Source organism: Protopterus annectens, chromosome 3.part1 (genome assembly GCF_019279795.1).
Source record: "Protopterus annectens isolate FY-2018-M chromosome 3.part1, PAN1.0, whole genome shotgun sequence".
In the NCBI taxonomy this organism is placed as follows: Eukaryota; Metazoa; Chordata; order Ceratodontiformes; family Protopteridae; genus Protopterus; species Protopterus annectens.
The window spans coordinates 195,797,599-195,869,687 of record NC_056732.1 but is presented as its reverse complement, the minus strand read 5'-3'; positions in this window follow the sequence as shown (position 1 = coordinate 195,869,687).

The following is a 72,089-nucleotide window of genomic DNA, read 5'->3' as shown; positions in this document are numbered from 1 at the left end:
CCACCTTCCCACTTGTGTTCAAAGACACACACCCCCAGTTGTACAAATCCCACCAATATAGACACTGTCACAAACTTGCTAATTTTAACCCTGATAATTTCAACAATCTCCTTCCCCATGCACTTCCACTCAGAGAGGCCATCAGCAATTTTAACAACATTTTCCTTAAAACCCTAAACTCCGTGGCCCCCTACCAGAAAAATTAGAATTAAATCCAACTTTGTACCTTGGTTAACACAACCTACTCATATCCTTATGCTCAAGAGCGACAGTACTTGGAAAAACTGGAAAAAAACTAAATCTACTCATCTCCAAACTTACAGGGAACTCCAGAATCTTGCCTAGAAGCAAGTCATCCTTGATAGAAAACATTTCTACCAAGAGCCACTAAATAACCCCCCCCCCCAAAATGTTGGCATACTGTCAACAAGCTCCTACATCCAGGCAGTCCTTCTACTCCGAGCCCCTGCCCCAGTAGCACCGCCTTGGATACATCCACCTTTCTAAATTCCTTCTTCATTGACTCTATTCAGAATGTAACTAAAAAAGACGATACCACCCACCCCACTACTGATCCCACTCTTTCTAACCACACTCCCCTCTTCTTTCTTAAGCCCTCCTCTGCAGTATATATTAGATCACTTCTCAATACACTTAAACCATGCTCTCCTTCCGCAAGCAACTTACCACCACTTTTCCTCAAACTTGCTGCTAAATCTATTGCTTATCCCATATTTATATTGTATTATATTATATTATATTATTTATTTATTTAAAATTTGTTTACTGAGAAAGTCTGACTTGGAACTAAGCCAGTTTTCAGTGGAAACCCAGGGAGAAACACTCCAGATGCATGTCTTTGTAACGTGGGAGGAAACTAGAGTACCTGGAACAAACCCACACGAATGCAGGGAGGACTTGCAGACTCCACACAGAAGGCACTCCAGCCAAGAATCGAACCAGAGAACCTCTTGCTGTAAGGTGGTAATGCTACTGCTGCACCACCACACCATTATTAATCAATGTATTCATCCAGGAATACACAGTTCCTGAAATCTGGAAAAAATTCCAAGTCATACCCCTTTACAAAGGCGGTAACTTTTCCGACCCTGCTAATTTCAGACCTATTGCAGTACTGTCCCCCCTATCAAAGATACTGGAAAATGCATTCATAATCAGCTTGTTAATCATTTTATACAGGAAAACCTCTTGACCTGTACCCAAAATGGTTTTCACCCCCATCACAGCACATCTACTGCACTCATTTCTTTCACACAGACCATTGTAAAATCCCATGACAACAACAAGGTAGTCTTCTGTCTATTCCTTGACCTCTCTAAACCCTATGACACTGTGTCCATCAGATGGCTTTCTGCCTCCTCCCACTTCCTGTTCAAACAGGGGTACCTCAGGTTTCCATTATTGGACCCCTGCTTTTCAACATCTTCACTAATAACTTCTACTCATCCTGCCCTCACTCCTGCTTAATACAATACACTGATGATTCTACAGTTATATCATGTTCTGATGATCTCCCCCAGATTTTAACCCTTACCCAAGAGTCATTCCTCTCAGCAGAACCATGGCTAACCAGTAATCAACTCCTACTCAATCCTAAGAAAACCAAACTTCTCCTCTTCCTCCCAAAATCTGTACATCAACACAAAAATACCTTCACTGCCACCTCCCTAAATAACGCACTTATCTCTGTGTTGCCTCATACAAAACTGCTTGGAGTAACTATTGATAACCAACTAACAAATAATCCAGTCTATCAGTTAAACTTGAAATCACTTATAATAAAATTGCTACATTTGCTGCCAATCTTCCCTACCACTATCGCCATTGCATAGCATTAAAAGCCTGCACTGGCTTGAATTCCAGCAACAGCAACTTCATCAGCTCCACCTCACTCACTCCATTGTATACAAACCATCCTCCTGTCCTGCTCTCTCTACCCTCATATCTCCATACACACCAAAACGTACTCTCCGAAGTGCTGATCAACACCTCTTAGAAATTCACAAGCTAAAAAACATAGATAAACTTCTCTACAATCCCTTAGTCGCTAATGCATGGAATAAACTTCCCCTGTGCTTAAGAACGATCTCTAACACTTATAGCTTCAAAAAAACTTCTAAAGGATAACCTGCTTAAGCCTTGATACTGCTCTTGCTGCACTCCAAGTTAATATACCTTCTCTGTTTCCTTCCTTATTTTCATCCTGTGTTTTCTCTTAACTATGGGTTACTACTGCATACATATTTTTTCTGTAGTATGTCTCTGACAACCTTTAATGAAGTCAGTGTTAATTTCTAGTATGCTATTTGATTGTAATTAATTTTTAATCTCTGATTTTGTTATTGTAAAAATTGTTGTATTTTATATTGTATTTTGAATATATGCTGGAGCTTTTCTCCTCAGGCCTCTGCTGAAAAAGGGCTATTTGCCTAGTCGGACTAACCTGGTTAACAAATCTCAAATAAATAAATAAATAAAGTAATTCTCACTAGATAAAACATGCCTCTTTGAAATCTGATGTGGGCAGTTTAGTTGACCTGTTCAGACCTATACATTATGCACATGAAAAATGAGGGTTTTGAACTCCGGTCTGCGGTCTGTGTGCAGCATGTTATTTGCTGCAAAATATCGCTCACACTTTCCTATGGTACAACACTCTATGATAGGGTGGTGCTCAGTATATAGCCCACATTACTCCTTTGTGCTAGTCCTAGGCATAATTTTACCATGCTCTTAACTCTAACCCTAAATATTACTTACTAAAACCCGTTTTCTTAACAGTATCGCTACCAAGATGCTTGTTCTCAGTTTTGTAGTTGGGGATGTTCTTTGTTTTTCACTGTTGTAGTCATAACCAATGGTATTTCCTGCCATGGAAGCCCTTGGCTGGCCTGACTACCTTAGAAATTTCTCTGCCTCTTGAAGCAGGCAGCTCTGACTGATATCAAGACTTATGGGTATAAAGGTAATCAGCCAGCGCCATAACCTTAATTCTTTCTTGCTGTCGGAGCCAAAGCAGACTGCTTGTCAGCGTGCACCAGAGAAAGAAGACATCTAAAGTTAAGTGCCTTGTTGGGGAGCTTGTCGTGTGTTTCTTGACTAATAAATAACTGACTCCACTGTGGCAAGCAGATACTACAACAAGACTTTCACTCCTTTTGTGTAACTTGTTTTGGTCCAGAACACAAAGTTTGTAACTGTCAGTTCTGTGCCCACTTTAATAGAACAATGAAGCACAGGGCTGAGATTTTAGCTAAAAAGTTTAGTGAGTCTGTATGGCCTTTGCAGTCAAGGTTGATCTCCCTAGGAGTAAAAAGGAAAAGCACTCAAAACGTAGGGTACCAGGTGATACTTATTCATTGTCTGCCAGTTCACTTAGGCTTGTGATCGTCGAAGACGGTGAGATGTTTTTGGAATCCTGTCCAAAAACTGAGGTGGTGGTGGTGTGGGCATCTATCAAGGCTTTTTCAGAGTCTGATATGCCACTAGGTCCCTCTACTTCCTTACAAGCTGAAGGACTTAGCTTGTTGGTTGGGTTCAGAGCCACTTCACAGGATCCATCTTCCAAGGACCACTCTCAAACTGATGAATGCGTTTTTGTAGTCTCTCATTATCAGGAGACTGCTTCGGTTCACCATCATCAGAATTTGGCTGCCCATTTGTGGATGTCGCCCTCAGGTCTAAACCCAAGGCCTCACATAAAAAGCCTGCATCTGACTTAGCCCAGCTGAGGCTTACCAGCTACCACTCCCAAACTCAGACTTATGACCAGGACCTAGTCAGACTGGCTGAGGATTTTATCACTGTAGTCAGATCCATATACTCTCCCCCTTGATTTTATCTATGAATCTTCGCCTTGTAAAAGAAATAGGGTTATTCACCCCCCAGGAGTCTTCTGATTCTTTTGACTAGGAGGAAGATAACGATGAATCCATCCTTGACAAAGGTTTATCTATTGCTTTCTTTGGGGATTCAGATTCTGAGAACAGTGGCTCAGCCTCCACCTAAGGACAGTTCCTTTGGGGTGACCCTACATACACTTTAAATGGGAAGCAGAGGGCTATCCACAATCCAAGAAGAGGTCTTGGGAATTTCTAAATCTCCCTTGGCATAAACCTCTTGCCATTCCTCCAGTCTTAGAGGTGGTGGACAGTGCCTTGCTGGATTCTTCATTGCAGCCAGACCCCCCCCCCCCTTCAGAAACCTGACACATTTTACAGGGTTCTGAATTTCCAGAAACAAACACCTTTTCAAGAATCCCTGTAGCAGACCCTGATGTGGTGAATCATGTCCCTAAAAGAACTAAAGCTAGTAATTCCAAAAATCCCATGCCCACTGACAAAGAAAGCAGAGCCTTAGACATGTTTAGAAAGGGAGTCTACATCTCTGCTACCCTTGTCATGAGGGCTTTGAAATGCCAGTTTCATAGGGTGAAGTATTAGGAAACCATTTTAGAGTAGATGAAGCAAAAACTGGTGGGGATTGAAAATAAGGCCTTCTCCAAGAAACTGCTGAGTCTATATTTACTGATCGAATGGAACATTTATTCAACGCCCATTCATCGTACATAGACCATCAGATGTTCCATTCCTTGAAAGGCCAAATGATCATACAGAAGTTCATCGAATGATCCTAGTTGGCCAGCATAAAATGAATGGAATGGAGTATGTGCTTATCGATAAGTAGGGATAAGTAAACATACCTTTTACCTCATTACCACGGATCAGTGGGTACTGAAAATCATACAAAAGGTTACAAACTATTATACAGACAGCCTCTAATTCAATCAGGTTTCCCAGATATTCCACCAAACCAACAGACAGAGGACTTAAAGCAAACAGAGCTCCTCCGCAGCCAAGGTTCTGTATTACAGGGAAAATGTTTTTACTCAAGGCTTTTCCTAGTCCCCAGAAAATGGGGTACCTGGAGGCTGCTTCTGGACCTGTCATGGCTCAAACTTTTTCTGCAGGTACAAAATTCAAAATGCTAACACTTCAAAATCTATTGCCCATGATCTCTTTCAGTGCTTTCGTGGTAACTTTTGATCTACAGGACGCATACCTCCATATTCCCATAGAAAACTCTCACAGAAGGTTGTATGCTTCAGAGCAGGTGTGAGGCGTTATCAATTCTATGCTGTGCTTTTTGGCTTGTCTGTTGCAACAAGGGTTTTCACAGAATGCCAGGCCCCAGTGATAGCCTTCTGCAGGTCAAAGGGCACTCAGATTTACCCCTGCTTAGACAACTGCCTCATGCAGCAGCAGATCTAGAAAAACTCAAAACAGATTTGCTCTACACCCAAGAGATCCTGGCTTCACTGAGATTCACCATTAATACTCAAAAGTCATAGAGCATCCTCACAAAGAGGATTGTGTTTCTGCAGGATTTGCTAACCTCTTGCATCATCATGATCCCACTGGCCAGACTACATATGAGGAAGCTGCAGTGGTACCTCAGAAATGTATGGTGCCAACATTCTCAACCCCTCACCTTTAGGGTGAAGCTTCTCCATTGTCTCAGGAAAGAGTCTGCCTGGTGGGCCCGAGCATGCTCCCTCATTCTGAGCCTGCTATTCAGGCTCATCCCAAAGGACCAAACGCTGACCACAGATTCCTCCGAAATAGCCTGGGGAATCCACTACAACAACTTTCAGTCTCAGGGCAGAAGGAACTCCCAGTTCAAGAACAAACACATCAATCTAAAAGAAGTGATGACCATTCAAAAAGGTCTGATTGCCTTCAAATACCAATGAAAGCTAGGAGTACTCCTGGTGAGGACAGACAATGCCACAGTTATGTGGTACATAAAAAAGCAGAGGCGGGCTCACTCTTACCCTCTTTATTTGCCTAACCATAGACCTTTGGGAAACTACAAACTCCCTAGGCCTGCAACGCATGGCACATTACCTACCAGGAGAAACCAGTCAACTGGTGGATCACTTAAGCAGAAGCCTGTCAGACCCTCACAAATGGCAACTGCATCTGGAAGTTTTTCTCGGTGTAGAAAATAATGGGGTGTGCCACTGATGGATCTTTTTGCCACCAAAGTAAACATTCACTGTAAAAAGTTTTGTTCAAGGACCAAAACAAGGTCAGCCTGGAAGACAGATGCCTTTTCCTTTCCTTGGACAGGCCTGTTCCTCCATGCCTTCTCCCAATAGCCTTGTTCCCCAGGGTAATGCTGAAGGTAAGGGAAGCAGGGCCAAGGGTCATTCTAATAGCCCCAGGATGATCAAGGCAGCACTGGTGTCCTCTATTGCTCAGACTAAGCAAGAAGAAACCAGGGTTACTTCCCCAGTGAGTGGTCCTATTAACACAGAACAAGGGCACAATCATTCACCCTGACCTGAACATTCTCAGAGTGACCATTTGGCTTTTGCCTTGACCCCCTGGAGGGGAGCACCTCTTGATGAACAAGTCCTGGACATTCCAAAAGAAGCAAGGAAGACCTATCGCAAGAAAATCTTACTCTGCCAAATGGAAGAGATTCACTATATGGTGCAGTCAAAAGGGAATTTGTGTCAAATTTCCTGAAGATATATTCTTGCCATTTTGATGTCTTACACCCAAATACATGTTATGGTGTACATGTTTGGTAGTAGTTATGCTCTGAAATGTACTAAAGATGGTGTGTCTAATAACAGGCTTCCAGCTGCATGGTGTTTTCCTTTTCAAGTTGAATGGACATGATTAATCAAGAAAACTTTTATATTTTAATAAAGCTCAGGCCAATTATGCCTAATTACACAGTGCCGCTAGGTATGGGACTTGATTTCACAAGACATCACCTTGGGTAGCAGCGATTACCTGGAAGATTATTCATGTTTAACTCTTAGTCATTTGCATGCTCATAGGTTCATAGGTTGACACTAGGCTATTGACCCTAGGGCCTATACAAGCCTAACCATAACAATTCCCTGGCTATTTCTTCCCACACTATTTACTTCCCTGGACCCGTGTCTAGCAGGGCGACTGATGTGATCCCCGGGGTGAATTTCCTTTCTCCCATCCAATCAAGGTTCCTTTTGAAGAGGACCAAAGAGGCATTCTGCTTGACATGTATGGGCAATCTATTCCAGAGTCTGGGGAGTCTCTGGGTCAGGAACCTATCCCTCCAGCATGTTTTGTTTATTGTGATGACAAGGTTTAGATCCCTGGAGCGTGTGGCTCTGAGGGATTGGGATTTCTTTAAGTGTAGCATGTCCAACAGCTCTGGGTTTGACATGGCCTTGTATGTTAAGCAAAGATTGCCTCTGAGTAGACGATATGCGACAGAGTATAGCTGGAGTTTTTTAAGGTGGTCAGCATAGGGCATCTGCTTTAGGCCTGTGATTCTTTTAGTGAGGTATTTCTGTGGCCTTTCCAGTTGTTGCAGATGTCTTGAGAGGTACATACCAAATGGGGCATTGTATTCTATAATGGGTCTAATGAGGGATGAGTACAGTGGGACAATGACCTCCTTTTTTCTGGATGAAAAGCCCTTAGTGATGAGGTGTGCCACATAGAAGGATTTCCTGACTGTTGTGGCGATGTGGTTATCGATGGTGAGACCACTGTCCACCTGTGTCCCTAAGTCTCTTATCAAACTTTCGGTGTTTAGTGTACTGCCACCTATATGGTAATTCACGGATACATGTTTTTCCCAAAGGGGATAACTATACATTTCTTGGCATTGAGTTTGAGCCCATGGCTCTGGCACCAAGCATCTGTTTCTGTAAGGCCCTTTTGTAGAGTATCCATATCATTTGGGGATTCAATAATGGCTCCCAGTTTGCAGTCATCTGCAAACTTTGTTATCCAGAGTCCCTTAGTGTTGGCCTGTACTTCAGAGAAGTAGATGCCAAACAAGAGCGTCCCAGGACCGAACCCTGAGGTACTCCACTTGTCACTTGTCTGGAGCTGGATTTGGAGTCTGCTACTTTTACAGTGTGGGTTCTATCAGTAAGCCAGTTAGCAACCCATTGGGTGACGTAGGGATTAATGCCCAGCTTAGTAAGTTTATCTATGATTCCAGAGTGGGGGATGGTGTCAAAGGCCTTGGCAAGGTGTAGATAGGCTGTGTGGACCACCTTACCCTTGTCCATGGCTCTGGAGACTGATTCGAAGAAGTCAATCAAGTTCAGGAGACAAGATCGGCCCTTCATGAACCCAAACTGGGTGTGGTCCAGTGTTTGAAGGTTGCCAATGTCTTTGTTTATAAGTTCCATGATAATACGCTCCATGGCCTTGTAGATAAGGCTTGTCAGATTGATGGGATGGTAGTTTCCGGGATCCAAGGTGGATCCCCCCTTGTGGAGTGGGATAACTGTAGCTGTGCGCCACTCAGTGGGCACGAAACCTGAGGTGAGGCTATGATTAAACATGACACTTAGGTGAGGTGCCAGTTCATATTGTAGTTCATGTAGTACACAGCCCAGGATATCATCTGGTCCCATGGATGCTTAATAACCAGCAAATTAGTGAGAATTGTAACTTTTACTAAACAATCAAATAATATTGTACGGTCCTTCCTTTTGGCTTCATTTGAAACCCTTACATATTCACTGTTACTAAATCTGACCTTGCACTACAGAGCTCCATTCTCCTCCATGTTGAGCAGCTGCTGTAATGTACACATGCCCAGTATTCAGCAGTGACAGAAAGAAAAATAGCCAGCAATCAGTGTTTAAATACTTTGACATGATTTAATCACTGTAATAACAATCCAAGGAGTACATGTGCTACGATTTACTACTACTACTATTTTTTCACTTTTTCTCCCCCTTTAGAGGACAGAGACCAAGGGATTCTCTACCTGCAGCCAACAGGCTGGTAATACCTGGCATAGTTAGAACCCTACAGCCCATTTGTTCCAGCCTGGGAATCCCTAATTAGAACATACACTTCATGGTGAGAGTCACATGGTAGGGAGTGGGACAGCTTGCCTATTGTGACTCTTCTGAACTCCACAAAATACTACCCTCCAAAGTGAAGTGGGCTACCACATGCTGAATTCCACTGAAGTTACTTTGCAGCTTGCACATGGGTGTACAGGCTGGCTGTGGTCAAGGTCCATGTGTGAGCTTCCAGTGCTCCCACTAGGTATCACCCATGCAGCAAGACAGAGTCATGTCTTTCCTCACGGATGGGCCATCTTCACTCCAACTCGTACAGGTGCTCAAGTCTCTTTGAACACTGAATTCTTGTAACACAGTCAAGGCTTTGTCCTTCTATGGCATGGAGCTACCTAGCACTTAGGATTTACATTGTCTTGATCCATGCTTTTCACCTGTGCATCAAACTTAGCAAGTTGGTGAGAAGTACCAACATCACCCCATCCCTGGCAAATACTGCACTTACATTTCACTATTCAGTATGATTTTTGATGTGACAGTGAGATTTATGCACTGCATTTTGTTCATTCATGTTTCTTGAGTAGCAGGGTTGCTGTCCTTCCTGCCTCTTCATTATCTAACCCCCCACCATGTCTGTTGTCATACCACTTCATGTTAACATTTACTGCATGATGTCATTTTGTATGCACAACTTATGTGAATCATAGCCACACCGCCCTTCTGGGCATACAGCAACATCGCTAGCTGGAATTGCAATATGCAAGTGCTTGTACTTCATTCTTGGCATTTTTCCATGCCTTAGTGCTTGAACACTAGGGGAAAGATGATGAGTAATTCATGGCTGCTGTCCTAAGTACTACAGTGCGCAGCACAGATGTAACATGCCTGCATTGTGCTGCTCTTCCTGATAATGCATTGTTTATGCACTTGTCTAGGATCTGGTATTAATGTAGAAATTAAACATTAACAAAAAATGTCCAGTAAAATTAGACTAGGTTTGTAGGTCAGGCGTTAGATTTGGTAGACTTCTATGTTTTCCCAAGTGTCATATACTGAAAAAATGGCAGGGACTTCCGCAGAATTTTATCTAGTTCATACCAAGCTCATTAAGAGAATGACTGGTAATGTATGTCACGTATTTCTTTGTATTAGTTGGCAGTATAAACAGAAGCTTGACATTTCATATTACATCGTTGCATGTCAAATATTTAAAGACTGCTTTACAAGAACATAGTACTGGGATAATAGAAACATTAGCTGTTTAGCTTGTGTTTGTAAATTAAAACTGGTGCCACTATGGAGTTAAATTTATGATTATATGATTTATGAGAGAAACTGCAATCCAGTGTAAGATACTCACTGCAAATCACCTATTTATAGGATCTGCTATGACAGTAGAAACAGAAACCACAAAATAATCCATAATATTTACAAAGAGACATCAGTATGTACAACTCTGAATATAAGTTTATGTTTAAGATGAAATGTAATAATATAAAGCATGATGGGTATATGAACCATTTAACTGTCTGTAACATTTTGTATTGGCACTTTGCATTAATGTGCAGCTGGCCTTTTATTTTTGTACACTGTTCATATATCCATTTCTGGCTTGTACATCTTGATTAGATCATGCATACCAGATTTTGTATGTCACTGACATCATTCAGGCATGTTTCTTTATTTGTTTATTTATTATTTTTTGTTAAGGTTAGCAAGTCCATTCACAGTAGCACTTTGCATGTAGTATTTTTGTTGTAATTTTGGGGCGACACTAATTCTTATGCTCTGCAGTTTCTTCCAGAAGTTTGATCCTCATGATGATTAGCCTGATCAGAATTGTTGTCTAATGTATACCAGCTCATAAATTAAATATTCTTTGAACTCTGAGGCAATTCATTTTCCATCTAAATGTTTGCATTGCTTGTTTATTGATACGAATAGCTGAATGCTGGATTCACTTTCTTGCCTATTTTAAATTAATTTGGCACCTCATTAGTATGTTTCAGTTAATGATCCTTGAGTTATTCTTTTTGGAGACTGTTGTTTTCAGATACAAATCAGTTTACTTTCTGGCAGATTAAGGGGATCTGTTTATTTGGTCACATCATGTCAGAGGGCAGTGTTTGTTGCATTACTCTGTCATGTGCTTGTCCAAGATGTTACCTGGTAGTAATGAAATATAATTTACCAGAAGCTGAATTTTTTGTAACACAACAAATTACATGAACAGACTCAGTAATAATTTCTAATGATTGTTGGTTTTAGTTCATGGGTCTCAGTCGTCTTCTTACAGCTGTGTGTACAACTCAGAAGTATCAAGACTGTTATTAATGCTGATGTCAGTTAACTAATGACATATGAAGTAATATCCACATTGTTTGATTAGTGATCTGAAAGTTTTTGATGGTATTAGTGTCATACCTGTTAACCTCTTAGAGCAAGAAATCTGAACAAATCCTAAAATTATGGAGGGACAAAGGCTCAAAAATAGGGACAGATTTTAAATATTACTCTCAGAACCTTGGAAAGTTGCTAGAATAATAGGATTTATTTTGGCATGCATTTTGTGAAGGATATGAAGTGTGAATATGTGTGAAACTGAAATGTATGTCATTATTTAGTGACTTTAGTCCTCAGTGATTTGCCAGAAAACCACAAATTTAATGAAGAGCAGTTCAAAAATATAAAGCAAGAATCTGAACAGTTGAGTGGTGTGAACATCTGTAATGTCATTGTCAATAGAATCAGAAGTGAGGCTCTGCATTCCTTTGTAGCCAGGAGTAGTGTCTGGGACAGGTACTGTATTGCAGTTTGCATGAAAGTCCTGAACAGTGAAATGTGCAGAACTTGATGTGATAAGTTAAAATATCGCCAATAGTACTTTGCTCTGGCAGCTCTAAAAACCTTCTAAAATAGCATCTGATGTTGTAAATCTTCTGGCAGCTCTAAAAACCTTCTAAAATAGCATCTGATGTTGTAAATCTTTATTCATTTTTTAATGTTAGGACTTTGGTTCCATCCTCGGACCCGACACCAACGGTACCAAGTTCGCGCCACACAAAAACTCTCAGCTAAGACCTACCCACAATGCCCCTCTCATAGTCTCTTCAGATCTCGTTTGCTGTGTTCCTTGTCAGACGTGCCAAGCCTTCTCTCAGCTAAGTGTAGCTTTTCTGTGGTTATTTCGAGTCTTTAGTGTTTGTTAGACAGTTTTTATCATCTAAATTTATTTCTCATTTCTACCTTTTTCATTTCCTGACTAAACCCTACCCCACTACCTTGGTAGTTCTTTCGTACCATTGCTGGTACTGCTCCCTCCATCTCTCCCTACCTTAGTAGGTCCTCCTCTTACCTTTTTGGTATTTCTTAGTACTATTGTTGGTACTGTTTTCCTGCTATCTGTACCAAAAAAAAATGCTTTCTTTCACTATCTTATCTCCTGTTGCTAGATATAGTTTGTGTGTGATAGTACTAATGTGTTATAATGGTGGATACGGCCAAGCTTGGGTTCAAGCAGTGGTAAGTGCGGGCGTCAGATGCCCAATTGTGATGGTCACGCCAGGTGTGTTACTGTTTGGGAGTTGACCACCTTAATGTTTCTTGTGACATTTGATTTAGATTCAGCAACCTTATGTTGGGTGAACACAAGAACAAGCTTGTCCTAAAGGGTATGCTGAAATCACCCTTTGCTGAGGCTCTTTCTGAGACGGAGGTCTCACCACCCCCTAAGCATAAGTATGTTAAAAAGCATAAGGAGAAATGGAGTCTTTCGGTTCCAACATCTCCGTCCTCCTCAGAACCGAGTCCATACCAGACGTCTCCCACGTCTTCGGTGCAGACAGCTTCGGCACCAGGGTCCCTGTCTTCTCCCTCGGTGCCGTCCTTGATTCTGACTTAACTCCTTCCACTTTACCGACCTCAGCACCACCCCCTGCGGTGCAACCCTTGTTTGTGACACAGGCTCCGACCACTGTACCTGCATTGGTACAATCCCCGGCAGTGGTGCCGATGTCTTACACGGCTCCACTGGTAATGACACCTTCAGTTCCGAAGGTTGAGCAACTTCCCAGAACTAGGTATTCTCCATCTTATGACCCCTTTTTGGGACAACAATTTATTCCATTTCTTGAGAGACCAGACTCCATCAGCATCTTCCTTCAGATCCACCAGGAGTCTTTCGGAAAAGGATGTAGTGAGGGTTGTGGACCAGCTTCTGGCAGCTAGAGGATTAACCACCCAGACCAGGCCTTCTCTCCCTCTTGGAACGGAAGCTCTCACTACTTATTCTCCTGTCTATCCTTCGACCTCCACTCAGGTTTCGGAGACTTCGGTACAGATGGCCATCCTGGTGCATACTGTCTTGGCTCCGTCAGCGGAGGCTTCCCTGTTGGCACCAATTACACTTAGCACCATGGCTGTTTTGGAACTGGTGCATTCCTGGAGCAGTGATTGGGCTGTCAGCACCATGGCAACTAGTTTGGTGCTGATTTTTTTATGTAGGGTCGTCTATGGCCATGGTTCTTCTGGTCCTCTCAGAGCTCCTCACCTGTAGGTGGGCTCCTCGGGGTGGGGTGTGACCTCAGTTCCGAGGTCGTCCTTCTCGGTTCCGGGCTCCCATCCCTCCTCTGGTGGGCCTGCTTTCCAGGTGATGGAGAGGGTACTTGCTTCAACAGGCTCACAGTTGACACCATTGGCATCAGAACCAGAACCACCCCTTTCTAGCATGCAGCTGTCCCACCTTCCTACTCTGGAACCTCAAGCACGGGAACCACAAGACCTGCCCTTCAAAGGAGCACTTTCTCTGGAGTCCTCCTCAGGAGACCCCACTGGGTAGCCACCCCAGACGAAACTTTACAAGAGGAAGCATCTTGATTTCCTTGAGGAATCCATCACTGAAGACACTGATTGTGATGAGGGAGAAGGGTCCCCACTGTCTCCCCTGGAACACATCTCATTTGGAGACATTCTCGAGATCCTCAAGCAGAGGGGAGACTGGAAGCGCTCCAACCCTTTGGAGGAATTGGTGTTCTTGCAGGCTTTCCGTGCTCGACCAACTAATTTCTGGGTGTCCCCACCTGCAGATGAGCTCATTAGGCTTATAGTGCAGCATGCCTGGAAGGCCCCAGACAACATAAAACCCATCCCCAGAGGCCAGATAAAATTATATTCACTCCTGAAGACCAATCCTATTGGTCCAAACAGCTGGTAGTTGATTCCATGGTCATGGCGGAAGCCACCAAGAGGGAACTGGCAGAAGATAGTTCCACTGTTCATCCCCCGAACAGGGAGTCTTGGGCTATGTACAGAATGGGGAAGCAGACCTATGCTTCAGCGACCTTTGCCATTTGGTCACTGAATTACCTGGCACACTTTAAAAAGAGACCTAATTTCAGAAATGTCTGCCTCTTTGGCAGAGGTACTGCCTGAGGATGTGAGTGATACTGTTGCCTGTCAGCTAGCTACCTTGGAATCAATCTCGAACTCCTCGATGCACTTGATTTCTCACACTTCCAAGGGGGCAGCTCGAGCAGTCGCATTGGGCATTGTTATGAGATGGCATACTTGGATGTGTTTGTGTGACTTCGTGGACCCTTTTAAATCTTCCTTTGTCAAAACGCCTGTTGAGGAATCTTCCCTTTTTGGTCCCAAAGTAAGAGATGCACTTTCACATAGTGAGAAGAATGGAAAGACCTTGAATGCTGTGGGGATACGTTCCCCCTCCCCCCAGAGATCCTACTCCAGGAATCGGGGGGGGGGGGCGAAGTTGTGGTTCAAAAAGTCCCGAGGATCTTTTGTGACACTCATGATGAGCAATCCTTCCGGGGCAGGGGGGGTAACTCATCTGGAAGACGCCCTTTTTGGAGCAAAGGGGGTCCACGCAAACAGGGCACTAGAGATTCCTTCTCTGGTTGACCCTTCCAGTGCTCCTGAACAGCGGCCCGATTGCTTTCCTCTGGAAGCAGTCAGGGGGTCAATTTTCTCTGCACCTACAGGCCTGGCAACTCATAACAATGGATGCATGGGTGCAGAGAATAATATCCAGAGGCTATCATATCCCATTTGACCTCACTCCTAGACCCATAAAACAAATCCCTGATGTCTCACCCAGAGGGAGGCTGCAGCCTTAGAAATCGAAAAGCTGCTAAGAAAAAGAGTCACCCAACCAGTCCCACCAGACCGCAGAGGATCTGGCTTTTACTTGAGGTTCTTTTAGTGACAAAAAAGACAGGGGACTGGAGACCAATCCTGGATCTCAGCTTACTAAACAAATTTATCAAACCTCAAAAATTCCAGATGGTCATGGTACAGTCCATTCTTCCCTTTCTGGGGAAGGACAACTGGATATGCTCTATAGCCTTCCAGGATGCGTGTTACCACATAAAGATGGACAAATGCTCCCGGAGATTTCTCCACTTCCAGCTGGGAGCCAATCATTATCAGTTCAGGTACTGCCCTATGGTCTCTCGACAGCCCCCAGAGTGTTCACCAAATGTATGGTAGTTGTAGTAGCTCATCTCCAACTACAAGGATTCCAGGTGTTTCCATATCTAGATGATTGGCTCCTTACCACCATGACCAGGAATCTTCTCATTCTCAGTCTCTCTTAACACTCAAGGCCTTGCTCTTCACCTAGGTATCACGATCAACATGGACAAATCACGTCTCCAACAAGAGCACTGGAATTCATTGGAGCGATCTTCGACATAAAGTCCTGTCAAGCTTCCCTTCCTCCTCACAGGCTTTTAAAAATAAGAAACCAGATTCAAGTCCTCCTCCCCAGACATTTGTACCAGCACGCCTTGTACTACAACTATCGGGCTCTATGGCAACAACCGTTAGCTTAGTACCACTGGTGAGGTTGCACATGAGACTGTTACAGTGGCTCCTTTCATCACAATGGTCGATCATAACCCACTCACTTGACCACGTGATACGCCTCACAAACCTTTGCTGGAAAGAAATGCTATGGTGGATGAAGCTAGAAACAAATCTTTGGTGTCGACTGTTCTGCCTTCCCCAGCCCAGGGCCATGGTGACCACAGATGCTTCCTTGTTAAGGTGGGGGGCATTTCCAGGGAAAGATGGTCCAAGGCATTTGGTCCCCCATGGAGGCCAATTTGCACATAAATGTCCTGGAATTTAGGGCAGTTCTCTTAGCGTTGCAAGCATTCCACGCATCCCTTCCTTCCAGGACCATTGCAATTCAATCAGACAACCTGTCAGTCGTCTGGTACATCAGCAAACAAGGCGGAACCAAGTCTTACCCCCTGTGTCCGGAAGCCATGAGAATTTGGCACTGGGCGATGGCTTCCAACCACATTCTCATAGCAATGCACATTCCTGGGAGTTCCAGTCTTATTGCAGACAATCTGAGCAGAAACATTTTGATGTCTCACTAGTGGTCCTTCAATCCAATAATAATGGATCAGATCTTTCACCATTGGGGCAGGACTTGCTGTGACCTGTTTGATTCTCCCCTAAACAACAAATGCAAAAGCTATTTTGCCCTGATCTTCCCTCAGGGGGATTCACTGAGGGATGCTCTGACACACAATTGGCCCCTGGGTCTACTGTATGCCTTTTCCGTTTCCTCTCATCCTGAAATTTTTACAGAAAGCTCAAAGGTCAAGAAGCAAAGTGATCCTCATTGCCCCTTATTGGCCCCGTCAGGTCTGTTTCCCATTCCTATGGCCACACCTGATTCACAGCCCGTGGATCCTGGATCAATCCCAGGTTCTGCTGTCTCATCCTCGGGGACTGATTCACCCCAATCTCCACAGCCTGGTTTCTTCACTTCCGATGATTGCCAGGCTACCTGATATTTTATCCCCTGTTTGTGAGATCCTTCTGGCTTCGCACAAACCGTCCACCAGAAAAATTTATTCCAGTAAGTGGACTAGGTTCTCTAAATGGGACAAAGATTATAACATAGACCCCTTTTCCATGGCTATTCAGAAGATCCCTCACTACCTCATGACCCTATTGCATGCAGGAGCTTCAGCATCAACAATTACAGTGCATTTAGCAGCTATTGCAAATTTTCACAATGGAATTGACAATTCATCTGTTATGTCACACGGACTGTGCAAAACCTTCATGAAAGGAGTATTACATATTAAACCTCCTGTCAAGCCTCCTATAGAACTATTGGGACTTGACAGTGTTTCAGTCATTAACAAGTCCTCCATTCGACTCTTCTAACTCCTGTGATATCAAATTTTTGTCTAGGAAAACTCTACTTCTAGTAGCCCTTACCTCAGCAAGAAGAGATTCTGAGTTGCAGGCCTTGAGTGTCAAAAGACTTTACTTGATTTTTTCATAGGGAAAGAGTGTCTGTACGTACTGACCCCTCCTTTTTGCCCAAGGTCATTTCTGGTTTTACCATTAATCAATCTCTTGACCTACCGGTTTTCTTTTCCCATCATTCAAATAGAGGGGAATACGTGCTGCATACCCTCGATGTTCGTATGCAACTTCGTTTCTACCTGGACAAAACTAAATCTTTCAGGAAATCGGATCAATTGTTTGTGGCCGTTGCAGGACACAGAATGGGTAAGCCTGTTTTGAAAATGGCTTTATCTTCTTGGCCCAGAAACGTCATCATTTTCATCCACCATCAGAACAAAGTGCCCTTACCTTCCAAAATAAAGGCTCACTCTACTAGATTGATGGCTACCTCAGTGGCTTTTCATTCCAGGATATCTGTGCAGCAGCCACTTGGGCAAGACCTCATACCTTTATCACTCATTACAAATTGTATTTGGCCTCCAGGGGATGAGCATCTTTTGGTTCTATGGTGCTCAGGAATGTCCTTACTTAGGGCCACCCGGGACTCAAGTAGCTGGGAACTCGGTCCTAACAGTAAGGAATGAATAAAGATTTACAACATCAGATAAAGAAGTTGTGTCTTACCATAACATTCCATCTGTGTTGTAGCTCTTTATTCATTCTTTACTTCCCGCCCTCCTTCCCCCTGCCTGGACTCCTGGTGGACTTTATGATTTCCTTATTAGTTAAGGTATCTGCTCAGACAGAGCCTCCTACTATCACTATTATTATTTATATACTATAATGGCGGGCAAACTCGATCTGAAGAGACTATGAGAAGGGGCATTGTGGGTAGGTCTTAGCTGAGAGTTTTTGGCTGGCATGAGCTTGGTACCGGCCATGTCGGTTCCGAGGACCTAACCAAAGTCCTAACAGTAAAGAATGAATAAAGATCTACAACACAGATGGAACGTTATGGTATGACATAACTTCTTTTTAATTATGAGTCCCTTGTTGTATGCTCAGTATTAAAAAAAAAAAATCCATGTGACAAAATGTTTACTACTTATGTATCTGAAAACAGCCTAACTTACCTTAATGTGTCATAGTTAGCCCCCGAAAATATTTTTAATTAGTGCATTTTCAAACAAATCAGACTTTAGAGAAGTGAGAAAAATCATTAGGCTTGAATTATGAAATGTTGTAGATAACCATAGTAAGTCATGGGAGATGCAACCTCTTTACCGTATGAATTCAAGTTTTACAAGTATTATTTGCAGTGTGAATTGAAGTTTTACAAAATATGTTTCTGTTTCAGGCAAACCAGAAAGAATGCAAGTTCTGTTTCTCAAGATTCCTGGGAGAAGAACTACTCTGCTGGAGAAGGGTTTCAGTCAGCAAAAGACAACCCAAGATATTCTAGTTATCAAGGTCCTAAAAATGGATACCTAGGAGGACATGGGTACAATGCCAGAGTAATGCTGGAAACTCAAGAACTGCTTCGGCAAGAACAGAGACGGAAAGAATTGCAGACAAAAACAAAACCAGCTGCTGAGGGATCTAGCAATTATGACTCCTATACAAACATTCAAGACCCCAGCTGTATATCTTCAAAAGGTCCCTACAGGCAAGACATCCCCCCTTCCCCATCTCAGGTAGCCAGGTTGAACAGACTGCAAACACCAGAAAAGGGAAGACAGTTTTACTCATGAAAAAAAATGGGAAGCTTATTTGTAAGGCAATAACAATTTCATATCAAGGCTCTTATTTTGAGACCTTTTTAAAGTATTGGTACTACTATATATCTCTGTGATGATCGATTTTCAGTGCCTTTTGCAATATGGGCAAAGACATGTTGGCCTTAACATGCATTCGTCTCTCTGTCTCAACTCTATTTCCATGGAGAAGTCTTTTACTGTTTGACAATCACAAGTGAAACAACTAACTGTGCTTTAGTTTTGTCTGTGTCCGTTCCCATTTGGAATCTTTTCAGTAAATAAACAGTGTATATTGATTTCCTGAAATCTGATATGCCATGAATGTTATGTCAAGTCCCATTCTGAAAACAGCCATGCGTGAGCTATACCATCAAAGGAAGAGACAAGAGATTTTGCCATTGCTTTTTAAATATTTGCAGTCTGCAGGGGATCAAAGGGCATCCCACGTAGATCACGGCTTTCAGTTGTCTGATGATATCACCAAACATGATACTTCCTAATCAATTTTTAAACCTAAGTGCTGAGATAATGATTAACTGCTTTCCAGTAAATTTTCAATGTCATCATTTTAGGTATTTCCACGTAATGAATTATTTGCAAACAAAATGCTGTATTCTAGACATCTGCTGTATGTCTTGTTGCAATGACATTTTCTTGGGTTTACACACTGACAATGAAATGATGGACATTGAAATGTATAATTTTCAGTGAAATGAAATTAGTTTTGCTTATGGTTAGCTCTTGTACTGCCACTAATTATGCTGGGGAAAACAAAGGAACAAAAATGTTTTATCAAAAGTTTTTTTTTTTTTGTAATATTTTTTCTGAAAAGTTTTTATAACTGTTAATGTAGACTGTTCCCCTAAGATGGTAGACATGAGTTAGCACTGAACTTAGTATTTTTGGAATGTGCAGGGTTTCAGGATTGAGCAAGGCTAGACGTAGCAAAAGGGAAATATGTTTTAATAAAATTACTGTTCCAAGAACTTTGTATTATTTGTATAATTTGTGACCTTGAGGAAAAAATAGTGCTTCCATATACTACAGCCTATGTAAAATAGGACCCATTTATGTTCCAGTCCTAGCAAAATGGAGGGAGGGCAACTGTTACATATGTAAGTTAAAAAAATCTACATACAAAAGCAACATTAGACTGCTTTACTTGTGATATCGTATTGTGCATCTGGAGTATGCAAATGTCCTGTCACAACAGCTGTTACAGTGTTTGCTGTTCTGTATTTCACGTGCTGCACAGTAAGTTGAGATGGTAAAGTGCCTGAAAGTTAAAGCTGTGGAGACTTAATGTCAGCATATCATTTACAGAAATATCATGTACTGCGTGATTTAAACGTTTTGCCTATTTTTGTTCAATGGCACATTTTGTCAAGCTGTTTTTTAGAATATGTGAAACTTCTGCACAGATATCAGTGTCTTTTATGCCTGTTTGTTATTGCTTTTATTATTACTGTTGTACTGCGGCATTTAAAAAAAATATTACTAATGTAAACACAGTGCAATGGGCTGTTAATGGATATTTTACACGATGTAAAAAGAACAGTGTAAGGCAGCTTTATGTAAATAAGGAATTCAGAATAAAAGGCTGTTTTATTCTATTAATTACTGTTCCTCTGTTTTTGTAAAACAGGCCTGGTGAGAAGGATTATGTTTTTTCTAGCACATAATTTTTTGACAAAATTCAAAATATCTGAGTCACAACAGAATGTCTGGGTAAAAATACCGATCAACTGGAAATTCTCAGAACCTTAAGTTTGATTTTAATTTGCAAGCATTATTTCAGTGTTTCCCATGGGTAACTATAGTCAGGTCCCTATGAGTTGATCGAGTTTTTGGAAACTTGAAATTTATATGGTTGAGACCATATGACTTAAGTTTTTGAAAACCCAAAGCTTTTGAATGGAGATTGTGGTACAGTGCAGATCAGGAAATTTATCCTTTTCCTCACTGTAGTAGAATCTTGGAGTTGGTATATATAATTTAGGGGTGGGGGGGTAAAGGGTGGCTTGCCCCCCTGCAAAAATGTAAAAAAAAAGTTGATTTTTGTGTTTTTTATGTTTTTGTTTTTGATGTTCAAGTTTTCGGAAACTCGATCATATGGTATTGAGCATATGAATTTCGAATTTCTGAAAACTCTATTATCTGACATAGACCCCTATAGTCATGTATTCACTGAGTACATTTTTCAGAACCACTAGTGTGCATTGGATAGGTGGGTATGATGAATATTGTACTTGGGCATACTGTTTGTTCATTGCAACTAAATCTGTACTTTATATGTCTTCAGTAATGCTTTTTAATCTGCAAAATAAAGTCGTAAGTTTAATGCCAAGGACTATCGTCAAATGTATACAATATGCCTCATTTCCCAGCAGTGAAAGAAGTCATGTTTTTGTAAGAATGCTATAATGTGTAGTGCCATTTCACGACAGGCATTAAAATAATAAATAAATGAAGGTGCTTGTAATAGGAAGTAAAAGATTACAGTGATTCATGGGATTTTTCTGGAAAAGTTAAGTTACTTTTTCTGGATGACTGAGACTTGTACTTTAATACTACTTGGCAACAGTGTTGTTTATTAAAATTGTAGTGATTTTGTAGCATGTATTTACATATTTATATAATTTTAAGAAAGTATATATTGTGTTCTCTTGGGCGGCCACGGTGGTGCAGTGGTTAGCATTGTCGCCTCACAGCAAGAGGTTCTCCAGTTCAATCCTCGGCTGGGGTGCCTTCTGTGCGGAGTCTGCATGTCCTCCCTGTGGTCGCGTGGGTTTCCTCCCACATCCCAAAGACATGCTGCAGGTGGATTGGACACTCTAAATTGGCCCTAGATGTGTGTGTGTGTGCCTTCTGTGGAAGGTTGGGCGCCGGGCTGGCAACTCGACACTGTAAAACTCCACTGCCAATCATGAGCGGACAGGTGATCCACTGTGGCAACCCCTAACCGGGAAAAGCTGAAAGAAGAAGAAGAATATATTGTGTTCTCTTTTAAATGTACAGTCTTGAATGATCCACTCCAGCAACTTTTACAAGCAGTACCAATAATTCTCTCACCCCTAACTTGTCATAGGAATCATAGGAAGTTCCAGTTCTCACCCTAATCTATTCCTCCATTCATGAGGAGGGCTATGCCAGGCATGCCCACAGTGAATTTATGAATTTCCATCAATTTCTCCAGGTCCCCTTTGAAGGAGGGCAGTGTATCACACTGCTTTATCTGCACAGATAATCTGTTCCAGAGTTGAAGGATGCTGAATATTGAATATGTCTAGCTCTCTCTACCTTGTTTTGGTGAAAACAAAATATAATTTCCTCTGAGAAGCCTATGAAGCACAGAAAACAGGCACAGCTTCTAGTCTTTGTTGGCAAGTTATGGATTTTAAGCTTATAATTCTCACTTTTAGGAAACTCTGGTGTATTTCCACCTGTTTGATGTATCTGGTGAGGTACATTCCAAAGACAGCATTGTAACTTGTCTGATCAGTGCTGAATGCAAGGGGACAATGACCTCTTTTAATCTGGATGATTTTCTCTTGGCAATTAGCCATGCGAAGTAGAAGGATTTTCTGACAACTGTTCTATATAGTGGTCAATGGATAGGGAATTATTAACCCAGGTTCCCAGGTCTGTTAGCTACATTTTCATTTGGAAGCTGAATATTGTCAGTGATATGTGTTGGTGGTATTTTTGTCTGTGCAATGTGACAATGCTGCATTTTTCAGTATTTAAGCCCGTCTTAAAACACAATGCATTGATAAGTGTACGTTCCTGCTGGAGGGCTTCTCTGTCAGATGGGGATTTGACAGTCATCTGCAAACCTGATGAGTTGGTCTTGGTTTTAATCTGTAGATCAGAGAAGTAAATATAGAGCAAAGGCATTCCCAGCACTAAGCCCTGTGGGACACTACTGGCCACCTTTATACTCTCTGATGAAGCAGCTGTTATACGCACCTTGTAGGTTCTGTCTTTTAGCCATTTTATTATCCATCTTAACCACATAAGGGTCTATTTGTAGCACATTAGGATTATTAAGTGTGTTAGCTTGGGGAATGGAGTTGCATGCCTTGTCAAAGTCCTGTATGTTACAGCGTGATCCCTATATTCTCTGATTCATTAGACAGAATCTACCTTTTACAAAGTCAAATTACTATGGATTTAGCCTGCTGATATTTTAATGTTGATATTAATCAAATCTGTTACAATATGTTCCTTGACCTTACAAACAGGACTCCATTGGGTTGTTGGGCCTATAATTTCCAGGGTCAATGGTAGGGCCACCATTATGGAGGGGCATCACCAGTGCTATATGTAGTGCTTCCAGAACTGAGCTTCTAGCCAGGCTGAGGTTAAATATCATATGCAGAGGTTCCACCAGAGCATGCTTGGTACTGTTTATCAAACATCCAGGTATGTTATCCCTTGGAAAAAATGGTCTCAAGTGATGATAGGGGATGGTGAGAGTTATGGGGTTGTAGGGCTTTGGACAGACATCTTAGTAATGAAATTTGCATTACATTTATTTGCTAGTATATTGACAGTGTCTACTGGTTCCGAACTTTATCATTCAGTATGAATTCTGTACATTGGTGAGTCTTGTTTCTCAATTTTATGTTCATAGGCAAGTACTAGATAATTAGTCTGCAGACCATTTCAAGCCTAGCCAAAAAACTCTATTCAGAGCTTCCCTCTAGCTTGAAGGAGGGCAAGACAAGATAGATTAGGAGAGAATTTGAGGCTGCCCATCCAATTAATTTGGTTTACTTTGAAGGTAACAAGTGTGCTACTTTGCCTGGCATGTAGTGGAAGTTTGTTCCAGAGGTAAGGGATACATTGGGATAGGAACCTATCACACCAATGCGTCTCATTTATCTGCTGATGTAATTCTAATATAACTGAAGAAGAATTTGTAATTGTGCTTGGTTTCACATCAGCCGGAGTTCAAGAGCTTGCTTAATAGATCTAATAATTTTTTTCTAATTCTTAGATTCCTAGTATTGTCAGTAACCTCTGGGTTCATAGAAGAGCTGTATACTCTGAGTTTTTTTTTCCTTTTGTTGTAGAACTTATTTATGTCTGTGGATCACCAAAATTGTTTGCTCTTAAGTTTCTCATTGTATTAGGATCTAGATAGGACTGCCAATTCTATACATGTATTTATGTGGGTATAAAACTCTTTGGTGAATCTGTTTGCTGAGGAATGATCTGTCGTGATGCTTTGATAGGTGAATTCTGAGACTTTATCATAGAATTCGAGGAGATTTGGGCACTAAAGTCTTGGAATTCTGATTATATCGGTTTATTTATTAGGTCTAAAAATATCTGAGCATATCCTAAATTGGTAGTATAAATACTTCAGTGAACTGATGAGTAGCTAAAGGTCTCACAGAATGATGGAGGTCTTATTTATGGGAAGTTCATCCATGACATATAGGAGCCTGATATGGATTTCTGGGGCCATTGAAGGGGGGACTGTAACAGGTGATTTCATTTAGTGTGACATTGAGTTGTTAACGTTCAATTTGTGTTTTTTTTTTTTTTTTGTGAATATGTTTAGAGGTGATCTGGTCTCTGACAAATATTAATACAGAATCACAGTTGTCATTGGGTCTAAAGGTGTGGTAGATAGTATACCAATATATGGAGGGAGTGCTTTCTGGGCATTCAAACCAGGTTTGAGTGATTTTATATATATATATATAAATATATTTATATATTTTATATATATATTCCAAATGCAGGAGTGACTCAAAGTCGTGCAACTTGTTGCATACACTCCTAGCATTGATCAGAGCTACCATAGTTTGTTCCTGTTTTGATATCAAGATATTTGCTACATTAGAATGTTCATTAATTGAATTATGATTAGAAAAAGAAAAGCACTATGGGGGACATGTATGAGAGGTGCAAGTCCAGGACCCACGTAGGACTGTCAAGCATCTCATTGCATGCTGACACATACTGGGCCCCACAGAATAATACCAGATGTTCATCGTGTTACCCTGCTGCAGTCATCACACTTGGGTTATCCTGTCATCAGGCTGTCCCACAGTCGGACAGAATTCCAAAGCCTTGGTCCGGCATCAGTTGCTGTCCCTTCTTCCCTGACGTCAGTGCTCCAGGGGTATAAATAATGCATCCGACACCATTTTCTTCAGTCTTTCTTGCTGCGCGGTGCCTGAAGCAGAAGCAGTTCGCAAGTGCCAGTCGGCCAACTCCTGAGATTTTCTAAGTCGAATTTCAGATCTGAAGTCTTCAATAAAGCTAAGTACCCCATTGGGGAAACTTTTCTTGCCTCAGACCGATGTCAGAAAAAGTTAACAATTGTATTTCTTGTGGGAAGCAAATACCTCATAAGGATTTTCATTCTTACTGCATACCTTGCCTAGGCCCAGACCACGATGTCACTGGTTGTTGTTTTTGTGCTAGGTTTAATAAGCGTACTATAAAAAGACACTTTGACTTTGCAAGACACTACTTCGGTAGAAAATTTAACTACACAATGCCGTCGGACCAACCGACTACCGGCGTGCACAAAAAACGCAAGGATAAGGACAGGCAGCCTAGGCCCAAGCCAGACTCCGAGGCCTCGGCTGGGCCAGTCTCCGGTTCACCGGTCTTCAGTGAGGCTCCGACGCAGCCCCTGACTACCGCAGATTTGGAACCCGAGACCGCTTCGGAGCCTTCAGCGGAGAGCGCTAGGCCGATGCAGCCATTTTGTTCAGCTCCTACCGACGACTCAGCTGAAAGAGATGTCGGTGCTGCAGAAACACCTTCGGTTTCTGAAGGCGTCTTCAGACCGACGACGCTCACCATAAGAATGTATCCTGAGCTTAAGACTCCTATTAAACCAAAAAAGACTGCACTTCAGTCTCCCGTTCAAGGCCCCATGCCCAAGAAACAGATGCTTAAAATGGCTGAAGATTTGTTCTCTTTAATCAGGGGTTCCCAACCCCCACCCGACAAAAGGCCTAGACAAGAGGAAGACTATGCCTCCTCTGATCAGGTGTCTATTTCCTCAGGCTCCTCTGAGGATCAAGATTACTCCTTCTCCCCTTATGAAGATTCTGATGCTGAGGATTCTATTCCCTCAGCTTCTCCTCCAGAAGACTACTCTTTTGGGGAAACTTTACACACTATGAGGGAACATTTTCACTGGGAAGGGCAGGATTACTCTGACTCAAAGAAAAGGCTCAGAGAATTTCTTTTACTCCCCCAGCACAGACCACTTGCCATCCCCCCAGTTTTAGATATTGTGGATGATGTTTACTTAGAATCTAGTTTGAACCCAGATTCTCTGCCTCCTGCTCCAGCCAAACCAGACAGATACTATAGAGTGCCTGATTCCCACAAATTCCTTTATAAAAGCCCTGTTGCTGATCCAGAGACAATTTCCCAGGGTCCCAAAGGGGCTAAGGCTTCTATGGCAAAAAATCCTGTACCCTCTGAAAGGGACTCCAGAGCACTAGACAGGTGGGGGAAAAAAGTTTACACCTCAGCCACTCTAGCTATGAGAGCACTAAATTGCCAATTTCACATGCTAAAATATCAGCAATTTCTTATGTCTCAGCTAAAACAAAAAATGAGCACACTCCCTCAACAGTCTGAATTAAAAGAAATGCAGGATCTGTTGCATGCAGCTGAACAGGTGGGCAAACATACTTTACAGTGTGGTTTTGATTCTGTGGAGGCTTCCTGCAGAGCAGCTGTCACTGGGTCTGTTATACGTAGGCATGCTTGGTTAAAGGAACAAACTCTGCCTGATCATGTTAAAGCAAAGCTTCTAGATGCTCCCTTACAGCAGGATTTTCTATTTGGAGTTAAGGCAGAAGAAGTCTTAAAGAAAATGGAGGATAAGGCAAAATCTATGCAGACAGTCAACGATTTTCTACAGGTACAGCCCCCTCGCTTCAGCAGAAATTGGCCAACAAAAAATTGGTCCTTTCCAGCTGCTGACAGACCACAGAGGGGTAAATACAGACGTCCAAGAGGTAGAGGACAACCACAAACCCAATACAAACCTCGACAATGGGGCACAGCAACACAGAAGGGAGGAAAAGACAGGCCCCAATCTACCAGAAGGTAAACTCAATGACTTGCACCTCATCTGGCCAAGCAACACTCTCTTGGCAGCTCCCTTGGGAGGAAAACTCGCAAGTTTTCAGACAACTGGCACATTGTCACAAGGGACAAATGGGTCCTAGACATAATTTCACGAGGATACAGATTCCATTTCCACACCTTGCCAATGAAAAGAGGAAAGCCAAACCTGCCACAAAATCAATGGGCAGAGGCACAAAAACAAATTACAGCCCTCATGGATATGAGAGCCATTCAACTGGTACCTACACAAGAGCAAGGCCAAGGATTTTACTCAAGACTCTTTCTAGTCCCCAGAAAGGACCATGCCTGGAGACCAATTCTGGACCTTTCAATTCTAAACACCTTTGTACAAGTACCCAGATTCAAGATGCTAACACTACAGCAGCTTCTTCCCATGTTGGGCAAGAAAGCATGGCTAGTAACGTTGGACCTCAAGGAGGCATACCTGCATGTCCCTATCAGACAAAGTTGCAGAAGATACCTCCGTTTCATTGCAGATTCAACCCATTACCAATTCTCTGCACTGCCCTTTTGCTTATCTACTGCACCCAGGGTCTTCACAAAATGCCTGGCACCAGTAATTGCATACTGCAGGCAAAGAGGAATTCAAATATACCCATACCTGGATGACTGCCTCATCCAAGCAGAAAGCAAGGACATCCTCTTACAGCATATGGCTTTTGTAAAACATCTTCAAAGTTGCCTGGGGTACACAGTAAACAAAAAGAAATCAAAACTAGTACCCTCACAAAATATGATATTCTTGGGTGCCAGCTTGAATACAACGGCCCAGAAGGCTTATCTGACGCCAGACAAACAGCTACAACTGACTCAATATTTCAAAACAATGGCAACAAAAACCCTACTCCCTGCAAGAAAAATTCTGCAGGCCTTGGGCTTCATGGCATCTTGCATACTAATAATGCCATTTGCAAAGCTGCATATGAGGAAATTACAGTGGTACCTAAAAAGTGTATGGTCTCAGCACAGCCACAGCTTGGACACAATGATATCTCTCATTCCTTGCCTACAACAGGAGTTTCTATGGTGGCATGTCACCTCAACAAGGGTCAGCCTTTCACCTTGCCCCCAGCCAGGCAAACTATGACAACAGATGCATCGGACTATGCCTGGGGGGCACACATGGCAGGACAGTGCATTCAAAGCTTATGGACTGCAGATCAAAGAAATCTGCACATCAATCAAAAAGAGATGCTAGCTGTACAGAATGCTCTGACAGCCTTCAAGAACCTACTACATCCAGGACAACTTACAATAAGGACAGACAACACCACAGTAATGTGGTACATAAACAAACAAGGGGTACACACTCCTACCCTCTATGCAGGCAAGCAATGACCTTGTGGAACACAGCACTGGCTTACCAAGTTCAGTTACAAGCTCAATTCCTGCCAGGAAAAAAGAACACATTGGCAGACGACCTCAGCAGAAACATCATGGATCCCCACGAGTGGAAACTGGATCCAGAAGTATTTGCAATGATAACTCAAAAATGGGGCCTTCCACACATAGACCTGTTTGCCAGCCCCCAAAACTATCAGCTGACAAAATTTTGTACAAGGACACTTCACCATCAAGCTTGGAAAGTGGACGCACTCTCATTCAGTTTTAAAAAACCTGACAGTATATGCCTTCCCTCCATTGCCTCTCCTCACAAAGGTGCTTCTGAAAATCAGAAAGGAGAGACCACGAATGATACTCATAGCCCCAGACTGGCCATGCCAGCACTGGTACCCACTATTAAGGAATATGGCCCAGGGCCCACCTTGGATTTTGCCACAAACTGCCCACTTGCTCACACAGCAAAACAATCAGATTCTATACAGCCAGCTCAAAACCTTAAATCTGGCTGCATGGCAAATCAACTAAGCATCCAGCCAGCCCCTCTTTCCCAAGCAGTTATGGATGTTCTTCTGGAAGCTAGGAGGTCCAGTACCAGGAAGGCCTACTTGGACAAATGGAAAAGATTTTGTGCCTGGAACCAAGCTAAAGGCCAAAACACACTTCAGTCTCACATGCCTCAGATTCTACAGTATTTAACTGAGATGTTGCACAAAGGACTTTGTTTTTCTTCCATTAAAATCCATGCATCAGCTATTTCAGCCCACTACAACATGGATCCACCCTTATTTTCACAACCACATCTAAGGCAGTTCCTCAGAGGGGCAATAAATATTAGACCCCCCAGGAGAGCACCTACACCAACATGGGACCTCAATTTTGTTCTGGAAAAACTTATGCTACCTCCCTTTGAACCAGCTTTCTCTGCAGATCTACAGTTTTTATCTACAGTTTCTATCATGGAAGACTGCCCTGCTACTAGCAATAACTTCAGCTAGAAGAGTCTCAGAGCTGCAGGCACTAATGTCAGTGGACCCTTTCCTCATTTTCCATCAAGACAGAATTTCTCTTCGAATTAATCCTTCCTTCATGCCTAAGGTGGTTTCCACTGTGGCTTTAAATCAAACCATCCACTTACCCACCTTCTTCCCAAACCCACAGAACAAAGGAGAAAGACTCTTCATTCCTTAGACATTCACAGGCAACTTCGTTACTACTTGGATAAAACTAAGGGTTTCAGAAAATCTGACCAGCTGTTTGTATCCTATGCTACAGCTTCACAAGGGAAGGCTATATCAAAACAAACCATTTCCAAATGGTAGGACATTGCATTCGTTTTTGCTATACCCATCATGGAAAACCAGTTCCTGCTACCATTAGGCCCCACTCTACCAGGGCAACAGCTACATCTACAGCCTTCCTCAGGGGGGTTCCAACCAAAGAGATTTTGGAAGCTGCAACTTGGAGTTCAGTGCACACCTTTACCAAACACTACTACTTACCACTTTACTCTAAGACTAGAGCTGGCTTTGCCACTGCAGTTCTGCAGGGCCTTCTAGCCACCTCTAACCCTCTATGAATCCTCCACCCATCCTTAGCTTTGGGATTCTACCCAAGTGTGATGACTGCAGCAGGGTAACACAATGAACATAGTACAGTTTTGTACCTACCATAAATGTAGATGTTCGAGTGTTCACCCTGCTGCAGTCCAGGTTACCCCCCCTCCATCCCCTCTTATCTAACTGGCTAAATCTTTACAAAACCTCCTGATGTATTTGCTTATAGCTGGAGGGATTTTGTGTTGTGCTAAAACTTCATAAATTGCTACTAATTACTGACCACCTTTTTGGGAGCACCTGACATCTGGGGCAAGAAAAACTGAAGAAAATGGCGTCAGATGCATTATTTATACCCCTGGCGCACTGACATCAGGGAAGAAGCGACAGCAACTGACGCCGGACCAAGGCTTTGGAATTCTGGCCGACTGCGGGACCGCCTGATGACAGGATAACCCAAGTGTGATGACTGCAGCAGGGTGAACACTTGAACATCTACATTTATGGTAGGTACAAAACTGTACTTTTCTTGCTAATTGTTGAAGCCAGTCATCTTTTCTTGTACTTATGCGTCAGTCATGGATAAGAGTAGATTCTGCTTGGTGTCAGGGTCTTGCTTGAATTTGTGACATACAGAGAGCTCAGGGTTGTTCATCCCAACATGCACAACTACCATGCTGTAATAACATTTTTCTGGAGCAAGAGTCCTAAGGGCCTTTGTGACATCCAAGATCCTGGTACCTTAAAGACAACTCACTGTCACCTTTTCTTTGCTCAACTTTGAGTGTGGAATCTGTTTCTCTGTATGGACTCACCAATCACTAAAAGATTTTTATTTGTTGAGTGCTCTGATGTTTTGAAATTGAGACCCTTTGTCTCATGGTGACTCTGGTAAAGGTGTGATATTATGTGCTGTGATGTTTCATTTTTATTTTTGCTGAAACTTAATCCTTATGAGTCTAAGACTGGTGGGAGGCATTGCATGTAGTGTGGTAGTGCAATGTTCGTATTTTTTGTGAAATTGAGGCCTCCATGTTTCTTAAATATTTGCATCTCATAGGAGTTCATTATCTGTGAGTATAAGGTAGTAGCTACATTGCTTTAGGATGCCTCATGCAATGAGGTTGTCAACAGATCCCCAGACCTCATTTGTAACTTTTGAGCTTTGTACTATGTTTCCAGTTTTGAGCTTCATCGTTTGAATATTTGATATTATACTCACGATACGGTTCTGGTTAGAATAGTTGTCTTTCAGTGTAGTAGTGTTCAGTAATGAGAATAGTGTAGTTTTTAGTATTTTTATTTTTTATCACCCTCCCTTTTTGCCGTAGATTAGCATAACTAAGCCAACAAGTCCCCCCTTTTCTTGTTGCTATTAGCTAGTGAACAGAATTTTGAGGGATATTTTCTTGTTTCTAGGCAGTAAGCTGGTATTTGCAATGGGTTTGCTTTAGTACTACTATTGTCAGAGGATTGTCTTTAGAGTTTTGGGTTTTTTTTCAAAATTTTTTATTGGATTTTACGTCTGTGAAATCTTTTGATAACAGATTTACAGTACAAAACAACACACAAAATAAAACTGTTTACAAGATCAATAAAAATTTACATTAAAAATTAAAGCCATTAATACTTTGCTAGTAAGTGTTTCAGTTTTTGCCAAGATATGTGTTTATGTGTAATATTTGGCATTCTGTTATATAAAGTTTCTAATTCTTTATTGCACACATTTTTGTTATGCAGATAAATTCAACAAGAGAGAGGATACTTTTACGAATTTTCCAATTCATTGTATTAACTTTCCTAGTAATAGCCACTATTGACCAAAGGAGAGGCACCTGTTTTTTTTAAAAAAAAAAAAAGCTGTCAAATTCTTGGTAAGGAGTTTGTAGTTATATTTAATATCTTTTTTTAATTTATTGTCAATAAATTCTCTCAAAGTTTGTACACTTAACTAATTATCTTTATATTATATGTTGCTAAAAGATAGGTTCATAGGTTCATAGGTTCATACTAGGCTATCTGCCCGAGGGCATTTACAAGCCTAGCCCATCGTTTTGTGGCTTACGCCACCCCTTTAGTATGGGGAACTATACCCATTATTTTGCTGTGCCTCTGTCGAGCAGTGACACTGAGGTAATCCCTGGGGTATATCTGCGATCTCCCATCCATTGGTCAAGATTTCTCTTGAACAAGGCCAGCGAGGTGCTCTGCCTCACATGTACCGGGATTTTGTTCCACAGCATAGGGAGTCTTTGGGTGATGAATCTATCCCTCCAGCACGTCCTATTAATAGCCATGTCGAGGTTTAAGTCTCCCGCCCTTGTGGCTCTGATGGATCTAGATTTCTTGAGGTGAAGCATATTCATCAAATCTGGGTTTGACATGGCCTTGTATGTTAGGCAAAGGTCACCTCTGAGCAAGCGTAAGCGACTGAATAGAGCTGGAGTTCTTTCAGTCGGGCAGCATAGGACAGATTTTTGAGACCCTTTATCCTTTTGGTGAGGAACTTTTGTGGCCTCTCCAGCTGCTGCAAGTGTCGGGTCAGATACATTCGAATGGGGCATTGTACTCAATCATTGGTCTGATGAGTGATGAGTAAAGGGAGACTATGACCTCCCTTGATCTAGATGAGAATCCCTTCATGATAAGGTGGGCAATGTAGAAGGTCTTCCTAACTACTTTAGCTACATGGGTGTCGAATGACAGACTACTATCAACCTGGGTCCCCAGGTCCCTGATAACTTCTTCTGTGCTCAGTGGATTGCCACCTATTTGGTAGCTAAGGGTAACCTTGTTTTTCCCGAAGGGTATGACTATGCATTTTTTGGCATTTAACTTTAGGCCGTGGCTCTGGCACCAGTTATCCGTTTCTGTGAGACCCTTCTGAAGGATATCTGTGTCAGATGTGTTTTCTACTATGGCCAGTTTGCAGTCATCTGCAAACTTTGTCAGCCATAACCCTCCTGTGTTTGCTTGTACTGAAAAGTAGATGCCAAACAAGAGTGGGCCCAGGACTGAGCCCTGTGGGACACCACTTGTGACAGGCTTTGAGTCTGACATGGCGCCAGCAACTCTGACCCTGTGGATTCTGTCACTCAGCCAGTTTGCAACCCATCTTGTGATGTATGGGTTAACATTTAAGCTGATGAGTTTTTCAATGATACCCGAGTGGGGTATTGTATCGAAGGCCTTAGCCAGATCGAGGTAGGCTGTATGGACTGCCTTTCCCTCATCGATGGCTTTGGTGACTGTTTTGAAAAAGTCAACCCAGTTTAAAAGGCATGATCTGCCTTTGACAAAGCCAAACTGGGTTGGATCCAAAGTCTGCAAATTCCCTATGTCTTTATTTATGAGGTCCATTATGATCCTCTCCATGGCTTTGCAGATAAGGCTTGTCAAGCTAATGGGCCGGTAATTTCCAGGGTCGGTGGAGGCACCGCCTTTGTGAAGTGGGACCACAGTTGCAGTGCGCCACTCCTGAGTGCGTATCCAGAGGTAAGACTTTGATTAAACAGCTGTCCTAGCTGTGGGTTTAATTCCTCATTGAGTTCGTGGAGCACACAGCCGGGGACACCATCAGGTCCCATGGATGCTGTGTTTTTGCTTTGGAGAGAGCAGTTCTCACTTGGGCTGGAGATGTTTGGGGGCTGCAATCGTTTGGTATAGATATCTCCTTTTGGGGGTGGGGAGAAGTTTGCACTGAACCTGTCAGCCAGTATGTTGGCAATGTCTGTAGGATCAGTAATCTTCACATCATTTTGAACTAGTTCTGAGCATATCTGGGAGTTTCCTCCTAGGTTTCTAACATAGCTAAAGAAGGCCTTATGATTGTCTTTTGAGTCTTTAGCTATTTTCTCTCGAAATTTGCTTTGGATGATTTTATGAGAGCTCTCAGTTCTCTAGTTATAGTGATCAAGGGTGTCTTACCTTTTAAGGATTTTGCTCTATCTTGTAGTAGCTTCCTCCTTTTGTTGTAGAGTTTGTTTATGGCTGGGATCCACCAGACTGGACGCTTGCCTTTGGTACAAAGAGTCTTTGTTTTGCTTGGGATTGCCTTATCCATGCAGTCCTGCAGGTGCTGGTAGAAGGCATTTGTAAGTGAGTCAGCGGCTTGACTACTGTTTTCCTCACTGCTCGGGGCCTTAAAGGAGACCACACTAGTCTTTAGAAGTGTGAAGTCGGCTTTTGAGAAGTTTTTTACTGTGGTCTTTTTATTTCAGGTGGGGTGGGATGAGGACCTCCAGCGAGATTAGTTTGTGATCTGATCTCACCAGTGAGGGGTATACTTCGGTGTTGAACATTGTGCTCCCATGTTCGTGATGATGAGATCAAGTATGTTATCTCCTCTTGTGGGGATGGTGACTAGTTGTTCCATGGCATTTGAGTTTATGAATTCCAGGAACTTTTGGGCTAGGGTGTTTGGGCTTGAGTAGTGTTCCCAGTCTATATTAGGGTAATTGAAGTCACCTAGTATGATGGTGTTTGGTGATACATTTATCCCCTCTAGTGTTTTCAGGAAGGCCATGTGAGGTTCCTGAGTTTGTGAGGGTGGCCTGTAACATGCTACAATTTGCAGAGCAGTCTTGCCTACGGTTAATTGCACCTGGATGGTCTCCGATGCATCATGCGTTGCCACCAGTCTTGAGGTGTGGGTGTCCTTGATGAATATGGATACCCCTCCTTTCTTGGTATTGTCCGGATTTTGGGGCGGAATGCATGATATGAGGTAAAACCTGATAGCTGGGGTGCTCTCAGGAGCCTTGAACCAGGTTTCTGTCACAGCACAGACATCGATGTTCTCCATACTGAGAAGGGCCTCGAGTGCGTGCATTTTGAGATTTAGACTTCTGGCATTGAGCAGCATTACCCTTAGTTTTTTCCTTTTTCGTGTTCTAGGGTGGTAGGTTTAGAATTTGAGCCTTGCCTAAAAAGGCACTATGGGGTGGCAAGAGCCTTTGCCAATATCCGAATCCCAGGGTGACAGGTGCAAGCCGTCCTTGCGATGGCAGCGTGGCTTGTCCAGCATGTCATCCCAGGCAGACAGATACTGGATCCCCTTTGAATGACACCAGTGTTTAAGCCAATTGTTAAAGCTGATCATCTTATCTCTGTATTGTGGCATCATTCTTGGTGAAGGTAGGATACTGCTCAAGGTCAGGGTCATACCTGCCTGGGCTACATAATCAGAGAGCTCCTCAATGTCTCTTTTCATGTAGTCCAAGGAGGTATGTCTCAGGTCGCTTACACCAGCGTGGACAATGACTGAGTCATATTTGTACCTGCTGTTGAGAGACCTGAGTGCTTGAGTTATGTGGCGGATTCTAGCCCGACAGACAGCTTACTGTGACCTTCTCCTTACTCAGTCTGGTGAGCGGGACGTCAGTGTGTCTGACTATGGAGTCACCAATGACTAGTGTGTCTGGCATTGTGTTTGGCCTTAAGGGCTGTGACTGTTTGACACTCTGACTGTGAGGTCTATGTGTTGCAGGTGTTGTGTTCTGAGGTGGTGGTTGTTTGGGTGTCTGCTTTGGTGGCCTCTGCTGTTTTGGTAGATTTTTGATCAGAGCCTCCGAGTATGTCTTTGTGTGTTTATGTGTATGATTTGAGGTTGTAATGGTACTATGTGAGACTGGGTCTATAGTGTGTGTGGTAACCTTCTCCTCCTGACTGGTCTTGCCAGTCCTATGTTGAGAGAGCTCAGCCTCCAGTTTGGCCGTATAGTTGCATCTCTCATGTATTTGTGTTTTGTGGGAGGAGGAGAGGGTTGTCTGTGTACATGAGGCAATTGTAACATTGCCTCAATATTCCCAGGTTAACCAGCTGAGCAGGAGAGGACACTGGCAACTGATCCCTCGACATGCTAGAAGGATAGGCAAAAAACTTTAAAAAAGATTCCGGGGGATGTGGGTGACCGAGAAATGGGGGGTTGCCTTTTTGGGGTACTATCTATGACAAGAGTGCCGTATCAAGGTAATAAGTACTGTAGGAGCAAGTGCTAGGTTTAACAGATAGAGAATAGTCTACTTGGAGTCAAGTAGAGATGATCTTTTTAGTTATAGGATGCTCTGATTTGATCAGTAGTATAGTTCGAGGAAGGTAGTTTTAAGGGAAAATTTGAAGAGTGGACTTTAGGTAGCCCGAATAGTTTAAACCTGATTAACCAGTGCTGCCCTAGTGTGCAACAGTGGCAGCTCCGCGCTAAATCGCGCTAATTAGCGCTAATTCGCGCCAAAGCATGCTTTATAGCAGGGGGCTGGAAAAGACAGGAAATGACCCAAAATGGCCAATAAACTACAAGTTACTGCTTTAAACCACTCCTCTGAGGACAAACAGGCAGCTCAGTACTCCCTACTCCCACTAGTGAGTAAAGAAACTACCCCTTGACCAAAAAGGAAAATGGAGAAAACAGGAACCAAGACAAAGCCCAGGGATCAGCAAAATCTGATCACTGGAACAAACTATTAGAAAAGTATGGAAAACAAGAGTATTTTTTTTTTTTTTTCAAGTTTTTTTTCAGAAAGGCAGTAAATACAATAAATGCTGTGTTTTTCGACTAAATGCTATCAAAAGCTAGTACACTTGAGTGTATTAGCCTGTTGTTTAACTTTTAAGCAAAACTTAAACAAGCAAGTGCAATAAACATAGTCAACCATATTAGCCATATGAACCTTATTTCTATATAGAAATTGATACCAATATCCTAAATCATTTTTCTTTAAGGTTTAGCATTTTATTTAAATTAAAAATTCAAGCAATCTATAGTATATGCTATAGGAAACATCAGATATAACAACTGTTTGATTTAGTAATTGCTGTCTATCACTTTCCTAAAGTTAGTTGAATATGATTGATATAAGGAGTAATGTAAAAAAATTCTAGTATTCAAACAAAAGTCACTTACATCCCAAAAATATTTTATTAATGCCTAAAGAGAAATTTAGATACAATTCATGTTTCATATTTGATGTTGCAGTTGTTTCGTGTAAAAATTTGCAATTGGAGTTATAGGAATCACTTAACCAATGACTGTATTGATAGCTGATTTTGCATATAGTTCATTATTAGGAAATCCAATCTCATTATTTTGACAACTTTTAATTAATTTATTTTTATATATTTATTTATTTATAGTTTGTTTGCAGGCTAGTCCATTGTGCCACGAGGAGCCCATTTTCAATGGAGTCCTGAGGAGAAAAGCTCCAGAAAATTACAAATTACAGATTTAACATAAGAGTAAGTTATTAGAGAAATATAATGCACACAAATGAAGCAAATTTTAACAAATAGAAAAACACATATTAGTGGAGTGCATATATTAGTACAATGCAATAAGAGTAATATTTACAAACAAAGTTTTTAACATAGCACAATGCAATAACCGAAACAGTCTAAATTTTTTAACAGTTATGCTAATTCATGCAGTTAATTTCTAGGCTACTGAATTGTACCTTTCTAGGAGTTATGTTAATTCCTAGAGTTTATTAGGGGCACAAAACAATGGGAGGCTATTATGAATTATAGCTTATAGAGAGTAGCTATAGTGTAGGAAAATTATGTGGGGTGGGAGCAAGAGCATTCCCATAGTGAAGTTAGGTGTGTGAAGCAAAGTTTTTATTTTCCTCAAATTTTTTTTATTTTCAATTAAAATAACATTTACATAATATTTTTAAATATAATTTTAAACAACTATATACAATATTTACAATAGCCTGACTTTCAGTTATATACACTGTATGTTATTAAATGTAGAATTAACAGATCAGTTATCAGAGATACAATATTGATTATTGCAGTGTGTCCAACAAAGGTATAACTTTCTTCCAAGGATTATTTACCAATGGCCTGGGATAGATTCGTAGTTCTTTGATTTTTATTTCCATCGATGCAGTTGTCTTCAGTAAAGTATAGAATTCTTCCAAGGTCGGGGGAGTATTTGAATTCCACCTTCTGGTTACGCATTTCCTAGATATAGCAAGTATTGTCCATAACAAATACATATTTGTCTTATTCAGGTAGGGACCCTCATTTACATTTAGTATGATCAATACTTTAGTTAAGGTAAAGGATTCCTTAAATAACGCTTGTAAAAAATGATTGATTCCATTCCAATATGATTTTGTTGCATTCATAAAAAATATGAATCTAGTCTGCTTTATTTGACATTTCACACCTCCAGCAAAAACCATTTGTAGTAGTACTGATCTTTTAATTCTATCTGGTGTTAAAAATGCTCTATGTAATTATTTCCTGTTAAATATTTTCCAGTACTGTGTGCTAGAGGTGTAATTAACTGATAGTAAGATGTTAGTTTTAATTTATTCTGTTAACTGCAATGACTGACCTTTTGTTAAGAACTGCCAAGTATAATGGTTTGGGAATTGTTTTATATGTTGTTAACTCTTTATATAGATTTGAAATGGAATTTTTCTTTTCACAACAATTATATATAAATTCATACAGAAAGCTTATTAGATTTGGAATATCTGTAAATGAGGAATTATTAATTAATTTGCATAAATCTTGAGTGTACATTAAAATGCTTTGTAAGGTTAACCAGTCCTGTGTTGGAATATTGTAAACAGTTTTTTTCATATGTATATCTAAAACATTTAATTTATTTACACATTGAAACCAGCATTAAGAATCCATTTTGTTCCCAGGAGGTTATTGTTTCCCTATATATTTTGTGAGGAAAGTTCTTAGTGATGGTAAATGGGGTTAAAAGGTCAAACCAGAGTTTTAGATCTATGTTTGCATTGATAAGTTTCCTAAAGAAATTGATGTAATGATTAATCAGTGTTGTTTTAGAAGGTTTTGTTATATTATATTGTATACTTATGCATAGTATGTACCAGGGTTTGTTTGATTTGTCTACTATTAAAATTTTTTTAACAGATTAAATTCATTTGTTAATATAGCCATTGTTAATTCTTTCCAGTTGGCAAAATAATTTGGGTTTATCCAGTCTATTGTAGTTTTAAGCACAGATGCTTTTATATATGTTGCTATTTCTGGGAAGTTCAATCCTCCTTGTTTCCAGGGTCTAATGTGATGAGTTAGAGCTACTCTTCTTTTTGGGATACCATAAAAATTTTATTAAACATGAGTTTATTTCTTTAAGAATGCATCTTTCAGGAATTAACTGTATTGCTAATGCTACATATGGTATTTTTGGCAATAAGACCATTTTTATTAATTGCAATCTGTCTTCAAAAGTTAATATAATTTTGTTCCACTTTTCTATATATATTTTTATTGTTTCAATAATGTTTTTATAATTTATTAATATTGTTTCATTTATATTTTTGTGTAACACTATTCCTAAATAATTTAGTGTAAGTTCTTGTTTTCCTATGATGGATTTATCTGTAACTTGTAGTTCTTTTTTCTTATTTAAAAATAGAAATTTTGATTTTGATCTATTAAAGTGTATACCTGAAATCTTATAAAATTTCTCCATTACTTCTTCTAGCTCTCCTAATGACTATCTGGAGTTTGATAGGGTTAATAAAATATCATCAGCAAAAAGCATTATTTTAGATATGTAATGGTCATAGACTTCTATTCCTTTTATTCTTGGATTATTGCATATTGTTTTTGCAAGTATTTCTATAGCCAAAGCAAATAAAATAGGAGAAAGGAGGCATCCTTCTTTAGTACCTTTCATTGTATGTATAGATTCTGAGGTGAAAGGACCTAATTTAATGTAGGCTAAGTTATTAATATATATGTTTTTTAGTAATAAGATGAAGGGAGGAGGACATTCAAATAATGCTAAAGTTTTAAATAGATATTCCCAGTTGAGGGAATCAAAGGCTTTTTCTATGTCTAATCCAATTACAAGTGTTTCTCTATCTTCTTTATTCACATAATCTATAAGAGTAAGTATCCTTTTAATATTATCATGTGTGTGCCTGTTATATAAAAATCCAGTCTGATCGTTATTAATTGTCTTTGAAAGTGGGATTTTCATTCTGTTAGCTAGGATTGACATGAATATTTTGTAATCATTATTCAGTAATGATATAGGACTGTATGAGGTGCAAAGGTCTATTATCTTTTAGAATTGGTGTTACGAGAGAATATTTCCACGAGGGTGGTATTTTTGCTTCTGACTGGACTTCTAGCAAAGTTTTATGAAAAATGGAGATTACTGTTGAAGGGAAGAGTTTGTAAATTTCTGTAATTATGCCATCTGTCCCTGGAGCTTTGTTAGATTTGCTTTCTTTTATCTTGTCAACAATTTCTTTGTAGGATATAGGTTTTTGTAGGTCTAGCTTTAAGTTTTCGGGAATTATTTTTATATTGATAAGGTTTGTATCTGAGTGTATTTGGTTGGTATCTAAAACTTCTTTTTTGAAGTGTTCCATATAATGGAACCAAAATGCTTCAAGGATGTCTCCTATATCTGATACTTTTTTACCTTTCTTTTCATGATATATATACTACCAATGTTATTTGCTTTAGATTGTATTTTAATTCTTGTAGATAAGTTATGTAGATATCTGGGGGAGGTGGCTAATGAGTTTATTTGTAATTTTTCCAAGGCTAGACAAGTTTTGTGTGTTAGAATTTCAATATATTTTGTATTTAATTCCTCTATTTCTTTTTTGACTTCTGGACAATTCTGATTTTTAGATTTTGCTGTCAGGAGTCTGGTTTGCAAGTCTAATGATTCAGTTTCCCACACTCTAACTTTGTTTTTGCACCAGCTAAGGGTCTTACCAAATAAATACGCTTTTAATGAGTCCCAAACCATGACTCTACTGATTTCTGTTGTATTATTAATTTCAAGAAATAATTGTAGTTCTGACAACATCCAGGGTCTGACTTTTTTAATTCTCGTGATGTATGATGGAATTTTAGTTGAGAGGATTAAAGGTTTAAACTCTGTTTGGAGCTTCATTATCAGAGAGTCATGATCTGAGAAGGGGCATGGAAATATTGAGAAGTTGAGGATTTTTGTTTGTAAATCTTTAACTACGAATAATTTGTCTGTTCTGGTTTGTGTTACAAATTTATGGTCTTTATGGGAAAAATATAAGGATTTATTATCTTTTACTTTAAAAGTATCTATTAAATGAAATGAATCAATCCATCTTTTTAAGGATTTTAAAATAGTTGCTATGCGAAAAGACTTTTTGGTGGTTTCAGAAGCTTCTAAGGTACAATTAAAGTCTCCTTCCAGTATAAGATTTCCTTTATAATTGTTGGAAATAAAATCTAGGTGTTTTTTTAACCGTTCCTGCTCCAATTCCTGGGAACCAATATAAATTAGCTAAGGTCCATATTCTGTTATTAAATTTAATTATAACAAATGCTAGTAGACCACCTTTGTGAACATATTTATAAATAACTTTTGGAGTGATTATGTTTTTCTTCCAGAGAATTGATTCTCCTTTTGTCTTTGTTCTATAGGAGGATTGAGCTAAGACTGTATAGTCGTTAGGGTTCCAAATAAAGATATCATTAGTCTTAAAATGCATTTCCTGGAGAAATACTACTTGTGCCTTATTTAGATTTAAATATTTTAGTAAGTTTGATCTTTTATTTGCATTATTTAAGCCATTAGTATTTAATGATAAGAATGTTAAATCCATTTCAAGTCATTGTTGGAAGAAACTTTTTGCTTCTTTTTTTTATTTTGATTATATTAGTCATACCATATTCTCTGATAACATTGAATGTTATTTTTATGTGTGTAAATTTGGGAGTGTAATTTAATGTTCTTTCTTCTTTAAATACAATTAGGGTAAAATTCTGGTCAGGGTTTAAAGAAGTGCTTCTATAAAACATTAATTCTAAAGTATCATATACAAGTAAATATGAATTTCCCATTAAACATGTAATGAAAGTCATTCCTAATCCAAAAGATAAAGATAGATCTCTTGGATAATTACTCATACCTTTAACCAACAATATCAACTGAGCTCCATATGTTAAATTATTATATGGAGAATTTTCTTAAAAGAGATATGAAATTCTGTATTATTCTATTATTGTTCTATAGTATTTTATATTTTTATTTTGATTATAGTAGTCATACCATATTCTCTGATAACACTGAATGTTATTTTTATGTGTGTAAACTTGGGAGTGTAATTTAATGTTCTTTCTTTTTTAAATACAAGTAGGATAAAATTCTGGTCAGACTTTAAAAACGTACTTCTATAAAACACTAATTCTAAAATATCATATACAAGTAAATATGAATTTCTCATTAAACGCGGAATGAAAGTCATTCCTAATCCAAAATATAAAGATAGATCTCTTGGATAATTACTCATACCTTTAACCAACAATATCAACTGAGCTCCATATGTTAAATTATTGTATGATGAATTTTTTTAAAAGAGATTTGAAATTATGTATTGTTTTTATATATCAGGATATCCGCGGTGGTGCAGCGGTAGCGTTGTTGCCTCACAGCAAGAGGTTTTCACGTTCAATTCTCGGCTGGAGTGCAGGGAGTGCCTTCTGTGTGGAGTCTGCATGTCCTCCCCGCAGTTGGGTGGACGTTCGAAAAACATGCATAAATGGGCGCGCCTTCGTTAAAGGTTAAACGTTGAGCTGGCACCTCGGCATTCATGAAAATCTACTGCCAATCATTAGTGGACCGGAGTTCCGCTGTTGCGACCCCTAAATGGGAAAAGCCGAAAGACAAACAAACAAGTATTTTATATATCAGGATGGAATGTTAGTATAAACAATTATTATGTTGACATAGAAAATATCCAATATTTAGTTACCGTTAAGAGATCCCAAACATGTCAGATATGTCATTTTGGATAAATTAAATGTAACAGAGGAGCATACACTAAATAAGCCAACAACAAATAGATTATTACTAAAATAATTTGACTAAAAGGACTCTGCAGGAGACAATAAGTGATTACCAATGAAATATGAATGTACTGTAGGTGTACTGTCTTCCTTTACTTTCCCACTGTTCAGCTCACTAACTTCAACTTACACTTATGAAAAGACATGGCTTATCAGTGGTATCCTGACTCTGAGTAGAGGCGCCCTACATTTTAGTGTGCAGTGCTTTTACATATTTATAGATTTACAAAGCAGAGTCTAAGAATGAACTATGATCACCCTGACAATTCCCATCCTGGGTAATCACATCAGGTCTAGAATGAATGTGCAGGTACCTATATGGTAATCAAGACTTACCTTAGGTAAGCATTAATCAAATAATATTTAGAGCATCTTGAAGAGTTCTCAAGGCAGTTAGAATACTCTTAAGCCTCTCCTCCCCTGACCAAAAACAGAGATGTCCCTTCCCTTTCTTTCCCTTATTTTAAATCACTACTAATAAAAGAAATTCAGTAAACGTAGGTAAACAGAAATAACATTCAGTAGTCCATCTTGTACATGACTCGCAATCCATTAAACAAGCCAGTGACTAATATCATTTTAGTAAACATTATAAAGACAAATTAGAAATAATTTCCTAGCTCTTTAAATTTTCCTGATAAAGCAAAAAGTTAACAATAAGCTATTTTAACTAAAAGTATAAAGCATTTAAATTTTTCCTTCAGTATACATTTCTACTTATATTGTAATGTCAATAGCTGTCTTTGAAATCTGTACAATACTTCACTTCTTCAAATCATTCCTTTTCATTTCAAGTTTTGTTTTGTCAAAATGGCAACAATATTTCAAGGGCATAAGTAATATTTAGACTGATGTTTCAAATAAATAATTTGTCAGTTGCCAATTGAGTTAGTTTAGAATATATGGTTAGTGCAAATATAGCATGTTGCAAAAATATGTATTTTTTCGTGTGCTCTAGACTGTCATATGCAAGTGACATAATGTAACATATACAGAGCAGATCGCTTATAGATTCAGGTTGTTAAAGTAAATTATGCTTATTAATCAGGCAGTTTCATTTAAATTCACAAGTAATTTGGGGATGTTTCAGTTGAGTTTCCAGGAACGTGTAGTCCAATGTGAGTAATTGAGTCCACTTTTCTTCATAAACATATGTCACAATTCATTAAACTAAGCATAGTCTAACATCTGTCTAATAATCATTATAAAGACAAAGAATAGTAATTTCCTAGCTCTTCAAACTTTCTGATATCGCATAATGTTGACAGTAAGCTATTTTAACTGGAAGACTAAAACATTTCAATACTTCCTTGTGAATATGTATTTTTACTTTTACTGTAGTGTCAAGAACTGTCTTTGAAATCTATGTATTACTTCACTTCTTTCAAGTCATTCATTTTACAGTTCAGATTATATTTTGTCAAAATGTCAATAGCATTTCCAGGGCACATTTAATATTTAAACTGATATTTTAAATGAATAGCTATCAGGTGCCAAGTGAATTTGTACAGAGTGTGAGGTAACTGCAAAGATAACATGTTGCAAAAAGTAATATGTACCTTTTCATGTGCACTAGAGACTGACAATTTCAAGTAACATATAAAATGTAACTTTTACAGTGCAGACAGCTTGTGGAGTCAGCATGTTAAACTGAGTAATACTTTTTAATCAAGCAGCTACATTTAAGTGTGCACATTTCAGTTGTGTTTCCAGGAATATGTAATTCTATGAGGATAAATCATAAAATATTACAAATAGTGCTATTATGTATTTATTTTACCTTGCTTAGGTTGTTTTTCATTTTAATAACTAAACATTACTTTTTCTTATTATTTGTTATCTGTGAGGCAAAATGCACTTCACAAGTTCACAGTGTCCTTGGAAACTGCAGCAATTGTTTACTGTTGCTATGGCAATGCAAATAGAATGTGAAGAAAGTTTCACTTCTCTTAACCAACAGTACACTTTTCCGTCCTTTTTTTTATGTACATGAATGGAACATTTCAGAGCTAATCACGAACATGTCCCCAATCCCATTAAGCATAACAGTGACTATCATTAATCTAATAAATATTGTAATAACAATTAATTAAGTTCACTATTCCAATTAGTCTACCTTAAAACTAGATTATTTTAGACTATTATTTATTTCTGTATAGATAGTGAGTTATTGAATATATACAGACTATATTAGTATAGTAAATAGGAGAGAATTTAGAAAGGGAGACGATGCAGTTAAAATAATAATGAGAAAAGAGAGAAGAGAAAGAAAGAAGATAAAAATTAAGAGAAAATACACATATACTATGTATGTTGATTTACAGTATAAATATTTTATGTGCTATATAACCCTCCATCTGTGAAAGAAAAGTACCCTGTTTTACATACCTGAGATAATGTGAAAACTCTGATATGTCATCTATTTTCAAAAAAATTAAAGATTCCAGTAGTTAGTTACCTTTGTTTTAAAATTCCAAGCAGTAAAATTGGTCCTTTAAAGTAATGTTAAAACAATTCATATCATAGCAGATGCTTTGAGAGATTTGGCTGTAACAGTATCAGTCTTTTGCTTCTTCTTTTTGACATCTGTCCAGACATTTTTTTTTCTTTTGTTCTCTTGAGAGAAGGTGACATCCAATCCATATTTTCTGGTAAAGTAATCACATTATTAGTTTTAATAAATGAAGAGGCTTCCTCTAAGTCAACAAAAGTCCTCATCTCATTGGCATACAGTATTCTTATCTTAGCTGGATATGCAAGTTGTGCCTTGATGTTATTTTGTTTCAGAAACTTTATCATTGGCCACACTTTTTTCCTTTGTTTCATTATTCTAGATGAATAGTCGTTATCAAATCTTATCAGGCTGTGTTTATATTTTAGAGGTGCCTTCCTCCAAGCAGATCTTAAAAGCAGTTCCTTGTCCAAGTTTGAAAGAAATTTGATAATTATTGACCTAGGAGGAGAGTTTGAGTTAGTGGCAGGTTTCCCAAGAGCTCTGTGTGCCCTTTCAATGTCAAAGGAAAGTCCTTCTTTTAAATTTAAAAAGTCAGGGATCCAGCTTGATAAAAAGGAAATAATATCCTCACCTTCTGTGTTTTCGGGTAATCTGAAAATCCTGATGTTATTTCTCCTCTCCCTATTTTCCAAGTCATCTACTTTATTAACTAACCAAGTGTTTTGTTTAAGAAGCAGTTCTTTCTGTGTTTCCTCTCCCTTAAGTCTGCTATCTAAGTCATTTAGAGAAAACTCTATTCCTGTTATCCTTGTCTGGTGTTGTAGCATTTCCTTGAGGGTGTCAGCCTGTTTTTGACTATGTGTTTTAAGATTTTCTAGGTTCTCTTTAAAATCCTGCATCTTCAAAGACAACTCCTGCAGGGTAGATGCCATCTGTTGTAGTTCCTTCTTTAAGGCAGCATCCTGATGAGAATTCCTTGAGTTGTCCATTTTAACAAGTGAATATATCTCCAAGCTTTTTGATAGGAAATTATTTGTAAAACTTCACCTGAGTTTCTAATTATGTAAATTAGACCTTTATGTATAAGATTTTATACTTAGAAGAAAAAAAAGAATATGTTTTCCTGTCTTATTTAACTAGTTATATGGAGCTCTAAAATACTGCTGCTTTCAGTTAGCCATTCAGGCTCTGCCCCATGAAGTAAAGTTTTGAATGAAGAGAGGCTGCTGGTGGCGCAGATGAGAGGTGGGAGGGAATTCCAATGGCATGCTAGAAAGAAGGACATTAGATGTTTGCCTGGTGGGTGGGCAGGTTTATGCAGTTCAATTAGATTTTTGGAATTAGATCTCAAAAGTCTATTTGGTTGATGCATTTTAAAGGTGGTGGCAAGAGAGGGACAGAGAGAGGGGGTGAAAATAAGTTTTTGTGCTTGGACAAGTTGAATATAGATGAGGTAATTGGACAGCTCAAGCCAGTTCAGTTGGTGTAGGGCAGTGCAGTGATGGGAAGTGGATCTATGGCCAGTTGCAAATTTTGTTATTTTATTATAGCAAGAAGAGAGTTTAGTCTTGAGGGAGGATTGCAGGTTAGTAAGGATAGAGGCACCGTATAGGAGAGATGGGATAAGATAAGTGTTGGCGAGGGTGAGCCTAGTGGAGGGAGAGATGTAACAGTTATGGCGGTAAAGCATACCTATTTTTTGTGTGTTTTTTTTATATTTACTTGTAGATGATTATCAAACTTTAGCTGGTCATCGATCAGGACTCCTAGTAGTTTAGCATTAGAGACTATTTTGAGAAGAGTATTATTTTGACTGGTGACTGAGAATGAGGTTTTATCTAGGGTGGTGGTTTTGGAAGCAGTAAATATCATGAGTTTAGTTTTAGTAGCATTGAGTTCTAGATGGTTATCCATCATCCATTGCCCAGTGGAGAAAAGGCATCTTGGGTTAATTTAACTAGGTTGGGTATAGAAGAGGCAGAGCAGATTATTGTTGAATTGTCAGCATATTGGCAAGGTTGGTTTTTGGGATGGCTTGGTAGAAATCATTTATGAATATATTGAATAGATGGGGGCCTAAAATTGAACCCTGGGGGGCACCTGTGGGAGTATTGAGAAAAGGGGGAGGTGTCTTTTTTCCATCTGACTGCTTGTTGCCTGTTTGAGAAGTAACTGGTAAACCAGTTAATAGAGGGATGGGATAGATTTAGTTTGGAGAGTTTAATGAAAAGAAGGTTATGAGAGATAGTGTCATATTCCTTAGAGAGGTGAGGGAGGAGAGTGGACACAATGTGGCCAGTGTCACAGGCCTTATTAACTGTTTCTACGAAGGAGAGGAGAGCTGTGGTAGTGCTATGGCTGGGTCTGAAACCATGTTGAGTAGGAGTTAGAAGTTGGTTGTTTATGAGGTAAGGTAGAAGTTGTGGATGGAGGTATTTTTTGAGAAGTTTAGAAATGGGGGATAAGATAGCAATAGGTCAAAAGTTTATGATATTGTTATTAACACTTTTATGGAGTGGAGTAATAAAGGCCTTTTTCCAGAGCTGGGGAACTTGACATTTAGCAATAGATCGATTTATAAGAATGCAGATGGGAAGAGCTATGCCTTCTGCAACAATGTTTAAGAAATATGAGGGTATATCATCAGGGGCATTGGAGCCGGGTTTCAATGTTAGTAGAAGTTTTTTTTATGGTGGCTGTAGGGATGGGATTGAAGGATAAAGGAGGAGGTTGGGAGCAGGGGATGCTAGGGGAGGGAGAGATAGGTAGAAATAAGGGTGGGGAAGCTGAATGGGAGGTGAAGGTTGATGTAAGTTTACTTATGGAATCGATAAAGAAAGTGTTAAATTGGGTGGCTAAGTCCAACTCAGAGGCATCTGGATCAGGGCAGGGGTTTTCATTTTTGCCAGGTTTGAGAAGGGAGGAGATTCTATGCCTGAATTTTTTTGGGTTGTTGTTATGGTTGGTTTGGAGTGTAGAAAAGTAGGCTTTGTGGTCTGAGATGTTTTTTTTTGCTTTGTTATGAAGTGTTTTAAATTCATTAAGGGTGGTGATAGTTTTATTTTTGGAGTAGCGTTTCCAGGCTTTATCCCAGAATTGCATAGCTGGTAAGGTATTTTTGGTTAGCCAAGGTACAGGATTGCTTCTTATGCATTCTGTTTTCAGAGGGGCAAAGGAGTCAAGCAAGTTGAGGAAATTTGAGTTAAAATAGGTAATAGCATTTTCTAAGGGAAGGGTTTTTAGTGGGTTCCAGTTCATTTTTTTTTATTGCATTTGAGAATGTGCTAGGATTAAAGTTTTTTAGATAGCGAGCAAAGGTGTAGGTATGTTAGTTGTATGGAGGTATGGAGAAGGGAAGACGGTGGGCAAAAGTGGGGAAGTGGTCGCCTAATGGGTCGGGCAAAGTGCCACTATCAGATATGTAATGTGGATGAGAAACTAGAATCCAGTCCAGGGTGCTTCCAGTAAGGAAGTTCTTGGAAGGCATAGTTGTTGAGTTAATAAGCTGAGTGAAGTTGTACAAGTTTATATTAAGTGAGTTTGTAGGAGATTGAATTGTTGACCAGTCAATATTAACATCGCCCAGGATTATAGTTTCATTAGTGATGTTATTAGAGAACCAGGAGAGAATATCTTCAGGGGTTGAGATATTGTCTCCAAGAGGGATATAAAGGGAGACTATGCATATAAGTTTGTTTGTTTATATGAAGTAGGGCTGGAATTAGTTCTGCCTTGCCAAATTTGGGAATAGGTTTGGTATGGGGGTAACTAAGTGGGATGATGAGTAGAGGAGAGTGACTCCCCCTCCTTTTTTGTGTGTTCTATCTTTCCTAATTATGGAGTAGTTGGGTTGTGTTAGTTCAGAGTCTTTTCTATGGGGTTTGAGCCAGGTTTCTGAGATGGCCAGCATATCGTGTTGGTTATGGAGAAGCCAGTCATGGAGGTTAGGAATTTTGTTGCATATGCTCTGAGCATTTAGAGTTGAGAAACGATGGGATTTACCAGTTGTGGGAGGAGGATGGGATTGGGAGGTTGATATGTGTGGGGGAGAAGGGCCAGGGTTTGGGTGAATGTCATCTGAGAGAAGGATAGAGATGAGATGGCAGAAGAGGTATTTAAATTGCTTGGTTTGTAATCTATGGAGGGTAAGCTTAATGGGGATGTGGCTAATATAGATGTGAGTAGAGTTTTTGGGGTTAGGTAAGAGTTTGTAGGTGTGTACTATTATTGAAGGGGTAGAGACTGGGTGATATGCAGGTTGAGGAATATGTGTGCATCACGGAGATTGGGTTAGTTGTATGAAATGGGGGTGTGTGATTTGCACAGAGGTTGGGTGAGATAGGTTAGGTAAGATATGGTAATAAGTAGTAGTATTTGAGTTAGAAGTGAAAGAGGTTTGGTAGACATGATGACTATTCAGAATATAATGGGGAGTGAGTTTGGGATTATGTAGATATTGTATGGGTTTGGGTACCTGAGAAGGTAATACGGATAGTTTGTGTTAATGTGGTAGGAAGTTTTGGAGTAGCAGGAGTGGATTTTAATGTCACATATTCAATATTAGAAGTTATGTATGAGATGTTTGGGTGTTTACTGGGTATGTTTCTATTGGGTAGTTGCTATTGTGTATGAGTGCAAATGTATTGTAGATAGGTAGTAATTTGTAATGGGAGGGTTAGTTATAATTACTTAAGTAGATTTGGTGGTTTGAACTCTGGTGGGTGTGGCTTGGTCAAGTTTAAATTACAGGTACTGGGGGGGCGGGGAGTGGAGCGGAGTCAGCCTGAGCATAGAGAGGGGGAACGAAGCAGGATGAGCTAAGATCCAGGCAAAGACATGTTTGTGTTTAAGAAACAATCAGAATTGACCAAGGAGTGCTCTGAAGCTGTAGGTCTTTTCTTAACCATTTCTCAGGTGGAAGTTCAGGATAATCTTGTATCAGTAGGCTACTGTGGTCTCAATTTAAATTAACAAACACACAGTATTTGATCAGTTATAGATACTATTTGCTAACAGAAGGGAATAAAAGAGAAATGGAAGATGAGTGCGTGTGTGTGTGTGTGTGGGGGGGTGCTGCTTACAAGTCAAAGCAGAGTGCTCTCCAGGTGATAATGAATGTTCAAACAGGTAGACATATACACAGAGTTAACTTTAGCTGTTTGTGTTTGCAGACAGTTCAGACATGGGCTGCGCTTTTCATATAACAATGTATTCACCTGTCGGGTAAAGGTGGTACAGCAGCTGAATACTTAGAGTGGTGTTAGGTTGGAGAGACACCGAGCTCTTCATGGGTCCTGTAGCAGGGTGGCTGTAGTTTTACATTTTTATTTATTTAAAGTTTGTTTACCTGGAAAGTCCAACTTGCAACAAAGCCAGTTTTCAGGGGAGGCCCAGGGAGAAATGCTCCAGATGCATGTCTTTGTAATATTACAGCTATCTGTCCATAATGCCTTGAGAAAATTGCTAAAATCTGGCCAAAATTGTGTTATGTCGTACATTCAATAATCATGTGTATCTAATTTGCATCCAAAACCTCATTGCATTTCCAACATTTAATATTTTCTTTTTTATATATCAAAGCAATTTTATGAGGTGTTAAAAAACTTCTATGTAAATACTTCCATGTGAAAAATTTCCAATAAAACGTCAAGGTGGTAGTAGTTGTAGATTTCAAATGTAATATTTTTATTATCTTCCAAGTTTTTATAATTTGTTCCTTTGTTAATTTGTTTTATATTGTTTTTTAAAGGTCATCTGTTAATTCATTCTTTTCTAGAATTGTTTTACTGTTGTTAATCAATTCATAGTGTTTTCAAAAAGTTCCCAAGATGTCTTTTATGTCAGTTACCATTTTAGGATTGTAAGCAACTTTATATCATTATCAGCCCCCTTTTTCCCATTTCTTCTACATCGGGTCAGAGTATCATGTTAACTGTTGCCAACTCTCTCGATTCAGTGCCACACTCCTGCCTTCTTCAACACTCATGCCTGACTGTCACAGATCTTTCACACAATCCATCCACCTCTTTGCTAGACGTCCTCACTTCCTCTTACCTTCTTCCTGTCTGTCCCAATTAATTCCTAACCAGATTGTCTTCTGCTTTTCTACACATGTGCCCAAACCACTGTAATCTGTTCTCTTTTATCTTTTCTGCAATTGGAGATACTTTGGCTTCTGCTCTTATGTCCTCATTTCTTTGTCTGTCCCACAGTGTTCATCCTACCACCTTTCTCAGGCACTTCATTTCCATCACCTCTAGCTTCTTCAGTTGTTCTGCTTTTACTGTCCAGGTTTCTGTACCATACAGTAGTACTGGTCGCACAACTGTCTTGTACACCTTACTTTTCAGCTTCTTTGGCATTCTTCTGCCATAGACTACAACTGATACTCTCTGCCAGTTGGTTGCAGCCCCTCTGATTCTAGCTTTGACCTCTTCATTCAGACTACCCTTCTCCTCAACCACCCCTCCCAGATACTTGAAGCTGTTTACCTGTTCCACTATCTACCCTTCTATCTCTATTCTCAGCTTCTTCTGATTTCCCAATTTTCTGCCATTACCACTGTCTCATCTGTGCTTAGTTTCATCCCATGTGCCTTCAGATTTGCATTCCATTCTCCTATCCTTTGCTGAAGGTCTAGCTCAGAGTCTGCCTGTACTGCCACATCGTCTGCATACAGCAGCTTTGTTGATCTGTCCCCTCCAACCTGTTTGCTAATGTAGTCCATCACCAGTATGAACAGCAGTGGGCTCAGAGCTGAACCCTGGTGTACACCCACTCCCACTGGGAACCACTCTGTGAGGCCGAACACTGTTCATACTTGAGTCACTGGGTCCTTGTACATAGCCTGCACTAATTCTACCAATGTTTCTGGGACTTCAAACCACCACAGTACTGCCCAGATCAGCTTTCTTGGGACATTGTCATATGCTTTCTCCAAGTCAAGGAATGCCCAGTTGGACACTCTCCTCATCTCTAGCTTCTTCTCAAGTATCTGTCTTACTGCAAACATCAGGTCAGTTGTACTGCATCCTGATCTGAATCCATACTGCTCATCTCCCATCTTACAAAATACTACTCTGAGTATCCATTTATCAATCACCCTCTCCAGAATTTTCATGCAATGTGGTAGGAGTTTGATGCCACTATACTGCCCACAGTTATGGATGTCCCCTTTGTTCTTGTACACTGGCATGAGTATGCTTATTCTCCAGTCACCTGGTATACGCCTTTCTCTCCACACTGCTATTAGTACCCTCAGGAGCCATTTCTCCCCTATCTCACCTAGCATCTTTAACATATCTGCTGTGACCTCATCTGAGCCTGCTGCTTTCTCTGACTTAATCTTCCTTAGTGCTCTTCTTACTTCTTCTAAGGTGGGCTCCTCCTCTTCTCTAGTTGTAGGCTGTTAATGGGGCAGTACAGCTTCTATAGGGTTTTCTTCATTCAGAAGCTGCTGGAAATACTCATTCCATCTGCCTTTGATGTCCTGTGGACTGGTGAGCAGGATGTTGTTGGCATCCCTTATGAAGGGTGTCTGGCTATTTTCTTTATCTTTCTGTCTTTGCCTTGCAACCTGATATAGTTTCTTTGTGCCATTTACTGAGTCACTTTCCAGAAGTTGGTAGAATGCCTCCAATGCCCTATTCTTTGCTATTACAACTTCTTTCTTAACTTCTTTGTTAGCCAACCAGTAGTCCTTCCTAGCCTGGTCAGTCTTTTCTATCTCCCATGTCTTCCTGCACTCCTTCAACTTCATATGTAATCCCATTAATATGATTTATTTATTCTTTTTTATCTAATGGATAATCTATGTAAATTTTTAGGATTAATAGAACATGATTGTCACTTAAGTTTTTTTCAGATTAATTAAGTCTTTATGATCTAATATTTTGTATATTTCTGATTTAAAGCTGTCAGTTCAGAATTAATGATCTTATAAGTAGATTTTAAATTTAGTTTTACTTTATCAATTTTAGTTAGTAAAACAAGCAGTTCCTTATCACATTCTTTTCTTTGTGATAAATACCAACTTTTAATTCCATCATATAAGTATACTTTTAATGAATCCCACAGTATAATATCAGAAAGTCCCCCATCATTATTGTGCTCTAAAACATATTTAATTCCTTTAAGAACCAATCCTGAAATCTATTAATCTTTATAATATAAGCTGTGATTCTCTGCCAAAAATTCAAGTTATCAGATAATGGACACAAAATTATTAATACCGCATCTATTATAGAGTATATGTTATTAGATACAAAAACTTTGTCAATATTTGGTTGGGTACCAAATCTAAAAGAATAATGCATGCAATCAAGGGAATTTGCCTGTTTTAAATCATACATATCTTTCAAATTCATTGTATTAGTAAAGTAATTCAAATGTCTAGCAGATGCTGATAATTTAGATTTTTTTTTATAATTAGTAGCATTGCTATCAGATAGTATACAATTAAAACCCCCAGCTAGTATAATTTCTCCTTTTGCATATAGTCTTATTCTATTTCAAAGTTTTGAGCTATTGTCTTACCAATTCCAGAAATCTAATAAACATTTACAAATATATAAAACTTCATATTAATTTCCAGTACAACCATACACATCATACCATTTTTATCAGGATAATTATCTATTACTTTTGGCATAGTGGATGATTTATTCCATAATATAAGGGTGCCTGTCCTCTTGGAAGTATAGTGTGAATCTACTAGAGTTGTGATATCCTTAAATAACTTATCTATGTCTTTTCCCAGCAAATGTGTCTCTTGTACGAAGACTACCTGTGCTTTATTAACCTTAATATAGTAATTAAATTGCCTCTGTTTTATAGCATTATTAAGACCATTAATATTTAATGAAAACATTTATACATTAACATCTTTAATCAAAACAACTTTGAAACAGTTGTAATTTGGGTTTGTATGATATGAATCATAATTGACTTTAATTCATTTTGTTATGGACAAAATCATAACCTTAACTATTAACAAACTCAATATAATACTATTTACATTCCCTGCCATGGAATAATATATTCCTGGTTTGATGAAGTGATCATACAAACCACCCTCAATCTACATTATCCGCCCAATTACTTTCTATTGCTACTGCATTTAAAATTAAACCATTTGTGTAAATATATACTAAAATATGTAACTTCCTCGTACTATCTACCAACTGTTAATCTAATTTTAAAAGTCTAGTTTCAATCTTTTTGACAATATCTGATTTTAAAACAATATTGCATTAACTAAAGAAGTGGTGACAAAATGAGTAAGACAGAGTAAAAATAAAATAACTGTAGCTAAAATTCCCCTTTAATTCTCACTTATAGAGTTATGTAAAGGGATACTAATATATATACATATATATATATATATATATATATATATATATATATATATATATATATATATATATATATATATATATATATATATATATATATATATATATATATATATATATATGGGTCTACTTTGATTCACTGAAAACTCATTTCACTGAATTTCAAAACACACACCAAATTGCTGAAAGCTCAAATCACTGAAAACTCATTTCACTGAATCACATTTCACTGAATGCAAGTACTGTTGGGCAAATAAAATGTATATGCTCTTTTCCCAACTGTAGTGCAATCCTGGAGTTAGTGTATATAGTTAGGGGTGTGTGTGTGGGGCACAGCCCCCAACAATGGGGGTTGTGGGGGTGTAGCCCCCACCTACCTTTGGTTTTATATTGTTAGCTTTCAGTGAAATGAGATTCATAAATATAAAAGCTAAGTAGGTGGTGAGCCACACCCCCCAGTGTGGAGGGCTGTGCCCCCCACATCTTCCCTAACTACATATACTAACTTCAGGATCATACTACAATGGAAAAAAGGGTGTATACATTTTATTTGCCCAACAGTACTTAAATTCAGTGAAATACTGCGGTAGTGTTGTCGCCTCACAGTTAGACGTTGCCCGTTCGATTCTCAAAGCGTCTTCTGTGTAGCGACATGCGTGAATGGGCGTTCCTTTGTTGAAGGTTGTGCTTTAGGCCCAGCAAGCCAGTATGTAAAAATCTACTGCCAATCATTAGTGGACCGGAGTTCCGCTATGGCGACCCCTAACCGGGAAAAGCCGAAAGACACAAACTTAAATTCAGTGAAATGTGATTCAGTGAAATGAGTTTTCAGTGATTTGAGCTCTCAGCGATTTTTTGAGGGTGAATTGAAATTCAATGAAATGAGTTTTCAGTGAATCAAAGTAGACCTATATATATATATATATATATATATATATATATATATATATATGTAATGGGTGTGTGTTTATGTATAGGTTTACTATCAAAATGTCACATGAACTACATTGTTCATTCACACAGTCAAACCATCTATGCGAAATCCGTACTGCCGAATTGTCCCAAATGCCAAAAAAAGTCGAATGGTAACATTTCCGACTGTATCACACCTAAAAATTTCTAACATGGATCAAGAAGGGGGGAGGAATTTAACAGTCCAGAATATCTGTGTTCAGAGTTTTCACATTTTAAGGACAAATGTTGCATACATGGATTCATCGATGTGCCATGCAAAATTTTGATAGTAAACTATATATATATATATATATATATATATATATATATATGCATTTTAATGTATATTTGCATATTTATATATATATATATTCATACTCTTCACATATTTTAATCAAATATAGATATTTTATTTAACAAAGTGACCATATATAAATAACCTCATTCACTTTCCATCCTGCAAAAAGACAAAAACATTATCTATGTGGAATATCTTAGCCTTAGTATGCTGCATATATATATATATATATATATATATATATATATATGTATATACACACATATGTGTGTGTGTGTATGTGTGTGTAGATCTGTATGTGTGTGTGTGTATATATATATATATATATATATATATATATATATATATATATATATGTATGTATGTTTAATTACATATATATAGATATATAAAAATATGACATATATATATGACATATAAAATGAAATACATTATTATCACATAACCATTAAATACAGTTTAAATTTAGAAGTAAAGGAAATATACAACTAATCAAGTGTAAAGTCACAAAGCTGACAAATCAGGACACCTAAGTCTTTAATAATTACCAGTACATATATCAAATATTATCTATTTGCAATACTTCTGTTTAACTCATCAATTACTATGTGTATTTAACATTGTTTTTAGTAACAAGAAGCAGGGTTTGTTCATTTTATGGTTAAAATGCTCTGAGGGAAGATTATACTGTTGTTAGTATATATAACATCAATTCACTATGATCTTGCTGCAAGAAAATATTTACAATGGTAAAGCCATCCTTATATATCTACTACTGTGTATTTAGCACAGTGTCTGCTTGTTATAATAAAACAGTAAATATACTAAGTTTGATGTACCAAATTATTTATATTATCCAAGCTCCATAGTGTGTAAATATGATGTAGTAAACATTGTGCATGTTTTAAGAAGTAAGTGAAAGCTATTAACATACAAAAAACATTGCATTTCATAAACCATATTTGGCATTGTTTGATTGAGTTAATTAAAGATTCACAACAGTTAAATGGAGACTGAAGGAATCAAGCTTGGACTACAGGAAGTAGCTCATTAACAGCTCAAAACCTTAATCATCTGTGCTAACAGTCTATGTATGTTCTGTAATACATATTGGGAACTTCCTCTTGGACTGAGTCTACAAAAGGTCCCTATAGATCAGAGCCATATGTTTATCATTTCATAGTTTATGGTACCATCTTTTGAATAAAAGGTTTGAATATTGATGGCACTTGTGGCCACTATAAAGGAGATGCATGGCCCACTATACATAACAGTCAAAATTGCAGTTTGATAAATACAAAACAACACTTCACAGTGATAGATAATGCGGAGTAACACTTTTATGGTGATCAGAAGACTAAAATGAATACCTTCATGACTGCATCAAAACTAAAGAAATATTTTCCTAATGGCCACAAAATTAAGAACAATACTTTTGTAGTTGCCACAAAGCCAAAATAAATAATTATTTGGTGGCCATCATACTAAAATAACCCTTTTTTTGATGCAATGAAACTAAAAGTAATAATTTTCTGATGGTCAGGACTCCCACACCTTTTATGTGGAAGTGGGCAGGGCAGAACTTGCACCTTCCACACCACCATCTAAACATTTAATGAATTCTGGGATAACTGCAATTCAAAGAAATTTATCTCCATAATTGTGACAGACCATGTGTTTTTAGACTGCAATTGATTTGTTATAAACAGGTCTAAGATACTGATCAGACATCAGTGCAATTGTGTATGCCACCAGAGTTACTGCAGAAAACATAACATCTCTTCCTGCATGTTTCTATGTATCTCTGAAATAAAATTACAAATATCTTGTTTTGTGACAGGGTCATTACAAGCTTCTAAATGAGGTTAAGGACTGTGACATGGTGGTTAATTTTAATATGAGTGTATAATAATATAAAACTTTCAATATCAAGTTTCTGCGTTAACAGGCAGGCTGAAATGAACTAATGCTTTTTATCTGTATCTTAAGTTTCACTTTTATTCTGTCTGAAATCAAAGTGCAACATTTTTAACTTTGCCACAACTACTTCTACCCATGGTCCTCAGATTTAGTGAGACTTGTACATTTTACTTGGCATAGACAACACCCACAAAGTTCATATAGCATGAAGAAGTAAACTGTAAAACTATTTAAAAATGTGATTTTAAATTAAGCCCTTAAATTGCAATTATTAGTGTTGAGTCTTAGTTATTGTAGAGAAGAACGAACTGTTTGCAGTAAATGTAAAACTGTCAAGCCACCCTCAACCCTGTTGCACCTCCATTATATTGAAAAAGCTTTTTCTTTCTTTTCATTCCTTCTCCCCTTTCTCCTCCCTTCCCCTTCCACCAGTGAGATCTGTTTGTATGCAGACTCTACCATTTTGGCTGCAGCATAGGAGTAAAAGGTTTGCAGCTGTAGTCCCAGTTCTGCATCCCTTTTCATATTTATTTGTTAACTAAATACAAATACCAGACACACCCACTATTATAGCTACAAAGGAATCATTGTATTGTAAAGTAAGAAACATGAAGAACTGGAACACTTTATAAAAAAAACCCTTACAAATAGTTGATACATAAAACCATTTAAGTCCTTTTCTCTGTGATCATTTCAACATTCCATCCATGTAGTCAGATTCAAAGGTGAGAAGAGGCTTCCTGTTCCTTTAAGCTTCGAGGAAGTGAAGCTGCAACTCCCAACAGTGCCCGGCACAGCTTTCAACCTGTCTGGATGCCCAAATCAAGTGAAAAAGTATGTTCAAGTGAGAAAATGTTTGCACTGAACACAGAATTTAAAGGAGTACTTGCGGCCTTCTCAGGCAAGTAATGGCTTTTCTTCCAGTAGAAAATGATTGCACATCCTTGAAAAGCACAGGTGATGCACACTGCAGCCACACTGTCAATCTCAAAGACCAAATCCCTGCCCCTGCTAGTCAAATACTCCAACTTCAACACCAGCACATGAAAATGAGCACAAAAATAGCAAGCAGTAAGATAAATGAATAAACCAAAAAAAAAAGGAAAGACAAAAGAGAAACACAAGCAGCACAAATCATTCACATATATACATTCATATACACACATGCACACACCCTCCCAACAAATAGCCCTGACTATATCTGCCAGTTACACATTCTTATACAAGCAATTAGATAAATATCATTACTCCCAAATTATGTTTTAAGCTAAGCCTCACATCTGCAATAATAGTTAGCAGTAAAGTTTTAATATAACATTTATCCCTCTATTTCATATAAAGGAAAAATAAGGAAAGGGAGAAAAGAAAGGAGAATGAAAAAGAGAAAGAAGAAGAAAAACAAGTGAGAGTTACCTTGTTTTAAATCTTCCTTTAAGGGAAGATGAAGGGATATTCTCAAATATGAACATAGCATATGAATATTAAATGTAATCATAAAAATAAATGCATTTGTATTACTTTTCTTTAAACTTTTTTGGTATTTTTTCCTTTAATGGATCAGCTGTTCTTTGTTGCTTGTCTCTTTAAACTTGCTGCAGACCAGTCCATTTCTTCTGTTCTATCCAACAGTTTGCTTTTCTGTACAGAGTCTAGTGCTTCATCAAAAGTGTTAAATGTTTTGTCACCTGAAAGAAATATTTTTATTCATGCAGGAAATACGATTTGAGCTTTGATGTTTAATTTTTTGATAGATTTTATTAAATGAATGCAGTGTTTTCTCTTGGATAATATTGATGAAGTGTAATCATTATTAAAACAAATGTTCTGACCATTTATTTTTATGGAATGATTTGACATGGTGTTTTAATACTGGGCCCTTATCCTGAGTGGAGAGGAATTTAACTATTATGGATCTTGATGTAGATTAAATTGTTCATTGAAGAAGCATTTGATAGGCATCTATAGGCTCTTTCTATCCCAAATGAAAGAGATTCTGGTATATTTAAGGTTTTTGGTAACCAGTTGTTTAGAAACTGTACCATATTATTACCTCCCTCTCTTTTTGGCACTCCATATATTCTAATATTGATGTCCTCCTATTCAGTGTAGCAGTATTCTTTACATATGGGTTGTATTCTGCCCTATAACCTGACATCTGACCAGTATACAAAAGCTTCAACCTACTGCCAGAATGTGGGATGTCGCACATCTGCTTTGATAATGTCAGCCATAAAAGGATGTCTGCATATACCATCCTCAGAACTTTTCTGCCACCATTCAGAAGGTTGACTCCTACATTTGGTCTGCAGTCAGATTTTGTTGGTGTGTCACTACCAGCTCAGATAAGTGCCCCGTTGGGGATTTTATTTTTTGTTACTGCCTTTTGTTTTGTTCATGTCATCCAGGAAGGGCAAGTGTAGGTGTGGAAGGCAGATTCCACATAAAGATAGCCATGAGCTGTGCCTTTTCTGTTTATGGATTAGTCACAACCATTAATCCTGTTCTATCTCTCAGGCCTTTGTGCCTAAAACATTGCATACTCATCTTTCAGCTCTGAATCTGTATCTGGAGAATCAGAGGCTCAAATGTCTGGCTAAAGACATTATAGAAGGTGCCAGGGTCATTCAGTTGAGCTGACTTTGAAGAGGAAGGTGAGTAAGCTGAAGCCTGAATCCTCTTCTGCTGTACCTTCTCCCTCAGATGTACCCCTTGACGTCAGTGAAGACCTGGTGGTATGCTCAAAATTTGGATCTGCTTCTTTGGTAGGTACGTCTGAGGAATCTGCTAGGGGAATGGATCCCACCATGTCTGAGGCTTTGCAGATGTCCTCTTTGAGTGATATGGGGGGAACCATGGCTCGGTGAGTTGGAGGACTCCGGCAACATCCATGCTGTTGATGCTACAACTAGGAATCTAGCTTTGTCTACCATTAAGACTACATCTGATTCCTCTTCTTTGTCCCCCCCTTCCAGAAAGACATGTTAAAAAGAAGCTGAAAACTAAGAACCCTAGCATTCCTCCTTCTTCCTCCCCTCATTTTGATTGGGAAGGTTTTTCTCAGGGACTTGCTAAGGCCTTGATGGCCTTGAAACCTACTTCCTTTCTGCCACTGCCTTCTTTTTCTTTCTCACTAGTACAAGCTGCTTAATCTCAGGTACCAGCTTCTGAGGACTTTTGTTCTGATGATGATTCTTTGGCATATTCCACCAACTTGCTTCACCTTTGGAATGTGCATCTCCTGAGGAGGAATCTAATGAGGGAGATTCCCCTCAGGAGGAAATTTCCTTTGGACAAACCATCACTAAGATGAGGGAGTTCTTCAATTGGGATTCTTCCCATATTTCGGAACAGAACAGAACAGATAATACGACCTCCTTCAGATGGAGATTCCCTCACTCTCTGTAGTCTCTCCAGTTCTTCCAGCTTTCTTAACACATTTGCTTCTTCTAAAACTCCTGAATCTCAAACTCCAGCTGCTAAGAGGCCTGACAGGTTCTATATGGTTCCTAATGATTGTAAGTTTCTCTACAAGTGCCCCTCTCTAGATCCAGCAGTGATCTCCACAGCTTCAGACAAGGCTTCCCAGATATCCCCTTCTGCCAAGCTTCTTCTATCTGATAAAGACAGCAAGATTCTTGCGAGAGTGGGTAAAAAGGTATACACTTCTTCCACTTTAGCTGTCAGAGCTACTAATTGCAAGACGCATATGTCCAAGTACTCCTTAGCTTTGCTTTCTCAAGCCTCCCAGGACTCATCTTCCTTGCTTGATTCTGAGATTAAACCACAGGTTGTGCCTCTTTTGGCAGCTTCCTCTGAGGTGGCTAGGCATTCCATTTAGTGCAACTATTATGCTTTTGAGACATCATCTAGAGCTGCTGCTTCTGCCTCTGTGCTTAGGAGACATTCATGGCTGAGACTTCAATCATTACCTGATGACATTAAGGCCAAGTTACTAGATGCTCATTTGGACGAGACTATCTTTTTGGTTCAAAAAATTAATGCTGAACAAGAGGGGCCCAGGGACTGCCCCCTGGGGGGGGACGCCTGTGACTGGCTTAGAGGTCATGGGCACAAGCAACTACTCTGTGTGTGTGTTGTGTGTCCTGAGTTTTGCAACCCATCTTATATATGGTTTAAATCTATCTGGTTTAAGCTCTATGATGCCGAGTGATGCCCGATTATGTTGTTATTTTGCTAGTCGAAGGTCAGGGGTGGGTGTAGGTTGTGACCCTCCTCACCTAGTGACCTTTGTTGAGTTTCTCGAAGCTCAGCAAGAGGACAAGCCCTGCTTGACAAAGCCAAATTGCAGGAGTCAAAGTCTGTAGGTCCCCCGTCTGTAGGTTTTATGAGTCCATTTATGATCCTCTCCATGCTTGCAGACAAGGGCTGCTGCTTATGTGGGCTGTAATTTATCTTCAGAGGAAGTAGGTTTGTGGGAGTGGGGACAGATAGCTAGTGACGCCATTCTTGGGTAACGTGCTAGCAGCTGCAGAACTATTTAAGGCTCTGCAAGAGAAAGGAAAATAATTCCAAGACCTTAAACACCTCTTTGTTTCTTCAGTTCCTAAATTTCATAGGAATTTTCCTGTCAAAACATCCTTTGTTGGGAGACCAGCGTGTTCAACCTCTTCTTCTTCTGCTTCTATGTCTAAGAAGTTTTCTAGAAGACCTCCTCAGTCAAAATCATCTTCTTCAGTTCCCTCTTCTCAGCACTCCTTTCAGCCCAGACCCAGTTCTCTGTGACTACTGAGAGTTAAGTCCTACCCCTCTTTCTCTTAACCTTCTCTTTCATTTCCACCCTGGTCAAGGATCACTCAGGATGCCTGGGTTTTGTGCATTATCCAAAAAGGTTACTTTACAACTTGGAAGACTCTCCCTTCTTTCCTGGGTATTCCACAGCCCCCCTCCAGTCAGATGCAGATTTTCCAGACCTTTCTCAGCTGAGGTCTCAGGGCACCATACAGCCTGTTCCTTGAGATCAGAGAGGCAAGAGGTTTTACTCAAGAGTGTTTCTGATTCCAAGAAAAGATGATCCTTGGAAACCAGTTCTAGATCTTTCCCACTTGAAAACCTTCGTTAGGTTTCTTCTTTCTGAATGCTGTCCATGCAGACACTTTTCCCTCTCATTTCACCTCAGGCTTTCATGGCTTCCCTGGATCTGAAAGATGCCTACTTGCATATCCCAATCCATCCTTTTTACAGGAAATGTTTAAGTTTCTTCGTGGGTTCTCTGCATTTTCAATTTTCTGCCATGCCTTTTGGTCTTTCCACTGCCCCAAAGATGTTCACAAAGTCCCTGGCTCCAGCCATTGCCTTTCTAAGAGTCCAGGGTACTCAGGTTTATCCCTACCTGGACGACCTTCTTTTCCTTGCAAATGACTCCAGTCTCTTTTCTCTAAACCTAGAGAAGGCCATTCATCTCCTTCAAAACCTAGGTTTCACCATCGATTTCAGAAAAATCCAGTTTGACTCCATCTCAGGATCACATTTTCTTAGTGTGCAGGTTCAGGACCGTCCTGATGGTAGTCTTTCTACCAACAGAGAAGGCACATTTTTCGTTCACTTCACAGAGACCCTCCTAACTCTTCCAGTCATCTCAGCCAGGGAGTTCCTGAGACTCCTAGGCTTAATGGCCTCCACAAATCCCATGCTGCCCTTTGCAAAACTCCACATGAGAAAGTTTCAGTGGTTTCTAAAGACTACTTGGTCTCAGCATGGTCATCCACTAGATGCCATGATCCCACATCTTCCATGTCTGAAATCACAGTTCCTTTGGTGGATTCAGCAGTTTTCTTTGAATCCAGGTCTTCCTCCTCTTCTGGCCCAGCCTTCTCAATGACTCTTCACAGATGCTTCAGACATAGGTTGGAGGGTGACGTTTGCAACCTGGAAAATTCAGGGTCTATGTGCTCTGTCTCAGATGAGAGAGCACATCAACATCAGGGAAATGAGGGCTCTTTTTCAACCAGGTCCTCTGAAAATCCTTGCAGACAACATCACTGTCCTATGGTACATAAACAATCAGGGGATACCAAATCTTACCTTCTGTGCAGGTTGGCCATGAAGGCATGGGAGCTAGCCCTTCAATACAAGGTCACTTGTCATGCTGTTTATCTTCCATCTGCTCAGAATGTTGTGGGAGACGCATTAAGCAGGACTATGACACAATATCATGAATGGATGCTTCACAGGGATGTGTTCTTGGACCTGATTCATTGGTGGGGTACTCCACATCTGGATCTATTTGCCTCCTGTCAGAATAGACAACTTCCTCTCTTTTGCGCCAGAATCCTGTATCCTCTGGCTTTGGAAGGTGGACGCCCTTTCTTTCTCATGGAAGGGGATGTTTCTTTATGCATCTTCCCTGTCATACAGAAAGTCATGCTGAAGATTTGGCAGGACAAACCAAAAATCTTGTTGGTGACTCCCTTTTGGCCAAGACAGCACTGGTTCCCCATTCTGCAGTTAGCCAAGGGTCATCACCACAAGTTGCCTCACTGGATGGATCTCGTCACACAGGACAAAGATCCTTACTTCATCCACATCTGTCAGCATTACAACTGACCCCGTGGGTGATCAACTTCTGATCCCTTTCAGGCACCTTTATTCTCAGGATGTGCTTGGGTTTTACAGGAGGCCAGGAAACCCAATACAGGAAAATCTTATATTTCCAAATGGAGAAGGTTTTCTATCTGGTGTATTAAAATAAATCTAGATCTATTTACTGTGGACATTCCTGTTGTGCTTTCCTACCCGAGTGAGCTTCTAAAACGTGGCTTGTCATATTCATCTGTGAATGTCCACTGTCCTGCTCTTTCTGCTTGCCTGCCATAGTCACCTTCTTTAGCTTTCATATTGGAAGTCAAGCTTTTTCTTAAAGGTATCCTTCATATTAAGCCCTCAAGAAAACCAGTGCCACCCCCCTTGAGAACTTAATTATGTTGTGGAAAAGCTGACTCTGCCTCCCTTTGAGCCTGCAGGTTCTGCTTCATTGAAGTTTTGCACCTGGAAAACTGTGCTCCTGGTTGCCTTGACTTATGCTAGGAGGGTTTTCAAGTTACAGGCTTTGATGACATCTCCACCCTTTTTGGTTTTCCACAAGGCCAGAATTTCCATGCAAACCAATCCCTCTTTTATGCCTAAGATTGTGAATGACTTGTCTCTTAATTAATCTATCCAACTGCCTACCTTCTTCCCTCCCCCTCAGTCCTCCAGTGAAAGAATTTTGCATACATTAGTTGTACACAGGCAACTTAGATTTTACTTGGACAAGACTAAAGCCATTAGGAAGTCAGATCAGGTTTTTGCCTCCTTTCATCATAGGGCTCTGGGTTTACCTGTTTCTAAACTGACTATTTCTTCCTGGATTTCTGAAGCTATTGCCTTTTGTTATGATTTCCATGATAAATCTTTGGCTACTTCTGTCTGAGCACATTCAACTAGATCTGTGGCTTCTTCAGGGGCTTTCTTTAAGGGTCTGGATACCAACTCAATATTGGAGGCTGCTACTTAGTCTTTTGTGCAAACATTTACTAAACATTACAAGTTGGACACTATTTCTAGGTCCAAAACAGGGTTTGCAAGGGCTATTCTTCATGGCTTTCAGGAGTCCTTGCAACCTTCTTCTGTTCCTTCCACCTCCCTAGGTTCCATTTAAGCTATAGCACTTCCATATGTAAAGAATACTTCAACACTGAATAGAAGGACATAGAATAGTTGTGTAAAATCTTACCATAACCATAGATGTCCTTCTCTTCTATGTTGCAGTATTCTGTCCCTCCCTCCTTCCCCCTGCATCTTGTCTCTTCCCTGGATGACTTATTGTTTTTCTTAGGGCTCCTGTTCATCATGGGGCATTCTAGTTCTGAGGATGGTACATACAGATGTCCTTTTATGGCTGACATTGTCAAAACAGACGTGTGACGTCCCACATACTGGTAGTGGCTTGAAGCTTTTGTATAGTAGCTGGACGTCTTGTAGGGTGGAATACGACCCATATGTAAAGAATACATCATAGAAGAGAAGGAATCTATGGTTATGCTAAGATTTTACACAACTATTCTGTCCTGGACCTACTTCTGCTTTTCTTTTTTCATCTATTTTATCCAAGAGCGGAGTATTTTGCTTTGGTAAAAATTCAGTTTGGCTTTCATTCTCAGTCTACCTTCCATGTTAGTTAAAGCTTCTTCAATAGATAGATTTGTTCTGAGTGTTACTTAATCACCTCATGAAGTAGATCCAGTTAATTCTGCTGTGTTGTATGTCATCTGTTTTACTCCCCAACTTGTCCATTTTGACCGAAAGGTCTTGAATGTTGGTAATAATACATTGTAGTTCTTTCTTCATTATACTATTCCTGAAAAGACGTTTTGGAGTTACTCATGTCTGTAGCAGCTTGAAGAGAACTTCTGACAGGATTAAAGTTAATACAAAACTTGAAAACTTAATTTTTCCTTCTTAGTTTTGACACAAACCTATAACTCAGTTACTAAAAGTAGTTATAAGGTAGATTTTTAATATTAATTTTAAATGTTCCTGTCAGATTAACTGAAAAGAAGCAGAGCAAAATGTTAGTGCTGCTAGTTGCTTGGCATCTTAGCCATGCCCCCCCCCCCACCTCTTTAGAGTTTCGTGATGTCTTAAGACTTCAGGTTTTCACAGGTATTTTAAATGGAGACACAAGAAACCCCCCCACCAAGACACACACAACCTGTGTTTCAAGCACGTGGGAATAGAGTATCTCAGTGCAGATTAAGAAATCTGCAAAAAGTTTAAGCATCATTTGCTACAGGAGAAGGTAAAGTAATATTGAAAAGGCTTCTGCCAGCTAAAGGGCAAAAAGAAAAAGGGAAAAGAGACATCCAGAAGAAGGTAAACGGAGGTATACAGGCAAGCTTCCTTCTCCAAAAATTGCTAGAAAGGACATTTCTCCTAACAAACCTCAGGAAGTTCAGGTTTCTTCTAGAGTTTCTATTGGTGAAGTTTCTGTCAGCACTGAGCCTACCTTGAGGAGAAGAATTGGTAGCTTCTCTTCAGAGCAATAATTTTCTAGGTACCAAGATAGTTGTCCCTTTTTAGGTATGAGCATTAGGCTGACTAGGTCAATTTGGACCCTCCCCCATATACACGGATTGAGACCAGATAAGTAATATCTTGGTGAATGCCCAAATCAAGCTTGGTATCCTCTATTTCTCCTGTGTTTCCAGGGTGGCTAGTAAAGGACCTGTTACCTCCATCCCATATCCTCCTACCCTGGGCTCTTCTTTGAAGTCAGGAATGTCCAATCTCATCCTTGTTCTGGTGCCTTCCACTTCGGAACCATTGGGCATTCTTCCATCAGTGCCAATAATGTTGATTTGGCTTCCTGTTCCCATAATTATGGCAATCTTTTTAAAGGTGATATTATTTGTGGCTGTTCATACCTTGGTTTACTTGATATATAAACATACACAAGTGTAATTAAAGAAAACACAGGATTGATTTTCCTTTCACTTTGCCCTCATATATATGTGCTAATGACATTACGGTAATTCAGTACCACAATGTAAACATTTCTGAGTACATGACACTGGTAGATGCTTAGTCTGTTAGTCTTATGTGCCTGTAATATAGTGAAGCCATTCTGTAGGAATGCTAACCTTAATGCAGGTCCTGTTTTCTATAATAAACTTTTCCTTGGTTAGTTCACTGATGGAGAAAGAAGGAATCCGGCCATTCCTCTGGTGATATAGGATCAAGTCGTGGCCTGTAGACTTAACATCTAACTGAACTGCAGAAAGTCTATTTATCTTTTTTAAGCATAGTGACAAACAGACTCATCATTGTACTACAAACACTGCCAGAGACTGGGGAAACACTCGCTTGAAGGTCACATTGATTTTCGGCTATGTTTAGATTTTCTGGGGATCATTAATCAAATGGTAGCACTTCACTCCCCTACACACACTGATGTAAATACACATTCATGCTACGTAGAGGGGCTGCTTGGCCCAATGTATTCATCAAATATTTTAACAAGTAGCCGTCACATGGCTATTTCTGAAAATTTATGATTACATTTTCAGTCTGCATATCATAAGTTCATGAAGATGGTCAGGGAAGGTCTCTGCTTTGTGGGAATAGGAAGCCACTTTCAGAAGAGGGATACATATATGGGACACATATCTCTCTATCTAGCATGATCTTTTCATGTCTGAAATCAGGTTTAGAGCCTTGAGCAGATTATGCTCATACAGTTAGTTTTGTGAATATGCAGCATTTTCATCAGGGCTGTGTCAGAGATTTCTCTGTAGGTCAGGTATAGATCACCCCTCAGTAATCATTAGGAAACTGAATACAGTGATAGGACTTTTAATCGGTCCACATATGACATGTTGGTTATATCCTGTATTTTTTTTTAATATGGAATGTCTGAGAATGCGCAAACTTTTGCAGGTGATTGGCGAAGTACATGCCTAAGGGTGCATTTTACTTGATTATTGGTCTGATGAGAACTGAGTACAGTGGTACTATGACATCCTTAAATTTGGATGCCATGCCCTTTTCATGAACTTTTTGTACTTGAACTTTATTTAGCAAAGTAATGTTATGAAGCATTTGCAGAACTCATTGTTTGTGGTGAACCAGCACAGTGATATAGCCACAATTTGTAAGGTAAGTATCTTAAGGTAAGTATGATAATACTCTTTATGCTTTTTCTTCTGCTACCATCTTTTGCCAAACCTGGATTTCCTTGTCCACCATATGTGTCTCTTCCGTGGTTATCACCCTGTAAATGCTACTCACTAATGTTTTGTTATTTGCTCCTGACTGCTTTGCTTCAATGATTATATTTATCAGTTGTTTTTTTATTCCATCTCTTTATCGTATTCTTGTAGTATCCTATACAACCCTCTAAACCTGTGTACAATACAACACCTTGCTTTATATTTCGGTACAAAATCCTACCAACTAATGGGGGCCTCTCCCTGTTTCAGTTGTTCTCAGTACAGGATATTATTTTCTATAATACATCATCTTGCTAAAATTGTGGTGTCTTATCTGTAAGGCAGTCTTACCTAGACCTATTAGCCATATTAGAAATTTCCATGCGGAGTAGGGCTTCTTCCTGATATACTGTTTCCATTTTTTCCTCCCTTCTCTTGTCCGTTTAGTGCTTGTATGCAAATATATGTAACTTTTGTACCTCACCCAGGGCTTTTTCTTGGCACAGCATCATAGTTTTCCACTTTCAGTCGTAGTTACTGTTATTCTATATATAATAAATGAGCCTCAACTGAGTTGTCTTATGTTTCTCCCAGATCCAGCAATGCCAGGCCCTCCATCCTCTATTGGTGGAATGATTGTCTGCCAACTGATCGTTGAACATTTGCCTTCCCAAACAGATCTAAGCAACCTTTTTTAGGTGACATTGAGAAATTTTTCTCAACATTGTATATAAAAGCCTGACTAGCACATAATACCAGAGGTACTGTAAGTACCTTAACTGCTTGTATTCTTTAGTCTATGTCTGTTATCATGCCTTCACGCTTTTGTAAATATTGAATACGTTTTTGCCTAACCTCTTTCCAAGTATATTTAAGAGAGTTGGCTGCTTTCTTTGCCATCCATATTCCCAAGTATTTCAATTTATAGAGCCCCCTATAGGTCTGGCGTGTATTGGACCAATTGGAGTGAAGGAGCACAGTTTACATTAGTAGGTTTGTCTTGCCTTCATTTACCTTATTACGGGTGATCTCCAGTTTTAAGCTCTATCTTTTTAATATACTAAACAATTGTATATCCTGATCCAGGTTAGTTAAATAGATAAGCCCATCATCAATAAAGAAAGTTACGTTTTCTTGTTTTCTGTACCAGTCCCAACCCCTAATATTACTCAGTCTAATCATCTGTACAAGTTACTTCAGATACAATGTAAACAGGAGGGGGCCTTTTTCCTCTACCTATTAAGATTCTGATATAAATTTCCCATTTATCTGTAGCATGCCCTTAAAGCCACGATATGTTTCCTGCAGCAGCAAGCCAAAATTCCCCAGGAGTCTTATTTTCTACAAACTTCCCAAAGAAGGCTAAGTTGACCTGGTCAAATGCCTTTTCTGCTTCAAGACATAGCAGCAGAACTTTATTAGGTGCATGTTGGTGTATCATATGTATTCTTAATATGTTATCAAATGTATGTCTATCTTTCACAAATCCACACTAATCCAAGTCTGTTATCCCTGGTAGGAGCTTGGCCAGTCTTTTAGCCATAATTGCAATAAAAAATTTTATAATCATAATTTAAAACCAAAATCAGATGAGAGGAAACTGGGTCAACTGGATCTTTCTCTTTGGTATTTCTGTAACTAACAAAGGGAGGATGGCTTAATGGTTAAGAGACTTGCCTTACAAACAGAAGGTGCAGGGTTTGACTCTCACATGGTTTAACTAGCTAGACTTAAAATGGCCCACAAGAGCAGTTAGTCTAGCACTAAACTATGAACCGTTGTCTTCTGTGTGTTTGGTATCTTTCAGTCCTTCAATATGGTATTGAACATTCTATATCAAATTGGAATAGCCCTTTCCTTACACACTTTCCACACCACTACTTGCTTCCCATCCACTCCTGGCAACTTCCCTTTGGCTTCTCCATTTAACTGTTCTATTTCTTCTACTCCTATGAGGTTCATGAGTTGTTTACTACCCTGTTCATTTCTTTTAGCCATCTCAACCTTTTGTAGAACCTTTTCCACTATCTCATTGCATTTACTAACCTGGTTCTGCTTTGAGTATAGTTTTTTGTTAAAAGATAAAAATATTTCATTGATTTTTCTGTAGGTCTGTACTTAAGTATTCCATGTGTTTCCATCCATTGTATTTTTAGTGTGTTTCTTTCTACCTTCTGTTATCTCATTTTTTGGGCCCAATGTATCTGGAATTCTCAAAGTGTAATTGACCTGTTGCTTCCTGTTCTCTCTCATATGTTCATAGGTTGTTACTAGGCTAATAACTGGTAGCATCCTTACAAGCCTAGCTGCGCACCCTATACTATTTGGGTCCTGAGTATCATGGGCAGGGGAATGTTAGTAGGGAGGTAACTAAGGATTTGTACTGAGGTGTTAGTTAGGATAATATGTTCTTGTTGATGGTCATTGTCCGTAAGGGACATGAAGGCCAGACCGGGTTAAATTTACAATTTCCCATCCAATTGTCAAGGTTTCTTTTGAATAGGTCAGGGATGAACTCTGTTTTACATGGATGGAGAGCCTATTCTTTAGTGTGGAGATCCTTTGGGACACGTCTGTCTCTCGAGCATGTTCTGTTAATGTCACAAGTGAAGTTCAGATCCCTGATTCTAGTGTTTCTGGTGCTGTTATTTTGGACATATACAACAGATCAGTTAGGGCTGGGTGTGAGGAAGTCCTGTAAGACTGAATATAGAGACAGAGCCTTTAGGCAATCAGTGTAGGACAGGGTATTCATGTCCTGAATTCTCCTGGTGAAAAACCTTTGTGGATGTTCCAGCTGCTGTAAGTATCTGGTTAGATACATACCAAACAGGGATTGTATTCAATGATAGGGTTGAATAGAGTGACGCTATCACCTCCTTTCAGCAATGCTTGAGTGGGATAATGTATCAAATGCCTTGACTAGGTCAAGATAGATAGTATGCATTGTTTTACCCTTGTCAATTGGCTTTGTGTCCCTCTCAAAAAAGTCTACTGGGATAAGTTGGTATGGCCTTCCCTTATCAAAGCCAAATTGGGATAGGTCCAATGTCTGTAGGTTGCCAATGTCCTTGTTTATCGTTTCCATAATAATTTATTCCATGGCTTTGCATATTAGGCTTAATAGACTGATGGATTTGTAGTTCCCTGGGTCAGTTGATGGTTCACTGTTTTGGAGTTTCAAGGCTGCAGTTGAAGAGTGCCTCACATTGTCCTGATAGGTCATATTTAGACTGTTCAGGAGGCAACGAGGAATGTTGTTGGGACCCATGGAGGTGGAGTTCTTGGCTTTAGCATGTGCTGTCAGCACCTGATCCCTGCTAATAATTGGGGGTAGTTTATGGAGGGGATTTTACCTGGTGGAGCTGTGGAAGAGTAAGGGGGTGGAGTTTGAGCAGAATTTATCAGCCTGTAGATTTGCTATGTTACCCTGATTGATGAAGGTAGTACCATTCGCCACCATTTCAGCACACTGCTATGTGTTTACTTTAGGTTCCGGGCAAAGCTGAAGATGATCTTGTAATTGTCCTTAGCCTGTGAGGCTATTCTTACTTCATCGCTGTCCTTATTGGATGTAATTTAACCTCTTAGTTCCTTGATTAGTTGTATAAGAGAAAACTTGTTTACAAGGGAGTTGCTCTTCTTGATTTTGACCATGAGTTTTGTTCTTTAATCATATAC